Here is a 72,089-nt window from a genome sequence, read left to right as displayed (position 1 = left end):
TTTTAGCAAGCTCTATGTAGTTCTTCATTAATGGGTGAAAAGTATATGATGCAAGAGCTTAAACATGAGCACAACAATTGCCAAGTATCAAATTATTCAAGACATTTTAGAATTACTACATGTAGCATTTCCCGATTCCAACCATATAACAATGAACGAAGCAGTTTCAACCTTCACCATGAACATTAAAAATAGAGCTAAGAACACATGTGTTCATATGCAACAGCGGAGCGTGTCTCTCTCCCACACAAGCATGAATTTATTCAGAGAATGAAAATAACAAAACAAAATAAAAGCACACAGACGCTCCAAGTAAAGTACATAAGATGTGACCGAATAAAAATATAGTTTCAAGAGAAGAAACCTGATAATTTGTCGATGAAGAAGGGGATGCCTTGGGCATCCCCAAGCTTAGATGCTTGAGTCTTCTTGAAATATGCAGGGGTGAACCACGGGGGCATCCCCAAGCTTATACTTTTCACTCTTCTTGATCATATTGTATCATCCTCCTCTCTTGACCCTTGAAAACTTCCTCCACACCAAACTCAAAACAAACTCATTAGAGGGTTAGTGCATAATCAAAAATTCACATGTTCAGAGGTGACACAATCATTCTTAACAATTCTGGACATTGCTCAAAGCTACTGGAAGGTAATGGAATAAAGAAATCCATCCAACATAGCAAAAGAAGCAATGCGAAATAAAAGGCAGAATCTGTCAAAACAGTACAGTCCGTAAAGACGAATTTTAAAGAGGCACCGGACTTGCTCAGATGAAAATGCCCAAATTGAATGAAAGTGGCGTACATATCCGAGGATCACTCACGTAAATTGTCATAATTTTCTCGAGTTACCTACAGAGAATTAGGCCCGCATTCGTGACTGACAAGAAATCTGTTTCTGCGCAGTAATCCAAATCTAGTATGAACCTTACTATCAAAGACTTTACTTGGCACAATAATGCACAAAATAAGATAAGTAGAGGTTGCTACAGTAGTAACAACTTCCAAGACTCAAATATAAAACAAATTGCTGTAGCAAAATAAATACATGGGTTATCTCCCAAGAAGTGCTTTCTTTATAGCTATTAAGATGGGCTCAACAGTTTTAATGATGCTCACATGAAAATAGCAAATGAAGCAAAAGGAGCATCAAGAAGAAATTATAAAACACATTTAAGTCTAACCCACTTCCTATGCATAGGTATCTTGTAAATAAACAAGTTAATGAAGCATAATGCAACAAGCATAGAAAAACTAGACAAGCGCAATTTCAAGATTTTCAGCATATAGAGAGGTGTTTTAGTAACATGAAAATTTCTACAACCATATTTTCCTCTCTCATAATAATGTCCAGTAGCATCATGAGAAAACTCAACAATATAACTTTCAAATGAAGCATTCTTATCATGAGTCTCATGCATAAAATTATTACTACTCCCAACATAAGCATAGTCATTCTTATTAATTGTAGTGGGAGCAAATTCAACAAAGTAGCTATCATCAAATATAGGAGGCATATTGTGATCATAATTAAACTTATCCTCCATAGTATGTGGCACCAAAAGACCACTATCATAATAATCATCATATATGGGAGGCATATCATAATCAACATAAACTTTCTCCTCAATACCCGGAGGGCTAAAGAGATCATTCTCATCAAAACCGACCTCCCCAAGCTTAGAATTTTCTGTATCATTATCAACAATGGTGTTCAAAGCGTTCATACTAATATGTTCCATGGGTTTTTTAATTTTCGCATCAAACCATCCATGTCTTAAATCAGGAAATAGAATAAGAAGCTCATTGTTGTCCATTATGCCAAACTAGTGTAAACAATTAACAAAAAGATGCAATTGCAGGATCTAAAGGAAATAGCTTCGAGTACTTACAACGGTGCCGGAAAAGTGCTTAGTAGCCGAGATCCGGAGTGTGAGTACCTTTTACCTTTCCTCCCCGGCAACGGCGCCAGAAAAGTGCTTGATGTCTACGAGTGCTTCTATTCTTGTAGACAATGTTGGGCCTCCAAGAGCAGAGGTTTGTAGAACAACATCAAGTTTCCCTTAAGTGGATCACCCAAGGTTTATCGAACTCAGGGAGGAAGAGGTCAAAGATATCCCTCTCATGCAACCCTGCAATCACGATACAAGAAGTCTCTTGTGTCCCCAACACACCTAATAGGTGCACTAGTTCGGCGAAGAGATAGTGAAATACAGGTGGTATGAATAAGTATGAGCAGTAGTAACGGCACCAGAAAAGTGCTTTGCCCGGGATCGGCGTGTGGTTGATGGTGGTAATATTGCGGACAGTAGAGATGCGAGTAAAACAAGTAAACAAGCGAGCGATAGCGATATTTAGGAACAAGGCCTAGGGATCATACTTTCACTAGTGGACACTCTCAACTTTGATCACATAACGGAATAAATAAATAGATGCTAGACTCTACACTCTCTTGTTGGATGATGAACACCACTAACTGTGTAGGATTACACGAACCCTCAATGCCGGAGTTAACAAGCTCCACAATATTCGATGTTCATGTTTAAATAACCTTAGAGTGCATGACAGATCAACATAACCAAACCAAGTACTAACATAGCATGCACACTTGTCACCTTCACGCTACGAAAGGAGGCATAGATCACATCAATACCATCATAGCAATAGTTAACTTCATAATCTACAAGAGATCACAATCATAGCCTACGCCAAGTACTACACGATGCACACACTGTCACCATTACACCGTGTAGGAGGAATAAACTACTTTAATAACATCACTAGAGTAGCACACAGATAAATTGTGATACAAAACACATTGCAATCATAAAGGGATATAAATAAGCACTTCACTATGTCATTCATAACAGTGAATAAGTATTCTGTGAAATATAGCCTAAGAGACCCACACGGTGCACACACTGTCACCTTTACACACGTGGGACAAGGAGTCTCCGGAGATCACATAAGTAAAACCCACTTGACTAGCATAATGACATCTAGATTACAAGCATCATCATATGAATCTCAATCATGTAAGGCAGCTCATGAGATTATTGTATTGAAGTACATAGGGAGAGAGATTAACCACATAGCTACCGGTACAGCCCTTAGCCTCGATGGAGAACTACTCCCTCCTCATGGGAGACAACAGCGTTGATGAAGATGGTGGTGGTGTCGATGGAGGAGCCTTCCGGGGGCACTTCCCCGTCCCGGCGGCGTGCCGGAACAGAGACTCCTGTCCCCCAGATCTTGGTTTCGCGATGGCGGTGGCTCTGGAAGGTTTCTCGTACCGTGGCTTTTCCGTCTCGAGGTTTTAGGTCAGGGACCTTTAAATAGGCGAAGATGCGGAGTCGGAGGGCTGACGAGGCGATGACACAATAGGGGGCGCGGGTCCCCCCTTGGCCGCGCCAGGGTAGTGTCTGGTGGGCCTGTTGCCCCCCTCTGGCCTCTCTCGGGTGTTCTGGAAGCTTCGCGTGATCCTAAGATGCTGGGCGTTGATTTCGTCCGATTCCGAGAATATTTCCTTACTAGGATTTCGAAACCAAAAACAGCAGAAAACAACGAATCGGCCCTTCGGCATCTCGTCAATAGGTTAGTTCCAGAAAACGCATAAATATGACATAAAGTATGTATAAAACATGTAGATATCATCAATAATGTGGCATGGAACATAAGAAATTATCGATACGTCGGAGACGTATCAATGGTGAAAGCTGAATGGGAGGTTGAGACCTGTGGGAATTCTCCTATTGCCAAATGGCAGGATAAAATCAGGCATATTAGGCGTTTTCTTAAAGGTTGGGAAAAATGTTTTAAGTGGTCAATACAAGAAAGAAAAAGAAAATTGCTCTCCTTAATAGATGAATTGGACTTGAAAACTGAGTCAATTCCTCTAGATGATGATGAGAGAGCAAAGCTAAGAAAGGCAAATGATGATTTAACAAAACTTCGTAGAGATGAGGAGTCAAAATGGGCACAAAAAGCCAAGGTAAAACATATTCAAGAAGGGGGGAACAATACTAAATATTTTCACTTAATTGCAAATGGAAAACATTGAAGAAAAAGAATTTTTCAACTAGAACAAGAGGAAGGAACCCTAGTGGGTGATGAAAATTTACAAGTTTATATATCTGGATATTATAAGAAGTTGTTTGGAGAGCCAGCTACTTCTACCTCACACTGAATGAGGAGTTTCGACAGGATATTCCGCAATTAACCCAAGAGGATAATAATATCCTTGTTGCCGAATTCACAGAGAAGGAAGTCAAGGATGCTACTTTTCAAATGGAGTTAAATAAACCCCCAGGACTTGATGGTTTTCCAGCTGAGTTTTACCAAACCTTTTGGGAAGTTATGAAGGGCGATTTAATGTCAATGTTCTATCAACTGCATTCAGGGGAATTACAGTTGTTCAAATTGAACTTTGGTGTTATTACCCTGTTGCCTAAGAAGGTGAATGAGGTTCAAATCCAACAATATAGACCAATCTGTCTTCTCAATTTTAGTTTCATATTCACAAAAGTCGATACTATTCGAGCTAATATATTTCCGAAACAGTTACTAGTCCTAAATAGTCGGCATTCATGCCAGGATGACATATTCTTGAAGGAGTAGTTGTCTTACATGAAAGCATTCATGAACTTCATCGGAAGAAAATGGATGGAGTGATATTTAAAATTGATTTTGAGAAAGCTTATGATAAGGTAAAATGGACTTTTCTTCAACAGGTCAACTCATCGAACAATTTGTTAGAGGAGGAAGTGTAGGGATCAAGGTCAATGATGACATTGGTCACTATTTTGAAACCAGGAAGGGTCTTCGACAGGGTGACCCGCTGTCACCTATGTTGTTCAACACTGTTGCAGATATGTTGGTCATCCTAATAGCAAGAGCAAAAGAGGATGGACAGGTAGGAAGTCTTATCCCTCATCTAGTTGACGGTGGAATTTCTATACTGCAATATGCCGATGACACGATATTTTTCATGGAACACGACTTTGAAAAGGCTGCGTTTCTTTGAAGAATTGTCAGGACTAAAAAATCAATTTTCACAAAAGCGAGATTTTCTGTTTTGGTAAGGCTAAAGAGAAAGATGATCAGTATAAACAACTATTTGGTTGTGAATCCGGTTCTTTGCCTTTCATGTATTTGGGTATTCTAATCCATTATAGAAAGTTAAAAAACTCCGAATGGAATCCAGTGGAAAGTCGTTTTGAGAGAAAATTTGGGTGTTGGGCTGGAAAGTTGTTATCATATGGGGATCGCCTTGTATTGATTAACTCTGTTTTTACTAGTTTACCGATGTTTATGCTATCCTTCTTTGATATACCTAAAGGGGTAAGGAAGAGATTTGATTTTTTCCGATACGTTTCTTTTGGGAATGTGAGGAAAATAAAAAGAAATGTAGGTTAACTAAGTGGAACCTGATTTGTAGACCTAAGGACAAACGTGGTCTTGGAATTGAAGTACTGGAGATTAAAAATTCTTGCCTGCTTAGTAAATGGCTATTTAAACTCCTTTCTGAAGAAGGGTTATGGCAACAACTCTTAAATAATAAGTACCTGTCACAGAAAACTTTGGCTGAAGTTGAAAGTAAGCCTACTGATTCACCTTTCTAGAAATGACTAATGAAAGTTAAAGAGGAATTTTTTAGCAGGGGAAAATTTGAGGTAGGCTCCGGAGAAGGGGTGCGATTTTGGGAAGATATATGGTTAGGTGAGTAGACCCTTGCATCTCAGTATCCCCAACTATACAACATAGTCCATCGTAAGCATGATATTGTGGCAAATGTTATGAGTTCAACCCCGTTAAATATTGGTTTCGGAGAAGGCTGACTGTTGATAAATGGGATCAATGGGTACACCTATGCCAAAGATTAATGGAGATAACTCTAAATGATGATCAAGATAAGTTCGTTTGGGGCCTAACATTTTCAGGGAAATTCACTATCAAATCTATGTATAGTGATATGTTAAATGGACATGCAAGATATCTTCGTAAATAGCTTTGGAAAATAAAAATTTCACAAAAAATTAAAATCTTTATGTGGTTCCTTAGTAAGAAAGTCATTTTGACTCGTGATAATCTAGCAAAAAAAATTGGAATGGAAATACGAAATGCTCTTTCTGCGAGAGGAATCAGTTGAACATTTGTTTATTTCCTGTCCTTTTGCTAGGATTATTTGGCGGGTGGTTTTTGCTGCATATAATATTTCACCTCCATCCAATGTCACAAATATATATGGGAATTGGCTTAATGAAACTGACAAAACTGATAAAGCTAGGATTCACATCGGTGTTTCGGCTTTATGTTGGTTAATATGGAATTGCAGAAACGATATTGTTTTTAAGAAAAAGGAATCTACTAATTTCTTGCAGGTTATTCACGCTATGGTTCACGGGATCCAGCGTTGGCGCTTGTTGCTCCCGGAGGATCAGCGGGAGTGCATGGTTTGTGGATGTAACCGCCTTATTTGCACAGGATATTTTCTACCAGCCTACTTGGCTGCCTATTAAGAGATTAGAAGATGCCTAGATTGCTTAGCAAACTTCTTATTTTTTGGTGGTTGATTTTTGTATCGACCCTCATTGACTCATGATTTGTAAACTTTGAATATTCAGTTTTTAATAAAAGACTGTATGCATCAACCGATGCAGAGGCTGGGGTGAACCCCATTTCAAAACAAAAAAATACTTATCTTTGAAGTACTAGGTTACAACTTATTATAAGGGCACATGCTAGCTAATAGAGCAAGCTTAATTCAGAGGGAGGACGCATCGCTGTGTATTGTACAGGACTGCGCCACTGCGGTACACTGCTGGTTTACACCTAGGCAGCTCATCTTTCTACAATGTATACACTGCATATCAAGGCCGGCCAGCGCCAGCCGGCGAGGGTCTGGTGTGTGCTCAAACTGGAACTTCACGGCCTTCCTCGGGGGCACCGCGGAATGAGCTCCGTCAAATAAGAAAATGCAGCTCCAAACAAAACCAACTTATGTACAGTAGTAATTGATGCTTACTACTCCCTTCATCTATAAATAGATGTCTTATATTTGTCTAAATTTAAATAAATCTATACACTAAATAGTGTCTACATACATTCAAAATTTGATAAATCTAAGACATCTATTTATGGACTTCCTTATTTTTCTTTCGTGTATTCAGCATCAAAACAGTTTTTTATAAAATAGATTTGCTAATTCTCTTATCTCGATTTTATTTTTGTTATATGAGACTTCAAAATTGCAAAATTAGTGTAACTATACTGCAATTTTTAGTAACAATGCCACTATGGATATGATGCTTCGGAAGAATTGGTGCCCTCTGAAAGAAAATTACTTTGGGTGGCTTCCAATCGAAGATATGAATATACACAGCATCTTTTTAGGGAATGAATATAGACAGCTGACCGGGGATGGCCAAACTGTGGTTTAAGACCTGTTAGGAAGAGGATTTGACTTCGCTAACACATCTTTTTGTACTTGTCGTTTCAGAATTAGGTTTTGAGATTTCATCAAATATTGGACCAGGCCTTCACACTCTTGCACTTCAACAATGGTACTACCAAAAGTTCGGTCAGACGGGAACGGTTGGATGTTGATCACAAGATATTCAAATGTTGCAAGTAACTGACAAATAGACCCTCCCATTCTAAACACATGAAGTATTAGTTTATCTCGGTTTCAATGGAGGATAACCTTGTAGACATTTTATTAATACACCAGACAAATATCTTATGATAGAAAAATTATCCTTTAAATTTGGAGCAGACCAAACATGAGTTCTAACCTCAATACTTCACATATATTTCTATCTTGAATGTTGGAATGCATCTTAGTTCTCTATTTTTTTTTGTCCCTGCTCACTATACTAAAGTAACTTGTAACCTCAAATTTCATGCATTTTCATGTGCTCTTGTCCGTTTGTGGCTTGCTACTTTGGTTGTATGCTAGCCCTGATAATGAAAGGCTGGAGGAAGAGATAAGAAAAAGTGGATTATACTTGTCTCTGCTTTATCCTAATGCCGTGTCCGGCAGAGCGCGAGAGAGCATCGTGGGCCACCTTTTCCTTCACCCTGCCCTAGATTGAATAGCCTGCTGCTAGCCTCCAATGTACTGCAAGTGTGACTGATACTTCCATGGGAGCTGTGACAGATGACAAGAAAACATTCCATGGTATCCACCCGGTGTAGCACCTGCAGTTTTATAAGCTTATAGTGGCACCACTGTTAATCCAAACACGAAAGACATCTAATGACTCAGGAATCCAATGCATATAAACAAGCGTGGGCAATACATACACCATAAACAAAAATAGGTGATAATTGGAAATTGCCATAAAAAGGAGAATAGTACGCCTCATGTACAGAATTCACGCTTGGCATTTACACTAGTCAGTCCACATACATGGATAAATTATTTAAAACGGACGGATTATGCTCGCTCACACCCACGATCCTATGGCTCACGAAAGCGTGCGGGAGTAGCCGGCAAAGGCCTCACAAGCCAGCGATTGCAACATGATTAATTGATGTAATATGTAAGTGGAAATGTCAGCACTGCAAGCCGAAACCACATATTTACTTAATCAACAAGGAATTCCGCTATTTTTACATGTATAGTCAAACCAAGTAGCAGTATGTATCGTTAGGAACACCTTATTGATAGATAAATCGTAACCGTAACACATAAATCGTAACTGTAACACAGTAACAGCACCATAACTCAAACTAATACGAGCCTGAAAACCATCAAATATTGAGCGAAACCACATGACACTGACCATGCACTCGTAACATTTTTTTTACCAAGGGCGCGGTGTTACGTAACCTCTTATCCCAGTGGCTGTGCTAAAGAACTTATAGTGCACAAACTCCGGCTTTATGTCATATAGAAAGCTTGAGATGATATCCCAACAACCTTTAGGAACTAGTGCAACATTCTTAAAACAGAAGAAAAAAGATGAGCTACTAACACCTATTGGAACACTTTTGTGTGCCGAAGTCATCTGCTGCCATTAGTTACAGTTATACTAAACTTTTGTACATTTAAAAAGTTTTTAGAGTATTAACGCATACAAATTTTATTTATTTATTTAGCATAAATAATCCCATAGTTATGCTTTAAAATATACAAAAGTAATTCACATATTCAAATAAACTTGCATTGTTCTAAATTAAATTTTATTTTATGACAAAGATTTATTCTCTAATAATTGTATAATTATTCAATGTATACATATTTATGGTGAAGTTCTATAAAGCGTACGCCATAACAAATATCTAAATAGAGGTATGTCATATATGACGAAGGCAACCATATTTACCGAAACTTCTAGACTACAAATCGAAAATATTGTCATGATTATGTATTCTATTTTTTTTCACGTTGTTTAATTTTAGACCTTTTTTCACTGGTTGATTTTCTATCCACTTTATGTAATCAATGGGTTGTATTATTCTGAATGACTGCAATAAAGATAGCGGTCCGCAAAAAGGGAAAATAATATTGTTATCTTTCCTTTTTCTTTGCCTTGATTTTGAACATAACAAAATGGATCAACTCGTACTTTACTAATTTATGGTTGCCTCAAGTTTGTAAGTATGAGTCACCAAAATTTGCATGTTAGTTACTTGAATGTGCATTTAGGGCATGTGCAATGGTAGTGAAGGTATGCCTTCCCTTACCCGTCACATCAGCTAGAGAAGGCATTTGATATAATTTATACAATGCATTATCCCTTACAGCCATCTCTAACAATTAATATTATTAATTAAATTTTGGTATGATTTTTGTTGTTAAGGGAAGACATATGTAATACAATGGAGAAAATAGTCTTCCCTTATTTCCTAAGAGATGATCCCTTAGCTAAGAGAAGACAACCTTCTCTCTTTTCATTCTTTCTCCTCCATCTAAGCAAAAATCTGATGTGGCATCTCTAAGAGAAGTCTGACATTACGTGCCCTTATAACTCATGCCGCCTTAGACAATTTTTGGTATATACAACTCAATAGACTGATTTGCCAGATTTTGGATTCTCAAAAAATCAAGTTCCCTTCCATAGCTTCCAATCCAAATTAGATTATGGATGGTCCATCGCTTGGAAAAGAGATGGCGGCCAAAGTATGGTTAATGATCACTTTGCAAAGGAGATTTGGAATAGGCCACACATCTCTTCGTCAAATTTATTTCAAAATTAGGTTGTGGGGCTTCATCAATGATTGATTTGGCTTCAACAATGGTCAACACCTACTATCAAGAGTTGGCGGTACAAAACGCCAGATAGCTTCCCTCACCTTACTCATGTCATGGGAAATTCGGAATGTGCAAAATGTGTGTGTTTTCCACAATAATTATGGCATGCCTTTGGCACTCTTAGCCAAGATAAAAAAAAAGAAAATAAAATCCTTCATAAGCGTGTATTGGAGCGCCTCTTAATTCTATGTTTTCTTCGGAAGTGATGTTTTAGTTCTTAGGTGCATATGCTCTCTTTAGTTTGAAAAGAATATTTGATACATTTTCAAAATTCAAAAACTTTCAAATGAAAATATCACGTGTACGTCTTCACATGCTACGTGCACATGATGTCTTTCCATGAAAATTTGACTTATAGGTGCTAAAAAAGCTTTTATGAGACATGTTTTGTGTTTTTACGTCGATCATAAAAATATTATTTTCTCACGTAACTGTTGGAACATACATAGATTGTTGATATGTGCATGCGAATTTTTTTGTTAATTTTTAGTAGTTAGAAATATGTTTTTTTTTTGGTGTGGAGTGAACATATGCACCCAAGAGCCGAATTGTCTGTTTTCTTTCTCCTTTCTCCCTCTTGCTTACTAAGGGCTAGTCTCAAAACTCATGCATTTTTATGTGCTCTTGTCTAGTTGTGGCTTGCTACTTGGTTGCTTGCCCGTGATAATGATAAGCTGGAACAAGAGATACAAAAAGGTGGATTATACTTGTCTCTGCTTTACCCTAATGTCGTATCTGGCAACGATTGGGAGAGCATCATGGATCACCCTTTTCCTTGGCCCTGCCCTAGATTGCATAGCCTGCAGCTAGGCTCCAATGAACTCCAAGTGTCACTGATACTTCCATGGGAGCTGTGACAAATGACAAGAAAACATTCCACGGTATCCACCACGCGCGCTGTAGCACGTGCAATTTTATAAGCTTATGGCGGCACTATTGTTAATCCAAACACGAAAGACATCCAACGAGCCAGGAATCCAATGCAGAGAAGTAGAACACAAATGTGAGTACAATGTGCGGGCACTGCATACCCAAACTGCATATTTACTACAGTACTTGAAAATGGGATTTCGCTATTTTCACATGCATAACCTCTCCCATATCGCTAGATACACTACACCTTATTGATAGATATAAACCGTAACTGTAACAGTACCGTGAGCGAAACCAATCGATATTTCGTATAACCCTCGATCGATCTCTGCACTTCTGCAGGTTGTGTACTTTTTGCGGTGTTTGGCGATGCAGCCGGGGAGCACACGCGCGTAAATACTTGTCCTCGAGGTTGGTTACAAAAGGGACATCATCTTAATGGCGGAATAGCTCCCGGAGGACATGCGATACGTAGCCGCCACTGTTCCTATCCCATGTAGGAGTACGTGCTGATGATACGAAACATTGCTTGTTTTCACCTAGGCAGCTCGGTTTGCGACTCTGTGTTTCTTGGCCGGCCAGGTCTGGTCCGTGCCGAAACGGCCTCTGAGCTCCTTCTCCTCTGGTTTGTAGGTGTGGGAGTTAATTGAAGATCGAGCGAACATGAACCCTGAGGAGCCCAGGTTTCGTGGCGAGTCAGGCGTGGTTTGTACTGAAACTGCAATGCATGCCCCTCCCTGATCCTCTGAACGACGCCATTGAATGGAGCTGTAGCAGTCAGGCCTGAACGTACGTAGGAGCTCCGTGATCAGGGCAGGGCGACGAACCAAACGGCACCAGAGCCAGAGCGACGCATTCATGGCGTGCGGCATGCATGGAAGAGGCAGCACAGATTGTGTCTTAATAGGAGAGGACAGAGGTCGATCATCCTTGCATCCTTGTGTCTTATGGGCAACACGAGTTTTCATGATCCCATCCCAAGCAACGTGTTTATATGGGTAAATATATGTGTATTTAAACAAAGTTGAGCCACATAATTTGGAACAGATGGAGTACTAAGTCCAATCTTGATCACCACGTTTCACATATTTATTGGTCACCGTTGACTTTAATCCAACTAGCATAGGGACTGATTTTCTATAACTTTCTAAGCTTGTTGGTCTCTTAATTGTTTTGCCATTGATCATGTAAAACCCAGTACGTATAAAGTCCTGAGATTGGATGACATGTTAGCAACAAACAATTACAACAACCATGATAATGTACGATTATCCAGTACCGATTTATGTGTTTTTAGGCATCACAATGTTATGGAGAAGGAAGTGAGTATTCCAGTGTTAACAACAGGTATGACATCTAACAACAGGTATTCCAGTGTTTTTTTTTTTGACATCTAGCATAGGTGAGTTATCGCGTATGTCTTATATTGGTTGAGTGTGACACTCGACCAGTAACCTAGACACCTAGTAACCATGTTACTATAGTCTGCAACCAATTGGTTGTAACATCTAAATAACCAGGTAGCAAGTGACTATAATTGGCAATTATCATCCAAATATATCAACATAAGATCTTATTGAAAAATCTCATCGCAATGTAGCCGACAGTGAAAATGAAATACTCAATCCCGGTGATAGCATGTTGTCACTCATATGCATGTGTGAGCGTGTGTAGTATGAGAGAGAGAGGGAGAGTGGAGATGGCGCGTCATGGTGAAACTAGGATATGGCGCCGCATGACTTTGTGTCAGTAGTAATGTTGGTAATTCTGACTACGTATACACCGCGTGACTCATAGAATTCATATTTATGTATAAGTAATTAATGTACAATCTAGACGAGTTTAAGTATATCCGCGTCCCTAGAAGTCAAAGGCTAGAGCCTTGTGGCGACTCAGGTCGTCCTGATACCTTCTTGGCGTGGGTACATCATAACCATCTATTTCATGGGGATTGGCGGATCGGTTATTGCTGGCTTTCTGGTGCACCACGAGTCTTTGGTGTGTCTCCTCCTCTCCTCGGAGTATTCTTACGACCTGAATAGTTGGAAACTTGAAGACTTGGCTTTACAATATTCTTTTAAAATTAAATCTGTAGATGCAACTAAGAGTTCATATTATTACTCCAAACATAAAGTAAAATGTGAAAGTGGATACATTTAGACAAGGGGATCGAGGAGTATGCATACATATGGTAGTTAGAAGAGTACCTGGCTCATTTGGGGCCTCTGGGTGGGGGAGTTGTGGATGCATAGTTCAGCCGCATGGGTAACATGGCCGAGCTGCTCCACATCATATCGACCGCCCAAGGCAGGGTCAACCATCTTAAGAGAATCATCCTTGTTGCCGAGGAATTGACGTACCTGTCGGAGATATATCAATAGTTCAAAGTCAAGACAATAGCTAACTAAGGTCATGTGCCAACATTAAGGAAATTAGGTACGTAGGTGAAGAGCTAAGACAAACCCAAGTGACGAGGCTTAGGGTTCTACCCTCGATGGCGCGACGGCCGGTGAGGAGCTCAAGCAGCACGACACCGTAGGCATACACATCCGTCTTCTCGTTGAAGATGCCGTCCGTCGTGTACTCGGGCGGCACATAACTGTACATTGTTCCACCGTCATGAGTCGATAGGCTTCATTCTGTTTTACTTGGTACTCCCTCCGGGGATTAATTCGACGCGGAGGGGAGCCAAAGCTAGCATATCACGTGGGTAGACCCACATCGATTAAATAAGACTACGGGTAGTACTTCCTTCTCTGTTCCGTAATATAATATGTTACTATGATAACTAATTGCAACTAGTACTGCTCCCTCCGTCCCAGTTCACAGGACTTGCGTGTATCCCTAGGTTGCCTATTCGGTCAACATAATAATACAAAAATTATATCATTAGAAAGTAGAACATCTAAGTTTTCTAATGATATATATTTTATATTATGTTGATAAAATTTACGACCTAAAAATACGCGCAAGCCCTATGAACCGGGACTGAGGTAGTATATTGATTGTAATAACATTAACGTAGCTCACAAAAGGCAAATGAACTGACTATGATTAGATTAAACATGACGTGTTTGTGAGAAAGAGACGAACTGACCAACCGACCCAAATGTTCCTTCGAAGGTGGTTACTTGGTAGTGCGTCATCTTCGCCGGCAGCCACTTCGCAAGCCCAAAATCACATATCTGAAGAATGGAATCACAACCAAATTAAACACAGAAATATGTTGGGTAATTGCAGCTCACAAAATTTTGCAAGCTTCACCTTCTCAGATCAAGACAGCCGATAGCCAATTCAGCTAGGACGGGTGCTAACTAACCAGAGGCTCGTAGTCGTCTTTGAGCAGGATGTTGTCGGGTTTGACATCCCGGTGCACGATCCTCCTGGCGCACCGCTCGTGGAGGTACTCCAGCCCGCAGGCCGCACCCAGGGCCACCCTGTACCTGGCCTCCCACGGCATGGCCCCCTCCTCCTCGCCAGCGCCGCCGTGCCGGTGGAGCCTGCGCGAGAGGCACCCCAGGCGGGAGAACGGGAACACCAGGTGCTCGCCGCCCTCCAGCCCCACGCCGACGAGCCTGGCAACGTTCGGGTGGCGCACGTTCACCGCGTGACCCAGCTCCGACAGGAAGCTCTCCACGCGGTCCTTCTTCTCCGGCGCCGGCAGTAGCTTCTTCACGGCCACGAGCTGCCCGTCGGCGAGGACGCCGCGGTACACCTTGGCGTGCCCGCCCCTGCCCACCACGTTCTCCTTGCTGAAGTTGCGGGTGGCTTTCTTGAGCTCCGAGAGGGAGAAGGTCCGGAAGGACAGCCTCAGCGTGCACAGATCGTGCTGCTCGACGTTCACATGTCCCGCCGTCGGCCACCGCCACTTGCCGCTGCCGCCGCCGCGGATGCCGAAGCTCATGCCGGAGACCAGGCGGCGCTTCGTCCTTGCCCGCCACGCCTCCATCGCTCCCTTCCACTGGCTCGGTGGCTCATCGCCTTGCGGTGACTCTGGCGTGGACGGTTCCGCGACAACACCCGTCGTCGTCGACGTCCCCGCCGTGCAGCTATTGTCGCTCGTCGTCGTGCATCTGTCGAGGACGCTTCTCGGGGACACCAGATCATCGCTGCTCCGCCGTGACAACTTGCCGCCACCGCTCTTATTTGACATGGCGCCGACCGCTGCTGCTGTCGATCGACCGATCGAGAGATCAATTCTATGGCGTGTAGGAACAGAAAAGGAGAGTGGAAATCAATGAACCCCATTCCTACATTTGTCTGAAGATTCATTTCGCGGCTCCATTGCCATCGATCTTGGATCTTTTCTGTTACTCGTTCTGTCTAATCCATCGCCAAGCTGTGGTCATTCCCCGCTCTGTTTTCTCTTTTTTTTTCTTGCTCCAAATTTTCGGGCTTTCTTGCAAAAATGGCGATCTTATTTTGGAGTGTTCAATGGTTCGCGCGAGAGAGGGCAGAGCAAGGGAGCTGCAGCCTGCGGAGGTGTTTTGGCGCGAAGTCTGCGCTGGGCCTCTTCTTCAAATTCTAAACGTGGCCGAGGCACACGCGAACACTGAAAAAGAAAAGGTTTGGCTTAGAATAAACATGAAGTTCTTTTTCGGTACTTATTTATAAGTCCTGCCCGTGTCGGTACCAATATGTCTTCGGAAAAGGATAGCTTTTAGGATAACTCCATGCATAATTCTTCAAGAGTGAATTTTTACCTTTGCAGGGACCGCTAGTTTTCAAAGAATTCTCCATGTTAGATTATTGAGGGAGGTACCCGAAATAAGAGATCGACATGTAACACCATTAAATTGGTGTCTCCATTCAACATGATAAGCAGAACGAACAGAGAACACCCCAGATTTAGTACCGTGCCATGGAATAAAATCCTCAAACGCTCCAACATTCAGAGGGATTTGTAAAATCCGTGATACATCAATAGGGCTAAAATTATCCTGAAGAAGGACTTGATCCCAAGTACCAGATACTGGATCAATCAACTCATCGACTTTCTGAAGAATACAGTCTCCCCTCGGGGACATAATTTTGCGGTTTGGACTACTGGGTATCCAAGGATTCCGCCAAATATCAACTTTGTCACCATTGCCCACTCTCCAGATGCAACCTCTTTTAAAATTCTGAATACCTGCGACAATGCTCTGCCAAGTAAAAGAAGAGCCTGCTTTTGGGCCAGCCTTAAGAATATCCCCCTATGGGTAGTATGTGGCACGCAAAATCTGAGCACACAATGAGTTTGGGTCATCAATGAGCCTCCAAACTTGCTTAGATAACATAGCCAAATTAATAGAGTGTAGATCCCGAAATCCCATACCCCCTTCCTTCTTAGGAAAACACAATTTCCACCAAGAATACCAATGCATCTTCTTACCATGGTCATCATCACCCCACCAAAACTGAGCTATCACATCCGTTATCTTTTTACAAACATTATTTGGGATCAGGAAAACCAACATAGCATATACTGATATACATTGAGCAACTGCTTTTATCAAGATCTCTTTTCCATCAATAGAAAGTTGTTTTACCTTCCACCCTTTGATAAGTTGGATAATTCTTTCCACTAAATGCATAAAGCAATCACTTTTGTCAATTCCAACCAGGGCGGGAAGGCCTAAGTACTTATCAGAAAGAGCTTCAGTACTAATATTCAAGGTATTGCAAATCTGAACTCTATCATCAATATGTGTATTAGGACTAAAGAAGATACTTGATTTGTCCACACTTACTAGCTGCCCCGAGTTTGCACATGTTATTAGGACTAAAGAAGGTACCTCTGATCTCTGTCCGATTTGTAACCTGAAAGCGGAGGATATCATGCACATGTTATTTAAATGTCAGAGAGCTACTCAGATTTGGGAAGGACTTGACCTCACGGATTTTATAGATAGAGCAACAAGTGATGGGCGTTCAGGATCACATGCACTAGAGTTTATTCTTAAATCACCTCAGGTTGCTGTCTCCGGCTATAATGTGCTTAAAATCCAAGAACTGGTGGCTGTGGGATGCTGGTATATTTGGTGGCTTCGTCGCCGCCAATCACATGGAGATCAGGTACCACCAATTCGTAACTGTATTAATTCTATCTGGGCTATTACATCAAATTCAGGAAAGGCTACGACCCCGGAGTCATCTGTTAAGAAACACGTTTGATTAACCACGTGCTAGCAACCTGAAACTGAATGTGGATGCGGCCTTCTCGATCGAGACTCAATCTGGGGCAATTGGTGCTGTTATACGTAATTGTCAAGGAGATTTTGTGGCGGCCACAACTGAATTTATACCACATGTGCACTCTGCTGCTATGGTGGAGGCAATGGCGATGTTGCGTGGCCTATCTCTGGTAAATTAAATTGGATGTAGCTCGATCGAAGCGGAGTCAGATTCAATTGAGGTTATCCAAATTTGTAAAGGTGAAAGTCGCATGTGGAATGAGGCTACTGCCATATACTCGGATATCTTTGTTCAAGCTGCAAGTATAGGGACACTGGAGTTTTCACATTGTATGAGAGATACAAACATAGTAGCTCATGATTTAGCTAGGGATAGCTTTATTAGTAGATCTTGCTGTAATTGGGTCGACGACCCCCCCTACCTTCATCCTTCCTGCTCTCCTCTACGATGTAACTGTACTTTGATGTGGGGCAGCAAATTTTTGATGCACTATTTTCCTTACTAGGGTACCGAAGGGGACTGGAAGGTTTTTAATGAGGCGGCTTGCTTGCTCGGTTTAATATAAGTTTTTACCTCAAAAAAAGTCCTGCCCGTGTCCCTACGTCGTCGATTTGAGATGTTATATTTTCCAATAGTATTTTTGTGTTATACAATTTATAATATATAGATCCAATCAATGAGTAGGGATACGCGCATGAGTTATAAACCCAACTGGAGGGAGTAGTTCATTACTCTTATCTCAATTTGTGAATGAGCTAAGCGGTGGAAGCATGTTGCCGCTGCAGTTATTTGGGTGAATTGTTTCTTAACTTACCTTCTCTTAGAGTTGAGATATATGATTTTTGCTTAGTTGGAGACGAGAAAAATAAGAGAAGACTATTTCATGTACCATATGTCTTCTCTTAACAATTTAGTTTTTAACTAAAAAGTAATCGATTCTCATTAATTGCTTGAGATGATCCTAAGAGATAATGCATTATAATGTATTGTACAAATTATATCTTTGGTTTTCTTTTGCTGATGTGGAGGCCTAAGGGAAGGCATGCCATATGTACAATTGTGCATGCCCTTAAGCGGCGGTGAAGGCAGTTGTGGGCGATGATGATGTCGACAAATTAAGGAGGTATTAGAGGCTATATGAGGACTAAACGAGGGGATGTATAGAATGGTTCGATCACGATGGCACGATAAGTGGGACGAATGAGAGAGGTAGCTGAGAAGAGGTGGGTAGAAAGGGGAGCAAGACGATTGCTCACATCCAAATTGTGCCAAACAAAAAATGTTGGTACGCGAGTCATTTCTATGTAGAAGAGATTAGAAATAACATAATACACAGCGATGTTAGAGATACAAGTGGGTCATCAATACAGTATCTCTTGCCGCGAATATTTGTGACATAATAATACTTCAAATATTCGTGGTAAGAGAAGGCCGATATTTGCGAAAAAAATAAAATAAGGGCATGCAAAGATCAGCTTATTCAGCCCATTTAGGGAGACTTCTTTTGGGCTTCGAGGCCAGCTTCGAGTTGGTGAACCGATGAAGCCCAAAAGAACTCTCCGGCTCCTGTGTGACTTATTTCCACTAAGAAGCCCAATGGAGAAACTTCTCGCGACCTGCTTATGAGCGTTTCCCGAGCTTCTCACCGCTGAGACGAAACGACACGCATGGTTGCTCTTTTCATTGCTCCAATTTTACACCAGATTGCCACTAGGGAGGCAGCGCTTGGGGAACGACTGAAAAAAGGCAAAAAGGAAAAAAAAACCCAATTGCTAAAAAGTGCTCGGAGGCTGGTTTGCATGCTTGAGCACTCGATTCCTGGCCGTCTGATCGGGTTGGATCACGCCCACGCTCCGCATCGGTTCCGACAGGTTTTCACCTCAGCGACCCACTTTTCTCTCCTCCCGTTCCCCTTTCCCCACCGCCGACCCACCCCGCGCTGCAGCCGGCGCCATGCCGTTGCGCCGCCCGCGTTCGCAACCTCCTCTAGCCGACTCACCTGCTAGCCTCCTTCGCATCCCCATCGTCCCACCACCCCCACCCGCGAGGCACCCTCCGCCCGTCGCCCTTGCCCTCCGAGGACGAGGACTCAGGCGATTTGGGGGCGTCGCATCCTTCGGGAGGAGCCGCCACGAGATGAAGCGGGAGCCCCGCCGCGCCGGTTCCGGGGGCGCAGCTTCCATGAGTTTCCGCAGCCGCTCTCCTGGGCTTCCATCGCCGCGCCCCCGCGCTTCCACCGGCGCCTGAGTTTTGGCCGCCGTTCCCTGGGCCTTGCGCTTCCACCGGCGATGCCCCGTTGTGCTCTGACCAGCGTTGTTCGTGTAGTGGCTGTTCTGCCGGAGGCAACGAGGCCTAGCACAGGAGCCGGTTGAACTAGAACATCATTGGACAACTACCAGATCTTTAGGCAGCAGGCTGCAATACCAAGGAACTGTTCTTCGTTCCTGTTCCTGGTGCCTAAATCACGGGGTGACTTGGATCTTAGAGACATGTTCTTAATGCTGACTGGAAACCATCAAATTGAAGTCAATTTAGCAGTATCTAGTGTCAAGAAAAATCACAGATTCGTTTTCTTCATCTTTCGATTTGTATGATTCAATCTTAGTACTAGTAAATTTCAGAGTAATGCATAGGTTCTACAGCACGCTTGTTGTTGTTGTAGCTGGTTGGATTCAGCAATTTGATTTTTTTTTTCATGTCCAGGCTGGGCTGAACGCAATCAAGGATGGTTTTTACAAGGCCGGGACTATAGCGCTGAGGAAGGCAATATACGACAAGCTTCAGGGTGTGTGTGCCCATGCGGATGAATTTCTCGTTTGCAGAATATTCACATTGGATAAGTAGTCAAATTGACTTACTCAATGTTCAGTTATTCATATGCAGCGGAGAATGACCAGATCGGGTGCTAGTGCGTGACAGAGCTATGCAATACATTAAAGAACTTGTTTGTTTGCTTACCTGGTGGTGAGGTAAAGTTGTAATCTTTATACCCTAATTTTTTGGAGAATTATGTTTTGTACTTGCTTACTATGACATACCCATGAAAGTAGCCGCACCAAATGCTTGATTTTTGTGTTGAACTGCAGATATTTATATCTTAATCTGCAGCAAACAAGCCTTATAGTTATAGTATCTTATTCACTGCAATGGCCTCTAGAATCCGGCGCTGCTAGGTTCATTGATTGCGGATAATTAATCGGCTGAGGTGTAGATACATTCTTTCCATAATGTGTGCGCAACATCCATGCTGGTTCCAGATTTTACCAATATAATTTATGTCTCAAGTTAATTAATCATGTATGCAAGGTTTGTTCCCACTTGCATGGAGCAAGAACAGGATCAGCCACCAGGTATCCATACAACGCGTATATACACTCGACCATGTCTCCAATTTATCATGATAGTTAAGTTGGTTTCTGCATAGACTAGTTTGTTCTTGTCAAAGTAAACAAGTTGCTTTGTAGATTTTATTTAAGTTTAATATTACATATAACTAAATTTTATTGCCACCTAAATTGCTTCAACCATTTTTAGCTAAGCTGATTACATAGTTGTTAGGATATATTTTTGCACACTCATTTTGTGTGTGTGCAGGGGGTGGGGGGGGGGGGGTAATTAAGATGTTGTACGTCATCATAGTTAAATTGGCTTGAACATAGACAATTTGTTTTTGCAGCATAGACAAGTTTTTTTGTTTGCATAACAAAGTGGCTTTTTCGAGTGTGTTTTTTAAGTTTATTTTGGTATAGAACTGAATTGTTTTGTCTCCACGGCTAAATTACTAGTAACTAAGTTTATTTACATAGTTTGGGGTTTTTACTGTTACAAAGTTAGTTTTTATGGTCCGAGACATAATTAAAGTTTTTTTTGTTATCATAGTTAAGTTGTTTTTCAGCATACAATTAAGTAGTTTTTGCAACTAATACGAGTTGTTTTTACATAATTGTGTATTTTGCATTCATTTTTACATACAACTAAGTTGTTTTATTTCCATAGGAAACTTATTACACTATCGCAAGTAAGTTGGTTTCATAGCTTGTCATTAGGGGTAAAGTTTCACATGCTGATTTTTTTGGGGTGTGGGGTTTAATTTAAGGTGATGTTGATTGTCACGTTTAATTAAGTTATTTTTCAGGTTACAGTTAAGTTTGTTTTGCACATAATTAAATTGCTTTTATGAACATGCCTAAGTTGTTCCATCATCTAACTAAGTTGTATATTATTACCTAACCAAGTTGTACAAGCAATGTTCGAAGTTGCATAGTGATTTAATTAAGTTTCTTTTATTAACATGTTTTAGTTGTTTCCATCATCTAACTAAGTTGTAGTTTATCACCTAACCAGTTGTACAAGAAATGTCCTTAGTTGCATAGTGATTTAGTAAAGTTGCTTCATCAACATGCTTTAGTTGTTTACCTTCATCTAACTAAGATGTGTTTTATTACCTAACCAAGTTGGTGTATATGCAATGTCGTAAGTTGCATAGTAGATTTAATTAAATTGATTTATCGACATGCTTAAGTTGTTGTTGTCGTCTAACAAAGTCGTATTTTATCACCTAATCAATCTGTTGTACAAGCAATGTCCTAGGTTTCATAGTGATTTAATAAAGTTGCTTTATCAACATGTTTAGTTGTTTGTCATCTAACTAAGTTGTATTTTATCACCTAACCAATTGTATAAGCAATGTTCTAAGTTGCATAGTGATTTATCAAAGTTGCTTCATCAACATATTGTAGTTGTGTTTTCGTCATCTAACTAAGATGTGTTTTAGTAACAACTTTTAGCAAAACCAAGTTGGTGTATATGCAATGTCTTAAATTGCATAGTAGATTTAATTAAGTTGCTTTTATCAACATTCTTAACTTGTATCCGTCGTCTAACTAAGTTGTATTTCATCACCTAATCAATTTGTTGTACAAGCAATGTGCTAAGTTGTATGGTGATTTAATAAAGTTGCTTTACGAACATGCTTAGTTGTTTCCATCTAACTAAGTTATGTTTTATTACTTAACCTTGGTGTACAAGCAATGCCTTAAGTTGCATAGTGATTTAATTAAGCACATGTAGATTTACTAGGCAGAATCATGCATGCCTTCATGCCGATGGATATTGCTGAAGCGAACCAACTCACGACCACCAACTCATCTTCTTAACTTTTTGTTACATGTTGAATGAAATGTTGATATTTCTTGATTGCAAATAGGATGTTTTTGTCCGAAAGTAGGTGCGCTTGAACATCTAAAATTCATGTGAAGTATTAGTAGTACTACCTAGAAATTTTCCTTCACAGCCAGAGAGTTGTCTAATTTTGCTGCTAACTTGCATACTGGGTGTTGTTTCAGTTGCTGCAAACTGAACCTCTCAAAGATCTGAATGTTCTTTTGCTAAGTTTCTTTTCTATACAATGTTTTATTTCTTCACACATTAGCTAAGTTGATTACACATTCATATTTTCCCAACAACAACAACCGGCATGTTTCGACCCTCAACCTCTGTTCCACCTCATGCCTTGATCTACACCTACATGATTGCACACCCGAATATAATCATCTTTAAATATTCGTGTTGATAGAGTAATGAGCAACTTATGCAAATTTTGTAGCGAAGTTAGCAAACCTGACTTGGTTTTGGGTCGTGGTAGGCAATGACTTCATACAAGCAAGAAAACAACTTTTAGCGCAAAATAGAAGTAGATCTTTACTAAATATTGCTATCTGCTAACCCAGGTTCTAAACACAACAAATGTACGAGGCAATTGACAAGCAATATTAGTTCTACACATAAAGAAACTTCTAATTTCCTAGTAGTACTAAAGATTCTTAGTTTGCTTTCTTGCAGTTTGCTGGCAACTGGAGCGAAGAAAAAAAAAATCAGAATGTGGAAGTACGGCTAATATGGAGCAAATTCCAGTTTGAGGATGTCCTTTGTTAAGGTGGCATTTAAATTGCCTATTGTTGTTTTCACCTAATAATTGCTTCTATGTTCTCTTTAAAGAAAATCAGGAAATTTGAAAGTCTTATCCTGATCCAGGCAGCACTCATCAAGAGATATCAGTTTGTTATCTTTGGGGTTCATACTATTTTTATGTTTTCTTAAGGAGGTTGCAAGTGCGATGATGGCACAGATTTGTTTTAGCTTTGGGGCCAGTACTTTGTACGGTATTGGCATAGTGACATGTAAGCATGTGATGGGATCAGGCCTGGGGCACAGAGACTTTGACGCGCATGCACACTGTGCTTGGTCGTGGAGTGGACTCGGGTCATGTTAGTATCAGGCGAGATTGGACTCCGGGATTGAGCTTTCCTTAAATAGAATCAGGCGGGATTGAACTTTCCGTTTTTAGGCGAGGGCTGGGTTGGACTAACCAGCACCCGAGTGCTCCCTAGTCACGTCCAAAAAAAAAGAGTGAACGAACGAACGGACTCGTCTAGCTCCAATCGCTGGACCTGCGAGACAGACGAAACAAGAGACCGCTAGGGTTCCACGAGCACCGCTTTCACCCCTTCGCTGCCGGCTCCGCCACTCCGGCGGGGCACACCCCGGCTCCTTCCCCGCCTCCTCCCTTTTCTCGTCTTTCGCGGCTATATATCCAGCAGCAAGAGCGGCCGGCGCCCGCGACTCCACCCGCAGGTCCGCGTCGAGGACGAGCTGGCCGCTCCGCCCCCGACCATCGTCGTTGTTAAAGTATACGTACGGTTTAGGTAGTCTAGGATAGAGATAGATCTTGTGTCTTGTCTTGCACTCCAAGATGATCCCTGTACGCCTATATATACTCGTCCATGAGGCTCAATAACATCCAACATATTCCGTATATCTCTCCCTCTATCATTCAACATGGTATCAGAGCGGCGCTGATCTTGACCTAGCCGCCACCCGCGCTTCCGCCCGTCGCCGGTCGCTCGACCGACGTTTTTCCTTTTTGGTTTACCGATCATAGATCGGATTGAGTCGCCCATCGCCGTCGTCCTCTTGCGCCTCTACTCCGACAACGGCATCGACCTGCACCGTCCATCAACCGCACGACACAGCCGCACGCGCCGCACACGGGCGCCCCTACGTGCATCGCAGCAGGTTGTTCTTGCTCTCGCGGTCTCCATCGCCTGCCCGTCTTCGTCGCCATCGACCGGGACTACATCGACAACGCCGCCATCGACTCCGATCTGCGTGTCGTCCACGCCATGGCGCGTATCGTGCCGCTGTCGGTCAGATCCGTCAGGCGGCCGGCGCCACGACCTGGCCGACCGGCCTCAGCACCGGACGGGCCGGCGCCACGGCCGGCAAACCGGCCACCTGACCGGATTACCCGGTGCTACAACCGGCCGGACCAGCTTCCAGACCGGGTCGGACCGGACCAAACCGGGCCCAGAACTGGTGCCTATCGGGCCGCTATCCAGGGGCTTCCGCCCAGTCACCCGGCGCCCAGGCCGGCAGACCGGGCTCCAGGCCGGTTGGACCGGCGCCCCGGCTGGTTAGACCGGCCCCCAGGCCGGTCGTACCGGACCCCTGGCCGACCGTTCCAGCCGTGCATCTGGTAGTATAGGCGTCCAGTTCTGCAGCGCCCTTCGATTTGCGCGTCGTCCACGCCATGGCGCGTATCGTGCTGCCGTCGGTCTGATCAACCGACCCCGCGCACGTCTACGCCAAGCACGTCCCCGAGCACGCGCCTACCACCGATCGAGCATCAGGGTGCCCTGCGTTGCCCCTTCGGGCCGCAGCGTTGCCGCCTTTGGTCCATGCTACCGGCCTCCGACGCGCCTTCCGAGGCGTGTACGTCGCTGGTGGTCTCCCGCCGCTGCCCCGACTCGTGCCCTGCAGCTACGCCGGCCCCTCGGGCCGTGCCATCGCTGCACGCGGTCACCTTGGCTGTCCCCCGCGCATCGATGTTCGAGGCCACCAGAGTGCCGCCCCTTCGGCGCGGGTCGTCTCCATCCGCGCATGGTCTTCGTCACGCCGCCGGGTCTTCCTCGCCTACTTCGTGTACCGCCGCCGCGCCTCCACCCCAGGTCGCCGCTGGGCTCGCCAACCACTTCAGGTCGCGCTGGGCTCGCCGACCACCGCAACGCCCATCTAGGCGTCTGGTGTCTACGGGAGCTTCTATTCTTGTAGACAGTGTTGGGCCTCCAAGAGCAGAGGTTTGTAGAACAGCAGCAAGTTTCCCTTAAGTGGATCACCCAAGGTTTATCGATCTCAGGGAGGAAGAGGTCAAAGATATCCCTCTCAAGCAACCCTGCAATCACAAAGCAAGAAGTCTCTTGTGTCCCCAACACACCTAATACACTTGTCAGATGTAAAGGTGCACCAGTTCGTCGAAGAGATAGTGAGATGCAAGTAATATGGATGAGTATGAGTGGTAATAGTAATCTGAATAAAATATGGCAGCGAGTAAACATGCAACAAAACAGTAAACAAACGGAGATTCGATGCTTGGAAGCAAGGCCCAGGGATCCTGCTTTCACTAGTTGACACTCTCAACAATGATCACATAATAGAACCACTCTACACCCTCTTGTTGGATGATGAACACCACTAACTGTGTAGGATTACACAAACCCTCAATGCCGGAGTTAACAAGCTCCACAATATTCAATGTTCATATTTAAATAACCTTAGAGTGTAAGATAGATCAACACAATCACACCAAGAACTAACATAGCATGCACACTCGTCACCATCACACTATGAAGGAGGCATAAATCACATCAATTCTTATCATAGCAATAGTTAACTTCATAATCTACAAGAGATTACAATCATAACCCACGCCAAGTACTACACGATGCACACACTATCACCATTACACCGTGCGGGAGGAATAAACTACTTTAATAACATCACTAGAGTAGCACATAGATGATATTCAACTAGATCACATAAAGAGAGAGATGAACCACATAGCTACGGCGGAGCCCTCAGCCCGGGGGTGGATTACTCCCTCCTCATCATGGAGACAGCGATGGCGGTGAAGATGGCGGTGGAGACGGCGGTGGAGATGACTCCGGGGGCAATTCCCCGTCCCGGCAGGGTGCCGGAACAGAGATTTCTGTCCCCCGAATTGGAGTTTCGCGGTGTGGCGGCGCCCCTAGAGTCTTTCTGGAGTTTCGTCAAGAGGTATCGAAGTTTTAGGTCACGACGGCTTAAATAGGCGAAGAGGCGGAGTCGGAGGGGCCACGGGGTGCCCACACACTAGGGGGGCGCGCCCCGCCTTGGGCCGCGTCGCCCTGTGGGGTGGGGCCCCCCTGGCTCCCCTCTCGTCCTTCTCCGGTGCTCTGGAAGCTTCCGGGAATTATAAGGTCTTCGATCTTGATTTCGTCCGATTCCGAAAATATTTCTTTACTAGGATTTCTCAAACCAAAAACAGCAGAAAACAGCAACTGGCCTTTCGGCATCTCGTCAATAGGTTAGTTCCAGAAAACGCATAAAAACGATATAAAGTGTGAACAAAACATGTAGATATTGTCATAAAACAAGCATGGAACATCAGAAATTATAGATACGTTGGAGACGTATCAGCATCCCCAAGCTTAGTTCCTACTCGTCCTCGAGTAGGTAAACGATAAAAGATAATTTCTGAAGTGACATGCTACCAACATAATCTTAATCATACTATTGTAAAGCATATGAGATGAATGCAGCGATTCAAAACAATGTTAATGCAATGAGTAAACAATTGAATCATATAGCAAAGACTTTTCATGAATAATACTTTCAAGACAAGCATCAATAAGACTTGCATAAGAGTTACTCATAAAGCAATAAATTCTTAGTAAAAGCATTGAAGCAACACAAAGGAAGATATAAGTTTCAGCGGTTGCTTTCAACTTCAACATATATATCTCATGGATAATTGTCAACATAAAGCAATATAACAAGTGCAATAAGTAAACATGTAAGAATCAATGCACATAGTTGATACAAGTGTTTGCTTCTAAGATAGAAAGAATAGGCAAACTGACTCAACAATAAAGTAAAAGATAGGCCCTTCGCAGAGAGAAGCATTGATTGCTATATTTGTGCTAGAGCTTTGGTTTTGAAAACAAGAAACAATTTTGTCAACGGTAGTAATAAAGCATATGTATCATGTAAATTATATCTTACAAGTTGCAAGCCTCATGCATAGTATACTAATAGTGCCCGCACCTTGTCCTAATTAGCTTGGACTACCGGGATCATCGCAGTACACATGTTTTAACCAAGTGTCACAAAGGGGTAAGGAGAAAGCTCGCATTTTGGATTTCTCGCTTTTGATTATTCTCAACTTAGACATCCATACCGGGACAACATAGACAACAGATAATGGACTCCTCTTTAATGCATAAGCATGTAGCAACAATTAGTATTCTCATATGAGATTGAGGATATATGTCCAAAATCGAAACTTCCACCATGATTCATGGCTTTAGTTAGCGGCCCAATGTTCTTTTCTAACAATATGCATGCTCTAACCATTAAAGTGGTAGATCTCCCTTACTTCAGACAAGATGGACATGCATAGCAACTCACATGATATTCAACAAAGGGTAGTTGATGGCGTCCCCAGGAACATGGTTATCGCACAACGAGCAACTTAATAAGAGATAAAGTGCATAAGTACATATTCAATACCACAATAGTTTTTAAGCTATTTGTCTCATGAGCTATATATTGCAAAGGTAAAGGATAGAAATTTTGAAGGTAGCACTCAAGCAATTTACTTTGGAATGGCGGAGAAATACCATGTAGTAGGTAGGTATGGTGGACACAAATGGCATGATTATTGGCTCAAGGATTTGGATGCACGAGAAGAATTCCTCTCAATACAGGGCTAGGCTAGCAAGGTTGTTTGAAGCAAACTCAAGTATAAAAGGTGCAGCAAAGCTCAAATATGAACATATTGTAACTATTATAAGACTTTACATTGTCTCCTTGTTGTTCAAACACCTCAATCAGAAAATATCTAGACTCTAGAGAACAATCATGCAACCCAAATTTTAACAAGCTTTATGTAGTTATCCATTAATGGGTACAAGGTACATGATGCAAGATGCAAGAGCTTAATCATGAGCACAACAATTGCCAAGTATCAAATTATTCAAGACACTCTACCAATTACTACATGTAGCATTTTCCGTTTCCAACCATATAACAATTAACGAAGCAGTTTCAACCTTCGCCATGAAAAATAAAAGCTAAGAACACATGTGTTCATGTGAACCAGCGGAGCGTGTCTCTCTCCCACACAAACATTTATTCAAACAAAAAACAAAAACAAAATCACACAGACGCTCCAAGTAAAGTACATAAGATGTGGCCGAATAAAAATATAGTTTCAAGAGAAGGAACCTGATAATTTGTCGATGAAGAAGGGGATGCCTTGGGTATCCCCAAGCTTAGACGCTTGAGTCTTCTTGAAATATGCAGGGGTGAACCACCGGGGCATCCCCAAGCTTAGAGCTTTCACTCTTCTTGATCATAGTATATCATCCTCCTCTCTTGACCCTTGAAAACTTCCTCCACACCAAACTCAAAGCAAACTCATTAGAGGGTTAATGCATAATCAAAAACTCACATGTTCAGAGGTGACACAATCATTCTTAACACTTCTGGACATTTCTCAAAGCTACTGGAAGTTAATGGAACAAAGAAATCCATCCAACATAGCAAAAGAAGCAATGCGAAATAAAAGGCAGAATCTGTCAAAATAGAACAGTCCGTAAAGACGAATTTTATTGAGGCACTAGACTTGCTCAAATGAAAATGCTCAAATTTAATGAAAGTTGCGTACGTATCTGTGGATCACTCACGTAAATTGGCATAATTTTCTGAGTTACCTACAGAGAATTAGGCCCAGATTCGTGACAGCAAGAAATCTGTTTCATGCGATAATCCAAATCTAGTATGAACCTTACTATCAAAGACTTTACTTGGCACAACAATGCAACAAAACTAAGATAAGGAGAGGTTTCTACAGTAGTAACAACTTCCAAGACTCAAATTTAAAACAAAGTTACTGTAGCAAAATAAACACATGGGTTATCTCCCAAGAAGTTCTTTCTTTATAGCCATTAAGATGGGCTCAGCAGTTTTAATGATGTACTCGCAAGAAATAGTATTTGAAGCAAAAGGAGAGCATCAAGAAGCAAATTCAAAACACATTTAAGTCTACCCCACTTCCTATGCAAAGGAATCTTGTACGCAAATGAATTCATGAAGAACAAAGTGACAAGCATAAGAGGATAAAACACGAGTAACTTCAAGATTCTCAACATAAAGAGGGGAAACTTAATATTATTAAGATGCATATAACCATGTTTCCCTCTCTCATAATAACTTTCAGTAGCATCATTAATGAAATCCACAATATACCCATCACTTAAAATATTCTTATCATGGCTCATATGTATAGGAGTATCATTAATTTTGGCATAAGAAGAGTTCTTCTCATTAATAGTAATTGGAGCAAGATTATTATCAAGAATTTGAACATGGTAAACAAGTTGCATATTAAGGGAATTGTTTTTGGCAATCCAATCATAACTATGACAAGTTTCATAAGGATAGTTATAACCTATATCATAGCATTCTTTATAATAATCATTAAAGGTCGGAGGCACAGTGCCATCATAAGAAATAGAATAGTTATCTTTCACAGTTGGTTTATCTGTAACCATACCATCATTGTTATTAGAAGGAGATGTATCAAACGCATAATAATCAGTAGCAAAAGGATTTTCAAACACCTCTTCCCCAAGCTTAGAGCTTTCTATATCATTATGCGAGGAAGCATGGATAGCACTGACACTATGGCAATTATTATCATCATCATTTTCAGAATTAGTTTCCCGGAGATTTGCAATATCAAAAGTAGTGTGCTCATTCAAATCATGATCACTAATGTATGTAAAGGGCATAGGAAGATCATTGTATTCAGATTCATTATCATAATAATCATCGGGAGCAACATACTTACGGTTACCTAGCATTATCTCATTCACGCGGGGATATGCCGTTACCTCTTTCTCTTTATTCTCCTTCTTCTTCTTGTTATTCTTCTTCTTCTTCTTCTTCTTCTTCTTCTTCTTCTTCTTCTTCTTCTTCTTCTTCTTCTTCGTTCCCTTCTTCTTCTTCTTCTCCTCCTTCTCCTCGTTCCCTTCTTTAGGAGGAAGAGGCTTGAAGGGTGGCTTGTCCGCATAACCTAATTTACTTCCAGAAACAATAGAAGAAACTTGGGAGGATTCCCCCTTTTCATTAATTAGTTCAAAACACACAGCGGTCCTATCATATTTTGGCAAGGTGTCATCTTCTAAAATATTTTGTATGTAAGTATTTGTATGGATATTATCAATGCAATAAGAAAAACACCCATGCAGGACATCATCAATATCAAGATCATTAATATCTAACAAAGAAATTTTCCTTGATAACTCTCCACACCACAAAAATAAAGTGAGTCCATCATGCTGATTAGGAGTAATTTCATCATCACAATACAAATTTGCAGCACTCATTGGGTTCAAATTATCATTGGTGGAGCATTGAAAATTAAAATGACCCACTTCATGGCAAACTTCACAAATAAAAGGATAGAGGGCACAAACTTTTTTACCAAGATCATCTAGAGCCCTAACCCACTTTCTAGTTTTTTCATTAATATGATGGATACAATATTCATCTTTGATTTGATTAATTCCACAAGGTCTATGCATTCCACAAAAATTAACATGCTTATAGGAAATAGCATTCTTAGGAGTTTGAGCATGCTTATTGCAATCATCAACAACAATTTCATCCTTCATGCAAGCCTCTTTAAAAGGTTCATGATACTTATCAAAATTCTTTTTAGGCAATTCAAAATGAGAAGCGAAGGCTTTATAAAGATTTGCAGCAACTTGAGAGTCAAGACCATAAGTAGCACTCATATTTCGAAATTTATCGGTATCCATAAAAGCTTCAATGCATTCATAATCATAATTTATACCTGACTCTTCACCTTTGTTGTTCTCCCATCCTTCAACATTCTCCTCAATCCGATCAAGAAGATCCCACCTAGCTTCAATCTCCTTGCTTGTGAAAGATCCTTCTGAACAGGCATCCAGATAGTCCTTGTGTTGTCCTGAAAGCCTCGCATAAAAATTGTTAACAATAACATTACGGGGGAGCTCATGAATGGGACATTTGAGCATTAGTGACTTCAATCTCCCCCACGCTTGAGAAATGCTCTCTCCATCACGAGGATAGAAGTTATAAATGTAATTCCTATCAATATGCACTTCACGAGGAGGATAAAATTTAGAATAAAAGAGAGGTACAATTTCCTCCCAACCAAGAGAATGACTATTCTTCAACAATTTATACCAATGCGCCGCTTTACCAGACAGCGAAAAAGAGAATAGCTTCTTCCTCACTTCATCCATAGAGATACCTGCACACTTGAATAACCCGCATAATTCATGCAAAAACGAAGAATGATCTCCGGGATGAACAGTTCCATCCCCTTCATAGCGGTTATCAATAACACGTTCAATAATTTTCATGGGTATCTTGAAAGCAAGTACTTGCAGTAGGTGGATTTAAAATATCACAAGCATCATTAGAGTTATCGCATATGGGAGATAAAGCATTATCAGAACAAATTTTCTCCCCTAAGGATGGGAAGCTAAAAAGATCACAGAAACTAGCTTCCCCAAGCTTAGACTTATCCATAGCATTAGCAGTGATTGCGTTCATACTAATAACATTGCTACTACTATGCAATTGAGGCTCCATAGGTTCTTTAATTTTCGCATCACACAATTCATGTCTTAACTTAGGAAATAAATTAAAAAGCTCATAGTTGTATTCGATTATGCCTTACTAGTGTAAAACAAGAAACAAAAAGATGCAATTGCAGGATCTAAAGGAAATAGCTTCGAGTACTTACAACGGCGAAAATAGCTTAGTAGCCGAGATCCGGAGTGTGAGTACCTTTTACCTTTCCTCCCCGGCAACGGCGCCGTAAAAATAGCTTGATGTCTACGGGAGCTTCTATTCTTGTAGACAAGTGTTGGGCCTCCAAGAGCAGAGGTTTGTAGAACAAGCAGCAAGTTTCCCTTAAGTGGATCACCCAAGGTTTATCGATCTCGTGGAGGAAGAGGTCAAAGATATCCCTCTCAAGCAACCCCGCAATCACAAAGCAAGAAGTCTCTTGTGTCCCCAACACACCTAATACACTTGTCAGATGTAAAGGTGCACTAGTTCGGCGAAGAGATAGTGAGATGCAAGTAATATGGATGAGTATGAGTGGTAATAGTAATCTGAATAAAATATGGCAGCGAGTAAACATGCAACAAAACAAGAAACAAACGGAGATTCGATGCTTGGAAGCAAGGCCCAGGGATCCTGCTTTCACTAGTGGACACTCTCAACAATGATCACATAATAGAACCACTCTACACCCTCTTGTTGGATGATGAACAACACTAACTGTGTAGGATTACACGAACCCTCAATGCCGGAGTTAACAAGCTCCACAATATTCAATGTTCATATTTAAATAACCTTAGAGTGTAAGATAGATCAACACAATCACACCAAGAACTAACATAGCATGCACACTTGTCACCATCACACTATGAAGGAGGCATAAATCACATCAATTCTTATCATAGCAATAGTTAACTTCATAATCTACAAGAGATTACAATCATAACCCACGCCAAGTACTACACGATGCACACACTATCACCATTACACCGTGCAGGGAGGAATAGACTACTTTAATAACATCACTAGAGTAGCACATAGATGATATTCAACTAGATCACATAAAGAGAGAGATGAACCACATAGCTACGAGCGGAGCCCTCGGCCCCGGGGTGAATTACTCCCTCCTCATCATGGAGACAGCGATGGCGGTGAAGATGGCGGTGGAGACGGCGGTGGAGATGACTCCGGGAGCAATTCCCCGTCCCGGCAGGGTGCCGGAACAGAGACTTCTGTCCCCCGAATTGGAGTTTCGCGATGTGGCGGCGCCCCTGGAGTTTTTCTGGAGTTTCGTCAAGAGGTATCGAAGTTTTAGGTCACGGCGGCTTAAATAGGCGAAGAGGCGGAGTCGGAGGGGCCACGGGGTGCCCACACACTAGGGGGGCGCCCCCCCTGGGCCGCGCCGCCCTGTGGGGTGGGGCCCCTGGCTCCCCTCTCGTCCTTCTCCGGTGCTCTGGAAGCTTCCGGGAATTATAAGGTCTTCGGTCTTGATTTCGTCCGATTCCGAAAATATTTCTTTACTAGGATTTCTGAAACCAAAAACAACAGAAAACAGCAACTCGCCTTTCGGCATCTCATCAATAGGTTAGTTCCAGAAAACGCATAAAAACGATATAAAGTGTGAACAAAACATGTAGGTATTGTCATAAAACAAGCATGGAACATCAGAAATTATAGATACGTTAGAGACGTATCAGCGTCCAGCATGACCATCCCAGGTCACCGCTGGGTTAGCCGTCTTCTACGTCTTCGTACACTACAGCTTTACCGCCAGCGTCCTCGCCTCTTCCCCGACTACGCCACCTACTTCTCCACTCCGACACCCGTCGTCGAGACTCGCCTCTACCCCGACTACACCACCTGCTCCTCTACTCCGACACCGTCGTCGAGACCTCCTATACTAGTCTACTCCGACGTGGCGCGCACTTTGTAATGTTCCCTACCCCGCACGCCCGGTACTGGCAACACCGGTACGTGCCTTCGTTCCCGACGCGTCCCCGGGCCTGGCAAGCTCGGACTGGCGCCTCTTCTTCATCGGCTTCGACGACGACCGCATCACCGCCGAGTTCTTATATGCGTACTCGGTTCTGGCAAAACCAGAGTATGCCTTCGTCCCCGACGTGCGCCTGGTTCTGGCAAAACTATGGTTCCACTTCGTCCTCGACGGCTCCGACTGCATCGACTTCGGCATCGACACCCTCTCCACGACTGCCTCGACGCGTCTCCGTCACTCTCCTCGCCCACTACGCGCTTGCGGCTTCATGTGTGGCTACCTCGACACCGGCACCCGACCACGACATCCACCACGGCACCCCCTTCGTGCGGCTACCCCGACACCGGCACCCGACCACGACATCGACCACGGCACCCCCTTCGTGCGGCTCCCTCGACCAAGGTTGCAGTACCCACGCTCTCGGCTACCTCGACATCGGCATAAAGGGCTACCACTTCGCTTGCGCCTCACCAGCCTCCTCTCCAGTCCAAGCATCCGCGACGCAACTCCGTCCACGACGCTCCCGCTACGACTGCGGGGGAGTGCCAGCCTTCTGGGGTCCACTTCGGTTTATCTCCAGTCTGACCGTCCATGACGTTCATGTTGTTCACGACGCTCCCGCTACGACTGCGGGGGAGTGTTAGAGTATACGTACGGTTTAGGTAGTCTAGGATAGAGATAGATCTTGTGTCTTGTCTTGCACTCTAAGATGATCCCTGTACGCCTATATATACTCGCTCATGAGGCTCAATAATACATCCAACATATTCCGCATATCTCTCCTCTATCCTTCAACAGTCGTCGTCCTCCCGAAGCAGTTAGCTCCCCATTAGGCGGTGCCCGCAACCTCGTCTTGAACGTCCAAGCAGCTTCGTCGAGCTCTTCCTCCCCATCGATGTCTTCCTCGCATCAACCCACGTCAATATGCTCCTTCCAATTTTGAAGTTGTAGTGCTATGATGTTTTACTGGGAAAATTAATTAATTGATCTCTTGATGTGCTCTGATGTTCTGGTAGTAATTTCAGTACCATCTGAGTAAATTTCTGAATAGAATGGTATTGAGCTCAAAACATCTCAACACATTAAAAACCCAAATTTCTAGAAGCCCAAAAGAATAGGAGAAACCAGTTTTTAGGAGCTTCTTCCCATCACAGTTTTTCCCACCGTTTTTTATAAGCTGGCTTAGAGCATCTTCAGTAGCGTCCCCCAAAGCGTCCCCAAACGGCGTCGGATTTATCGTTGGGGGACGTGTTTCCTTCGTGCCGCGCTTGGGGGACGTCGCTCCCCAACCGCGTCCCCCAAACGCGCTCCAAAACTTTAAAACACTGTATTTTTATTTTAATAGATAGAAGAAATATATAGGTAACTCTGTACTAATATTACTGTACTAATATTCAAAGCGGTGCAACATAAACAAATTACATAGAAAATTTCGAAAAAACATAAACAAATTTTATATAAAAATTTAAACTACTTCTTCTTTGATGGCCCCGCCTCGTCGTTCTCACGGTGGCGCTTCCTGCTCGTCACCTCTTCCGAAGAGGCGGTGTCGTTCGACGCGTCGGAGGAACTTGTGTCCTCCCGTTCGTCGATGGTGCTCGTCGGCTGCGCCTTCGCCTTCGCTTTCGCCTCCGCCTCCGCCTTCGCCCGGCCCTTCGTCGCCGTCACCTCCTCAGCCTCTTCCACATCCTCATCTTCATCCTCCATGGCCTCCCATTCCTCCGCGCTGTCTAGCGGCGGCGGGAAATCATCGCCGCTGCTATAGGCGCCGCAACTCTGTCCCACCAATGGCGCCATCCCGGAGACTTACCCTCGCTGTCGGTGTCTGATGGAAGCTGAGAGAGGTCGCTCATTGTGAGAGAGGAGAGGTTTCGATAAATGGCGGCCGGTTGTAGATCGGAAAGCGCATACGTATGGGTCTTATTGAGCGCGGATGAACGGCGGCGTAGATGTCGAAGAGAGCGGTGGTTGCTCTTCCGCGGAGTTCGTGCTCCATTCCGGCGGTTCGCGCGTCGATCGACACGGTTGCCAATGTGATGGTTCCCCTTCCCAGCAACTGCACCGTTGTTACGTAGGCGACGGTTGAGCGTCCGACCCGCTGACGCGTCGGGCCCGTGTCTCCATGCCTCGCTTCTCGTTCTATCCGGTGTGCCCGGAGCGTCCCCTGTGTAGCGGGGACATACAAGTTTTTATCCGGTGCGCCCAAATCCCTTTGGAAACGCTCTCTGGGGGAGGCGGTTGGCGATGCTCTTATGCATAAGCACAAGCCCAAAAAAAAATCACCCTTAGTTTTCTGGTTATGTGGGCTGATGGTTTCGAATTGGGCCGCACTAAAAGGGCCAATCCGGGCCTGTCATCATATTGTAAAATATAAAAGGGCAAGACTAATGCGGATTTGATTGGACTTTCCGGACAACGCAAAAACAGTGGAGACTGAAGAGTCAGCCAGTCAACAGATGCTGCCAACAGCTCGAAGCCTAGAACGTGGCCAGAGCATGAACGACACTGCCTCTCCAAGTAAGCCGGGAGTCAGCTGCGAGTATACATTACCAACATGCTTGTTCTGCCAACTTCATGTTGATTTTCATCTCGCGCGCATGAGCTGGCCATTGGTAAATAACTCGTTTAGCCATGTGGCTAATGACCTAACCATCTACCAAGCGTCCTTTTCACTTGTTAAGTGTCCCAGTTGATGCACAGTATATTCGAGCATCCCATGCGTGCATATACCAACAAGAATTCGGAGGAAATTAAAACTCTAGCGCATGTTTGTACGAGCATGATGCTGCATGCAGAGATCTATATGTATGTAGTAGGCACATCGGTCCAGCCAGTGTGTGCTCGCCTCACATCTTGTAGCTTAGCTAATTAAGCACTACATTTAGTAACTAGCTAGAGAGTGAGGCAGCTCTCAAGCGGTGGTAGTTTTTGCTTTGCAACTCGGGCGAGAACCAACAAGGTAGGCAATGGCGGCGAGTGAGCACCTCCTTGGCCGGCCGACGGGGTCGTCGCTGGGCATGGTCATGGCCAGCACCAGCGTCGCCGTGATGGGCTCCTTCGCCTTCGGCGTCGCGGTGAGCCTGTCTCCAAGCTGTCTGTCTCTTTTCTCCCCGTTCTTCTTGGGAACCAGAGTGGTAACAATCTGTGCGTGTGTGTGATCGGTGCTGCAGATTGGGTACTCGGCACCGACTGAGGCCGGGATCAGACAGGACCTGCAGCTCACCCTCTCCCAGGTTCGTGCACAGCTGCACACGCAAACGGGTTCTTCAGCAAAAATATTCCACGGTGATTCCTTACATGCCACTTCTGTTTTCGAAGTTGTTCTTGGTTTCTCATCACCGTTTAATGATCCGCAGTACTCGGTTTTCGGGTCGATACTAACAATCGGGGCGATGATCGGAGCGGTTGCGAGCGGGTACATTGCCGACGTTGCTGGACGAAAAGGGGTATATATATCTGTGCACCTTACGTAGAATAATCATCATTATTTATCCTCCAACTATACTTTTTTTTCAATAAAGCCTCCAAGTATACTTTGCAACTGCAAAACACAAATAACTCCTTTTTCTTCTGTATCTGCGCGTGTTGAGAGCAGGCGATGAGGGCTTCTGCTCTTTTTTGCGTTGTCGGATGGCTGGCCATCTTTCTTGCACAAGTACATCTCCATTCTTTTTCTTCTTCTACAATCACACCACTTGTCTGAATATATAGCTGATGATTGTGTCTAACTTCCAGAGTGCTGCTTCGCTTGATTTTGGGAGATTCTGCACCGGATTTGGCGTCGGAGTGTTTTCGTATGTGGTATGATACCATATGCTCGTCAGTATGCTGACATTGTTCAGCACACCGTGGGAAATACTAATCTTCCGCATAACTCTTGAACTTTACTGACAGGACTTCTTGTAACTGAATAGGTACCGGTTTTCATCGCAGAAATAGCTCCCAAGGCTCTTCGCGGGGTGCTTACAGCTCTAAACCAAGTAATTATTTTCCCTTTTATCAACACATCGAGGCCTTGCTGAACTTTTAGGAACAACTCTGAAACTGCTGCTTCAACTGCAGCTGCTGGTATGCACTGGATTATCCGTGACGTATATCGTCGGCACGATGGTGTCCTGGCGCACGCTGGCCACAGCTGGTACATACACATGGAAGATCTTATGTTAAAATCTGATTAATTTTTCTATCTAAACAAAAGTACTGACGATTTCCTCCTTTGGCATGTATACAGGACTTGTTCCATGCATAATTCTCATAGTTGGTCTCTTCTTCATTCCTGAATCCCCACGGTGGCTGGTAATTTGCTGAATGGCGTCTTTAAATTTTACTACTAGCATAATCTGTCACTCATAACAACTTAACGCCAAACGTTCACCGCAGGCAAAGGTTGGCCGGCAGAAGGAGTTTGAAATAGCACTCCAACGCCTCCGTGGAAAAAACGCAGACGTGTTCGTTGAAGCTGAAGAGATCAAGGTTTGGCACCGCAACCACAATATAGTTGTCCGGTACGCTTTTCGGTGCCGAAAATTAAGTTGCTGTCGTGGAACTGATCTACATGCAGGAATTCATCGAATCTATTGAAAGTCTTCCAAAGGCTGGAATTCAGGATCTTTTCAGAAGGTCCTACATCCGTCCTGTCATTATCGGCGTCGGTCTAATGGTTTTCCAGCAGTTTGTAGGGATAAACGGGATCCTGTTCTTTGCCAGTGAAACTTTTGTATCAGCTGGTAAATTGACAAACTCCTGGCTATGACGCATTTCATTATTTTATCAGTTCCAGAACTATGAAACTTAAGTTGTGTTGAATTAACTGCAGGATTCCCTTCAGGAAACCTAGGAACAATCTTAATGGGTTGTATCCAGGTAAAAATAATAGCAGATCATATGTCCCAATTATAATCAAATTAACCAAATTTCCTGGTAACTTTTGTTTTTTTTACTTTGTGTGGTGTCCACAATAGGCACCAATCACAGCACTTGGAGCTCTACTGATGGACAGGAGTGGGAGAAGGCCACTATTGTTGGTAAGCCGTGTACTGCAGTTTAACAGTGCACATCGAAACCAAAAATTAACATTTCGGAATTGTCTTTGTTTCCAGATTTCAACATCTGGACTCCTAGTGGGATCTCTTATGTCAGGAATATCATTCTATCTTAAGGTAACTTTCATTACATTGCAAGCTGCAGCACCCTTTATGTTTTCATTTTTAAGTACAAAAATCTAATCGAGGCAAACTATCCATTGATCGAAGATTCATGGGATATTCTCCAAGCAGGTCCCGATCATCGCACTCACCGGCATATTGGTACGCCTTAAAAAGCTTCACTTTGTTCAACCATATTGATGATGCTTATCTAAGTTTTATGTTCGTGATAAATCCTTTTCTAAATGCAAAAGGTCTACATCGCAAGCTTTTCACTAGGGATGGGTTCAGTTCCTTGGGTCATAATGTCAGAGGTAGAGTTAGCTTTCATCGTTGACAATTTCATCAAAGCGCCAAATAACTGGGAAATTGGTATGTCGACATGGACAATCGGATTTGATGCAGATATTCCCCATAAATATGAAAGGGATTGGCGGAAGCTTCGTGACTCTGGTGAACTGGTCCAGTTCAATGGCAGTTTCTTTCGCCTTCAACTTTCTCATGAGCTGGAGTTCTTCAGGTGAGTCGAAATTTCGTGTCACGAAATTATATACTTCCATTCTTGTCTAACTTTCTAATCTTGCAGGAACATTCTTCTTCTTCGCCTTTGTTTGTGCCATGGCCATTCTGTTCATTGTGAAGATCGTGCCGGAAACAAAAGGCAAGACCTTGGAAGAGATTCAGGCTTCGATAAACTGCCGCACATGAGTTGTTCAGAGGGAAAAAATAATTAGATGTATTGTTGTTTGACACGCATTTGTAGTCAATGTGTGCATCAAATCTGTAACGAAGATGCATAAGCAGCAGCCCCCCATGAAGCTTCAAAAAGATTTGCAAATGCCTCTTCTTTGTACTTAGGGCGTCTTTGATAGCTCGAATGTCTTTGGAAGCAGAAATCGATTTGATTGGTTCCCTGGTAGGCCTCCGCATTGTGGTCACTTTGATTCTTAAAGCACCACCGGACCTGACTCGGGAGCCATTCCCCTGGTGCTTGACCCGGTCGAGCGCCTCATTTGCACGTGCGGGGAAGGAGCACTTCTGCTCCGGTGCTCCTCCCGTGAAAAAAATATGGACACTAAAATACAATAATGGTGGAGATCTTTTCATAGATGTTCGTAAGAGGGCTCACGATCGTAATTTTGAGTGTAGATCCACCGTCCATACAGCCATATACAGCCCCGTATGGTCCGCCGTTGTGTTGTACCTCGTTTTATACGGTCACGTGCGTGTGCCGAAATAAAAAAATGCTATAAAGATCTTGCTTTTGTGATCTCTTCTTTTTTCATATCGTATCAATATAGACAAGTATACATGGGCTAGACATGAATTTCGGCGGATCCAACATAGGAAAAAATATCAACTATGACCCTTCAACTTAGTTTAGGGGGAGCACAGGAGTAGCCCTCGGGAAGGAGAAGGTGACGCAACGTCTCTTGGAAAAATGCGCCATAAATGCCCTCACCTCCCACTCCCTCCCTCCCCCTTCTCACTTTCACCGCCCTCGGTCACATCACATCGGCGGTTAGCGGTACCGTCGCTGAATCCACTCTGAGCGAAATGCGACATGCACAGTGACCTAGCAAGAGCAAAGGCTTCATCGACCTACACCGCGACCACGACTAATCATCTCCAATGGCGTTAAGCACAAGCACTATTCCTATCTTCTCCGATGTTCCTTTTTCGTGGATATGAATGAACAAACATGGTGGTAGAGATTCCGATGACATGCAGTGCAGATCTGTTAGGGTAACCACTAGGGTAGGGTTTCATTTGTAGATTTCTTGTGCAGCATCGATAATTTAGACATTGCAGTTATGGTTTTGGGGAATCTGGTAACGTAGCACATCAATCTTGTAGTTGGTACTTGCAGACACAGATTAAGTGCAGATCGATTTCAGATGGACGTACTATAGACGGCAATTACATAAGAGGCGGGGGGTTTTTGCATAACCATTTTTCATGACTAGTCGATACACTAGGTTAGGTCAATGCTTGCTCATTCATTGCTTGCTCATATGCTAGCTGTGCGTTTATTGTATGACTCTTTGTTAGTAGCACTAGGATGATCAACATATTTAGAAAATGTTGTGTACTACCAGAGTGGTAGTGCTTTGTAACTGCTAAATGTGTGATTATCTCAGTGACTCCTCTACGCTAAGTTCTTATGAGCCCTACATTGCTTTGCACATATGTTTTGTGTTCTTTGGTCGATGATTACAATTAGATAGCATGCAAGTACGGCAGTTGGTAATCCACATTTAGCATGTGTTGTGCATAACCAGTGGCGAAGGACGGAAAAAAATTAAGGTAGGGCAAACTTTGAATGATGCAAATACCAAATAGTCCTAAAAAGTAGTAATATCTCAATACAATTTTTTTTATTATAAGTATAATCTAAGAAACCATACCAATAATGCTAACTCAACGGCAAAGCTTTACATCTTAAAAAAATATGATGTAATTCAAATCATCAAGACGTTTGTTTATCCCTCGTTCGATGCGCAACTCGATTTTGATTATTTTTGTTGCTATAAAATTCCTTTCAGTTGTTGATGTCGTCACGGGTAAATCCTATGTCATCTTAATGGAGTAATAACGCGGTCGGAGAAAGTATTACTTGTCTTTAAAATATCTAAAAGTCTTCAATTCTACAAGTATGTATAATGAATAACTCGAGCTTATCTTCTATATACTAGGGTACATTCAATGATAAATCTCTGTAATACAAGTAATATTATTCACATTGAATCTAGAATACGAGTTTATATTTGGAGGTAAAAATAGTCTATGTTTTTGGCCTGTAATCGATTTTGCGTAGTGTTTTTACTGAAACATGCATAACTTTCTCATACGGAGTCCGTTTTCGATGTATGACCACTCAAAATTTTCAGAAAAAACACACGCATCTAAGTGTATTCATCAAAAATCAAGGTAGGGCGGCTGCCCTACCTTGCCCTACTGGGAGCTCCGCCCCTGTGCATAACCTCATTGGTAAAGCTTTGTACCTGCAAAATGGTGGATTATCTCAGTGACATGAGTTGTGACATGCACTAATACAGAAAAGCCTACTAGCCGCGTGCGAAATTGGCCTACCAATCGTGGACCCTGGCCCACGACTGCTAATTCGCCAGTGATATATGTTACCAGTCGCGTGTCCCAGCCACACGCGATAGATAGCATACTAGACGTGTGCCCGTTCTCATATTTCTATTAACCCTAATAGTAGTGTGTCATACCACACGCTACTAGTAAGTGGTGCTACTAGCGTGTCCACCTACACGTTGTTATTATATTATAGGGGTATAATCGTTATTCGCACATTGTCATTATAGTTGTCCTTTTTTTTAAAAAAAATGTGCACACCAGCTTATTCCAGATGACGTGGCAGTGCATGAGCATAGGACTAACATATATAACTCTACGAAGTATTGCATATAGGATCATCGATCACTCTTTACTCGATCTGAAGGGGAGCCACATAAGACATTCATATATACACACGATATGCATGACAATATACAACTTTGGAAACCACGATCAAAGTTTTGAAAGAACAAAGATAAAGTTTCTAACTATATAGCATAGAATGTTTCATATATACTTACAACATCTCAAGGAGGAGTGTGGAACTCTCCTTTGGCATTAATCACTTGGTGTATCAAAATGAGAACATCTGGTCGTGGAGCTTTGCTAGTGTCAGATCTGTCACGTTGCCTCCGGTCCTCGAATTTTGCCCAGGGCTTGATTTTGCCACCCATTAAAGGATCGGTGTCCTCCTTTCCCCACCTCGGCATCTTGTGGTCGTAACCATGGCTTCCGAGAGTGAGGGGACCTATGTTCATGCGACGCATGTCCAAACCCCACTGTCGCAAATCCTTGTCCTCCATTCTAGCCCAATTCTTCTTGAATGTTTCCCACTCCTCCTCCGATCGCGGAATATACCTTGTGGACCTTCGAGTAATCATCACCCTTATCCATCATTTTTTCACCCTCGTTTTCTAGCTGCTTAAGTCCCTACTAAAATTGCCGAGGGCGTGGGTGTTTACCAGATTTTTCGTGAGATGTTGATTATTGTGTGGGTACGGGAATGTGTACCGTTTGTGCAACTTTGAGATGAGGATGGCACATAAGTCTGCAATATCCCTTATGTTCTTCTGGTTGATCGAAATGGTTTCTCAAAAAATACATCCGCATTGGCCGCCATAGCTCATTGCAACTGAGGGCGGTCGAATAGGCTCACAATTAGCAAGGCTTACTTCCAAGACAGTATCTCTTGTATTGATGAGCTTGTTACGGCGCCTTTCCGTGCATTTTTTATTGAGTTTTCTACCAGTAGTGTTTCCATTGCTATCAGTGGCACAAGTGGTCATGTTGCCATTAGTGCCACTAGTTTCTTGAATAAACCGCGGCCCTGCTTCTTCCCATACTGCATTTTCTTCTTCTTGTAGCGAAGAGTTGGAACACGTCCCCTTGTCATTGTGGTCTCCCAACATCTTCAAACTAAAATTAAAATTCATATAGTAGTTAGTAACAGTAAAATTAATGGAAAAAATCGGTATGACCTTTGCTAAAAAGATGGACATACGGAGTGCCAGAAATTTGTCAAAATGGAAGTTAATCAACATTTTAGCAAAACATCAGCAACTCATATCCATACACACCAACAATCATGCATCAATCATCAAATTTTCAATAATCATCACACACCATACACTCCAAGAAATTACAATCATCATCATCATGGTGGGCCATGCAGCAGAAAACAAAACTTTTCCCTACACGGTACTCCCAAGATCTAGCCGAGGAAGAAGGCCACATGGATTACCACTAGATGCGCAGGTGCGGAACTTGATGAAGCGCGTCGGGGCAGTGCAGTCCTTGATCCTTTCCAAGCCGATCCCACCGACAGCTCGTAGATCTACGAACTCCTTCGCCTTGAAGCATCACATGTGCAACGCCTCTGCCGATATCCACACGTACGAGGAGGAGCAACGACGGTGGACTGCTAGATCTAGTACGGTGGTTGGACTGAGTGAGGCTAGGGTTTCTAACTCATGGAATGCTCTAACCGTGTCGTTAGGGCAGCATCCTCCCCACTTTATATAGGGAGTGAGTGTGGGCTTCACAACATTGCAGCCCACTCACTTGGGCCCTTTTTCGGTCACTGTGAGTCCAACTCACTGAATCGGTCCTATTCCGGTTCGAGTCCAACTCGAACTGGATCCATTTCAGTCGATCACATCCAACTGGCTCCTTACTCTAAACTGTGTGACCCTGCAGGTTCACGACCACTTAGACACGACTAAATTTACCCTTCCAAGTATCTCGTCATGGCTCTGAGTCTCACTCCTCGCTTCCATGAACACTTGGTCTCAAGTCGATAACTGGTAGCGGCTCCTAAAAGAATGTGCCAGCTCCCAAGTGATGTAAACTCATGGACACTAACATTTCAATGTGGCTTATGTCTAAGTCTTTTTTTCCTCACGATATAGCTTGTCAAGCTATAGGAGAGTTATCGCCATCCCTTTAATAGCTCAACTCTCTTCTCGATCCGTGATATGTGATTCACCCGGCTAACCCTTAGCCGATCGCCTCGGTTAACACTTAACCGAGTTGCGCATGGCCATGCTTTCTGAATCATATCATCCGATAGGGCCAGAGAATATCTCTCCAAGTGCAGGGGGGAAATCCCATCTTGGTTATCCATGTCACGCAGCTTGTTTTTTCATTCGACCCGAACTCTGCCTTTATAACGGCCTTATTATAGAACATCGTTTGACATAACCTAAGTCGGTTGATACGTCTCAAACGTATCTATAATTTTTGATGCTCCATGCTTGTTTTACACCAATTCATATATGTTTTGCTTACACTTCGATGCACTTTTAGATGATTTCCGGCACTAACCTATTAACAAGATGCCACAGTGTCTGATACGTTGCAAACCTATCTATAATTTTTGATGATCCATCCTTGTTTTACACCAATTGCTATATGTTTTGCTTATACTTCATGGAACTTTTATGAATTTTCCGGAACTAACCTATTGACAAGATGCCACAGTGCCAGTTCCCTGTTTTCTGCTGTTTTTTGTATTTCAGAAAAGTTGTACAGGAAATATTCTCGGAATTGGATAAAACAAAAACCAAAGTTCCTATTTTTCCCGAAGCAAAGACGAAGTCCAGAGGAGAGACGAAGGGGGGACACAGGGTGGCCACCCTAGCCCGCGCCTATGCATGTTGTGGTGCCACCAGGCGCCCCACCGACCTAAATCCTCCGCCTATATAAAGCTCCCGATGCAAAAACCCTAAATATACAAGCCTCCGCCCACGAAAAGTTCCGTAGCTCCGCCTTCGTCGCAGACAAGATTTGGGGGATATAAGTCTCTATTCCGGCACCCTGTCGGGACAAGGAATTGCCCCCGGAGCCATCTCCATCGACTCCACCGCCATCTCCATCGCCGTTGCTGACTCCCGTGATGAGGAGGGAGTAGTTCTCCCTCGGGGCTGAGGGCTCTACCGGTAGCTATGTGGTTTCTATCTCTCTCTCCCATGGTGTGATCTTTATGTGACCATGAGCTTTGTAATCTAGATGTCGTTACGCTATTCAAGTGGATTTTACTTATGTGATCTCCGGAGACTCCTTGTCCTACGTGTGTAAAGGTGGAGTGTGTGCACCGTGTGGGTCTCTTAGGCTATATTTCACAGAATACTTGTTCACTGAATTATGATTTGAGTTGGATATCTCTATGAAATTGTGGTGTGGTAGTGCCGCCTATGAATGCTCAAAGTGCAGCGTGGGGTGTTCATTAGTACTTGGGAATACATTTTTAAGGTTTGCTTTTGCAGACCTACGCAGTGGATTAGTGTTTGTTATCCAGCCGGATAGTCTTTCAGAGTAGCATAATAAAGTGCTTATATTTATATTCCTTTATGATATCATTGTTGAGAGTGATCACTAGTGAAAGTATGATCCATAGGCCTTGTTTCCAAACATTGAATCACCGTTATTTACTATTTTACTGCATGTTTACTTGCTACCATATTTACATCAGATTGCTATTACCACTCATATTCATCCATATCACTTTGCATTTTACTATCTCTTTGCCGAGACTTCTTGAATCTTAATTGCAGTGTTGCTTGAGAGGGATATCTTTGACCTCTACCTCTCTGGGTTCGATAAACCTTGGGTGATCCACTTAAGGGAAACTTGATATTGTTCTACAAACCTCTGCACTTGGAGGCCCAATACCGTCTACAAGCATAGAAGCGTGTGTAGACATCAAACTCTTTTATGGCACCGTTGCCGGGGAGGTAAGGTAAAAGGTACTCACATCCTCTGGCTACTAAGGGTGTGTTTGGTAGACTGGGGGAGCTCAGATATTCTCTCCTCATCCCACTTTTACCTAGGAGATCTTGTTTGTTAAACCGGCTCGGCCCAACAGAGAAACTCCCAACCAATACGGAAAAGGGGTCGCAGCCCTGCCCAGGAGCGAAGCTCAAATCGAGCTTCGCTCCTCATCCCGGCTCTGCTCGCCCGAAAACGTGCCCCCGCGAGGCGCAACTCAGCCCGAGCGCGCAGGGGTCACACGCCCCCACCTTTCTTCCTCTCCATTCTCCCCCATCTCTCTCCTTCAACAGCACAGGCGAGCCACCATGGCCTACAACCCAATCCCGTCGCCTCCGGCCGCCCGACCAAGCAGTCGCGCCCTTACCACCGTCGCTTCTTGCAGCTCCTCCGCGTCCTCGTCCACGTCGGCGTCTTCCGATGCGGCGGCGGCGGCAACCGGCGCCGGCAGGAGGGGCGTGCTCGCGCTGGGCGCGGGGTTCATGGCCTCCGCGGCGCTGCTGGGCCCGGCCGGGGACGCCGGCGCGAGGCGCGCGTTCCATGGCCTCCACGGGCGAGCCGCCATGGCCAGCACGCATGGCCAGCACGCGGGGTTCCATGGCCTCCACAGGCGAGCCGCCATGGCCCTCACCAGGCGCGGAGCAGGAGGGACTCCCCTTCCGGCGGCGGCTCCTCTCGCCGGCGACGGCTTCGCTCAACAGCGGCGACGACTTCCCTCGCCGGCGGCGACGACTTCCCTCGCCGGCGGCGACGACCAAGACCCGATTGCTTTTTAGTTTTTTGTTCAGGGACCCGATTGCTTTGATCGTTTGTATTCAGGGACCAGATTGCTTTTTATTTTTGTATAGCACAACTCAACTCATACGTGACATCCAAACAGCTTCTCAGCTGAGAAACTCTCAACACACCCGGTCTACCAAACAAGGGCAAAAATCTGAACTCACCATAGTTGAGATCAGAATAGTTGAGGGGAGAAAGACATTCTGAGCAGCCCCGGGCTACCAAACACGCCCTAAGTCTTTTAGTTGCTGGTGAGTGCTTGAAGTTATTTCCTTTAGATTTTGCAATTACATCTTTACGTTTCTTGTTTCTGTTTTCACTAGTTAGGCTTAATGGAAAACAACAACAAAAATTAGAGAGCTTTATAGTATTTATCTTGAGTTAGGACATGAGGTGTTTGAAGAGAAAATTTAAAAACCTATGGAACTTTACTCGCATGCTAATAGTAATGTTATTGGTATGAATGCTTTGAACATTATTATTGCTAATACTATGGAAAAATCTAAGCTTGGGGAAGCTAGTTTTTATGATCTTTTTAGTCCCCCAGCTTTAGAAGACAAAATTTGCTCTGATGATATTTTATCTCCCATATGTGGTAATTTTAATGATGCTTGTGATATTTTAAATCAACCTACTGAAAGTATTCCTTTCAAAATGCCTATGAAAGTTGTTGAAAAGATCATGGATGAATGTTATGCAGGGGGTGGAACAGTCCATCCAAGTGATCACTTGTTGAAATTTAAAGAACTTTGTGAGTTGTTTAAGGTTGCAGGTTTATCAAGAGAAAATGTGTTGGGGGGATGACCCTCGGTATGCCAAAGGCATGCCAAACCGGATGGTTTGAACTATCAAGATACCGGTTTAAAGGTTATTCCGGACTGTTTAGCTAGGATTTTGGCTAAGTGAATCTATACCGGTATCCCAGGAGGGGTATACCGGAATGAGCTAAGAAGGTACCGGATTACCGGGTAAAGGCTACACTGTAGCACATCGGCAAGACTGGTCAAAGATTCTCTAAGGAGCTAGAGGACAAAGATGAGCGAAGCACTTCAGCTTTAATCGAAGCTCTGAGGCAAAAGCAGATGATGACGTAAAAGGTACCGGAGGATGTCACCGCCACGATTAAAGACATACCGGCGTCACCGGTAGCCAAAGAGGCTTTGTAAAGTAGTTTGTCTAGTCAAAGATGCCATTAGGGTTTCCTAGGGTTTCTTCCCCTGTAAGCCACCCTCTCCCCTATATAAGGAGAGGGGGCACACCCTAACACGGGTACGTCCTACCTGGTTGCTGATCATCTGATCTTGTATCCAGAAACCTGTAACCTTGTATGATCATTGAATAGAAAGATCTAGAGGTGAGTTAGTTCGTGTGTTCTTCTTCTTCTACCTCTGTCCAAGGCCATGTTCATCCAGAAAGCATCCGGGAATCCTTCCGGAATCCATCCCATCCTTACCAAAACCCTCCCCCGAATCCTCTACCGCACATTCGGCCCCAACTTAAGGCATCCCATGGCATCTATCTGTTCACCACGATGACAGTTGGCGCCCACCGTGGGGCCAGCAGCTGCGCTTGCTGGAGTTCATATTCGGGCGGGCCTCCTCACCATCGCCGGCGAGCGTGTTGTCACCGCGCTCGTAGACCGCGTCCTCGCCATGGACTTCATCAACGACAACACGGGCTGCTTCGCCAACGGAGGTAAGTTCCCCAAGAACGGTCGCATCATCGAGTTCGGGAGCTTCCGCGTCTACTATGGCACCGTCCCCGAGCGCCAGTGCCTCTCGCCGGTGCTGGTGGCTCCAGACCCGCCAAGGTCTGCGCTTCGCAGCGGCCGCGCCGCCGGCAGCGTCGAGGTGCTGGTGGTTGGCGCGGCTGACGCCGGCAAAGGAGCTGCGGCGGAAGGCGCAGGACAAACGAAGTCCACGCGCACGGCCAAGCCGCCGACCGAGCGCGACCAAGCGGTTGCGGGTGCATCTGCAGGGCCACCGGAGACTCCTCTCCAAGCAGCCATGAATGTGCTGGCGACGCCCATCGCGCAGAACCTCGATCCAGCAGCGGCTCGGGCGGAGCTGGAGGCACAACAACAGAAGCTGCTCTTAGCAGGTGCAGACATCATCCGGACGCAGCACGAGATGAACCTAACCCTACGTGAGTATAACGCTGCCCATGGCTTTGCTTCTGTTAGCGCTCAGGCAGCCAGGATACCGGAAAACCGGCTTAGAGCTCGCAATCTAGATCAGGATTTGCGTAAGGAGATCCTTGCCGGAAAAAGTACCTCCGCATCTTTGAGCATTGTAGAGAAACCTAAGTACAGTAGCCCGGTTAAAACCATAAAAGCTGCTAGGGCTGCAGTAGAGCTGTGTGAATCACTTACCGGAGATGCTTTAGCAAAACAGCAAGATCGTGTTAGGGAGTTACTTGACATGATTCAGGAACAAAATGCTGAGCTCGCTAGAGAAAACAAAGCTGCGGCTTCAAAATCTGTGCGTTCTACAAAGAATGCCGGAAGCAAGTCCCATGGGCAGGAATCGTCCCCCCATCCGGACAAGAGAAAAGAAAAAGAAGTAAATGCGCAGCAAATGACTGTGTATGATCCAGTGCTTGCCGGAAAACAACAAGCCGGGCGACACGAGGCCGGTAGAAAGAACCAAGGAGCAGCACGCGATTATGCCGGAAAGGGCTATGCCGGTAGAGAAGAAAGCAGGCAAAACTATCGCGCGGCAAGAGCGGCGTATGTGGAAGAGGAAATGCCTCCGGCAAGGTACCGGTAGGCAAGGGCCGCGGTACCGGAACGTTACGATGAAGCTGATTCAGGAACTGAAAAAATTGCAACCTACCGGAACCCTTTGGGGGCACGGTTAGGAGAAAGATGCCTACCAGACCGGGATGCGAGTCACAGGCTGGATAGGGTATACTTGTCTGAAATGATCGAGGCAGAAGGTCCTCCGGGTCCAAAATGCTTTGGCCCACAAATCATGAGGGAGGAACCACCGGTTCGCAATTTCCAGTTACCCCGTGACACAAAAACATATGATGGCACCACCAAGCCGGAGGACTGGCTGGCGGACTATGTGACCGCAGTTTATGTTGCTGGTGGCAGAGGAACCGTAACAGGCGGGGGAAACCGGCGCTGGGCCGTAAGAATCGTGCCATCTTTCCTGGTAGGACCGACACGTATTTGGCTTAACAACTTGCCGGCAGGAAGCATAAATGGCTAGCTGGACTTCGAGGAAGCTTTCGTGAGCAACTTCAGCAGCACGTACCGAAGGCCAAACAGGCCGCAGCAGCTCGCCCTGTGCGTGCAGCGCTAGAATAAGACAGATCGGGATTATCTGACCCGGTGGAACTCCATAAGAAACTCTTGTGAAGGAGTAATCGAGGCACAGGCCATTGCTTGGTTTTGCAATGGATGCAGAAGAGGTTCACCGTTGTGGCAAAAGCTGCAGCGAAACATGCCGTTAACATTGGCGGAAATGATACGTGTGGAAGATAACTACGCATTGGGAGACCCAATGCAACCGGCAGTACAAGCTGATCCGGCGCAAACAAACCAACCACGCCAAGATCAATACCGGGATAACCGGTAAAACAAAAGAAGGGAAGATTTTCCGGATCGGAGGTATGGTCCGCAGCAAGTAGCCGCGGTACAAGATAACTCCGGCGCCAGCGGAAGCCAGAGGCAAAAAACCGGATCACAGCCATGGGCGGGTCCTAAAAAACAATGGGTTGAAAAGAAGCCGTGGGGCGAGAAAAACAATTGGCAAGAACATGCAAGATACACCATGTAATCAGCAATGGAACAACCATGCCGGTTTCATACTCCGAATCCGGTGAAGCCGGCAAACCATTTGACAAAAGATTGTTCCTGGATCAAATACTTGATGTTGAAAGGTGCGGTAAAAGATGTGCAAGCACAAGGCTGTACTACGATACTACCACCATCGCAGGACATCTTGCGGCAACAACTACCACCGCCACCACCGCTTACCGGAGCAAATGCTCTACCGGTACAGCCTCAGCCAAACCGGCAGCAGCACCAGCAAGTTCATCAGGTGGGAGACGGCAATGGCCAACCGCCACCGCCGGCGCCTTTGGGCCGGAATGTTTACCATGATCCGGACTTGTGTTGTGTTGTGTTCGTTATTGAGCCAACAGACAAGCAAAGCGTGCATCATCGTTCCATGGAAGTGAACGCGGTGATGCCGGCATTTCCGAAATACATACTGTGGTCAGATCAGGAGATTGCCTGGTCGTTCAAGGATCACCCAAAGATAATGCCAAATCCGGGTGGCAATGCTCTTGTTGTGGACCCAACCATGCATGGGCCAACGACTCGAGTCAAGTTCAGCAAAGTGCCGATAGACAATGGCAGCAGCATAAATATCATCTACCGGCACACCATGCGTACACTGGGGATAACAGAAAACATGCTACAACCAACTCACACTACTTTTCACGGAATCGTTCCGGGGCTGTCCTGTTCGCCCATGGGAAAAGTCCGGGTGGATGTATCATTCGGAGGGCGTGATAATTGCCGGGTGGAAAACCTTTTGCTCGAGGTGGTAGACTTGGATAGCCCCTATCATGCACTGCTGGGGAGACCGGCATTGGCGGCGTTCATGGCCTCAACGCATACGGCGTATCTCAAGATGAAGATGCCGGCACCCCGTGGACCCTTAACCGTGGTGGGAAACTATAAAATCTCACTGGAAACCGCTTCTGCAGGATCAAATCTAGCAGAATCGCTGGTAATCGTAGAGGAAAAAAGAAGGATGCAAACTGCAGTTGCGCTAGCTCAGTCCTCACAGCTGAGCTTAGCGGCAATGAGTGGTAACTTGGGCACACCGGCATTCAAGCCGACCAAGGAGACAAAAGACATTGTGCTGGACCCGGCATACCCTGAGCATACCGTTCGTATCGGTGCTGGCCTAAATGAGGCATAGGAAAGCGCGCTCGTCAACTTCCTCCGTGAGAATTGGAATATCTTTGTCTGGTCTACGGATGACTTGGTAGGTGTTCCGAGGGAGTTGGCTGAGCACTCTATGAATGTCCGGAAGGATGCAAAGCCGGTGCGACAACCCTTACGCCAGTTCGCTGAAGACAGGAGGAAGATCATTGGAGAAGAAGTGACAAAACTATTGGTTGCCGGTTTCATCGTGGAAGTACTGCATATCGAGTGGCTAGCCAATCCGGTGCTGGCCGAGAAGAAAAAAGAGGAGGAACCCAAAGCTCCAAAGGTGTGGCGCATGTGCATCGATGATACGTCTCAAACGTATCTATAATTTATTATGTTGCATGCTAGTTTTATGACAATACTCACATGTTTTATATACACTTTATATCATTTTGATGAATTTTCCAGCACTAACCTATTAACAAGATGCCGAAGCGCTAGTTCCTGTTTTCTGCTGTTTTTGGTTTCGTAAATCCTACACGGAAATATTCTCGGAATTGGATGAAACAAAAGCACACGGTCGTATTTTCCACGAAGCCTTCCGGAAGTCCGAAGAGGAGACGAAGAGGGGCGGCGAGGCGGCCACACCCTAGGGGGCGCGGCCCCACCCCTGGCCGCGCCGCCCTATGGGGTGGGCCCATCGAGCGTCCCCCGACTCTGCCCCTTCGCCTATTTATTCTCTCTGTCGCGAAAACCATAGTACCGAGAGCCACGATACGAGAAAAGTTACTGTGACGCCGCCGCCGCTAATCCCATCTCGGGGGATTCAGGAGATCGCCTCCGGCACCCTGCTGAAGAGGGGAATGATACGTCTCAAACGTATCTATAATTTCTTATGTTCCATGCTACTTTTATGATGATACTCACATGTTTTATACACATTATATGTCATTATTATGCGTTTTCCGGAACTAACCTATTAACGAGATGCCGAAGGGCCGAGTCTGTCGTTTTACTGCTGTTTTTGGTTTCAGAAATCCTAGTAAGGAAATATTCTCGGAATCGGACGAAATCAACGCCCAGCATCTTAGAAATCCACAAAGCTTCCAGAACACCCGAGAGCTACTAGAGGGGAGCCTTGGTGGGCCCACACATGGGGCCGGCGCGGCCAAGGAGCCAGGCGTGCCGCCCTACTGTGTGGTGACCCCGTCAGCCTTCCGACTCCGCCTCTTCGCCTATTTAAAGGTCCCTGACCTAAAACCTCGAGACGGAAAAGCCACGGTACGAGAAACCTTCCAGAGCCGCCGCCATCGCGAAGCCAAGATCTGGGGGATATGGAGTCTCTGTTCCGGCACGCCGCCGGGACGAGGAAGTGCCCCGGAAGGCATCTCCATCGACACCACCGCCATCTCCATCAACAGCTGCTTGTCTCCCATGAGGAGGGAGTAGTTTTCCATCAAGGCTAAGGGCTGTACTGGTAGCTATGTGGTTAATCTCTCTCCTATGTACTTCAATACAATGATCTCATGAGCTGCCTTACATGATTGAGATTCATATGAGTTTTGTATCACTATTCATCTATGTGTTACTCTAGTGATGTTATTAAAGTACTCTATTCCTCCTCCATGGTGTAACGGTGACGAGTGTGTGCATCATGTAGTACTTGGCGTAGGTTATGATTGTAATCTCTTGTAGATTATGAAGTTAATTATTGCTATGATAGTATTGATGTGATCTATTCCTCCTTCATAGTGTGATGGTGACGAGTGTGCATGCTATGTTAGTACTTGGTGTAATTGCAATGCTCTATCATGCACTCTAAGGTTATTTAAATATGAACATCGAATGTTGTGGAGCTTGTTAACTCCGGCATTGAGGTGCTCTTGTAGCCCTACGCAATTAGTGGTGTTCATCATCCAACAAGAGAGTGTAGAGTGGTTTTATTATGCGATCAATGTTGAGAGTGTCCACTAGTGAAAGTATGATCCCTAGGCCTTGTTTCCAAACATCGAATCTCCGTTTATTTACTGTACATGTTGCATGTTTACTCGCTGCCATATTTTATCCAGATTGTTATTACCACTCATACACATCCATACTACTTGTATTTCACCATCTCTTCGCCGAACTAGTGCACCTATACATCTGACAAGTGTATTAGGTGTGTTGGGGACACAAGAGACTTCTTGTATCGTGATTGCAGGGGTTGCTTGAGAGGGATATCTTTGACCTCTTCCTCCCTGAGTTCGATAAACCTTGGGTGATCCACTTAAGGGAAACTTGCTGCTGTTCTACAAACCTCTGCTCTTGGAGGCCCAACACTGTCTACAAGAATAGAAGCACTCGTAGACATCAAGCACTTTTACAGCGCCGTTGCTTGGGGAGGAAAGGTAAAAGGCACTCATACTCCGGTCCCAGGTAACTAAGTACTTTTCTGTTGCCGTTGTGTGTGTGCTTGAAGCTATTTCCTTTAGATCCTGCAATTGCATCTTTTTGTTTCTTGTTAAACACTAGTAAGGCATAATGGAAAACATCTGTGAGCTTTTTGTACTATTTCCTGAGTCAAGACATGAATGGTTTAATGCGAAAATTTAAAAACCTATGGAACCTTATTTGCATGCTAGTAGCAATGATATTAGTATGAATGCTTTGAACACCATTGTTGCTAATGATATGGAAAATGCTAAGCTTGGGGAAGCTGGTTTTCATGATCTTTTTAGTCCCCCAAGCATTGAGGAGAAAATTTTCTTTGATGATACTTTGCCTCCTATTTATGATGATTATAATGATAGTGGTCTTTTGGTGCCACCTACTATGGAGAGTAAATTTTATTATGATTATACTATGCCTCCTACACTTGATGAGAATAATAATGATAGCTACTTTGTAGAATTTGCTCCCACTACAATTAATAAGAATGACTATGCTTATGTTGGGAGTAGTAATAATTTTATGCATGAGACTCATGATAAGAATGTTTCATTTGATAGTTATATTGTTGAGTTTGCTCATGATGCTACTGGATATTATTATGAGAGAGGAAAATATGGTTGTAGAAATTTTCATGTTACTAAAACGCCTCTCTATATGCTGAAATTTTTGAAGTTACACTTGTTTTATCTTTCTATGCTTGTTGCATTATGCCTACATGACTTGTTTATTTACAATATTCCTTTTCATAGGAAGTGGGTTAGACTTAAATGTGTTTTGAATTTGCTTCTTGAAGCTCTCTTTTGCTTCAACTTTTATTTCTTGGGAGTGCATCATTAAAACTGCTGAGCCCATCTTAATGGCTATAAAGAAAGCACTTCTTGGGAGATAACCCATGTCTTTATTTTACTACAGTACTTTTTTTTATATTTGAGTCTTGGAAGTTGTTACTACTGTAGCAACCTCTCCTTATCTTACTTTATTGCATTGTTGTGCCAAGTAAAGTCTTTGATAGTAAAGTCAATACTAGATTTGGATTCTAGCGTGAAACATATTTCTTGTCTGTCACGAATTTGGATATGATTCTCTGTAGGTAACTCAGAAAAATCTGCCAATTTACGTGAGTGATCCTCAGATATGTACGCAACTTTCATTCAATTTGGGCATTTTCATCCGAGCAAGTCTGGTGCCTCTTTAAAATTCGTCTTTACGGACTATTCTGTTTTGACAGATTCTGCCTTTTATTTCGCATTGCCTCTTTCGCTGTGTTGGATGGATTTCTTTGTTCCAGTAACTTCCAGTAGCTTTGAGCAATGTCCAGAAGTGTTAAGAATGATTATGTCATCTCTGAACATGTGAATTTTTGATCATGCACTAACCCTCTAATGAGTTTGTTTTGAGTTTGGTGTGGAGGAAGTTTTCAAGGGTCAAGAGAGGAGGATGATACAATATGATCAAGAAGAGTGAAAAGCTCTAAGCTTGGGGATTCCCCGTGGTTCATCCCTGCATATTTCAAGAAGACTCAAGCATCTAAGCTTGGGGATGCCCAAGGCATCCCCTTCTTCATCGACAACTTATCAGGTTTCTTCTCTTGAAACTATATTTTTATTCGGTCACATCTTATGTGCTTTACTTGGAGCGTCTGTGTGCTTTTATTTCCGTTTTGTTATTTTCATTCTCTGAATAAATGTTTGTGTGGGAGAGAGACATGCTCCGCTGGTTCATATGAACACACGTGTTCTTAGCTTTTAATGTTCATGGCGAAGGTTGAAACTGCTTCGTTAATTGTTATATGGTTGGAAACGGAAAATGCCGCATGTGGTAAATGGTATAATATCTTGAATAATTTGATACTTGGCAATTGTTGTGCTCATATAGATCATGTTTAAGCTCTTGCATCATGTACTTTGCACCCATTAATGAAGAATTACATAGAGCTTGTTAAAATCTGGTTTGCATGATTAGTTTCTCTAGAGTCTAGATATTTTACGGTTAAGGTGTTTGAACAACAAGGAGACGATGTAAAGTCTTATAATGCTTGCAATATGTTCATATGTGAGTCTTGCTGCACCGTTTTATACTTGAGTTTGCTTCAAACAACCTTGCTAGCCTAGCCTTGTATTGAGAGGAATTCTTCTCGTGCATCCAAATCCTTGAGCCAAAAACTATGCCATTTGTGTCCACCATACCTACCTACCACATGGTATTTCTCCGCCATTCCAAAGTAAATTACTTGAGTGCTACCTTTAAAATTCTATTCTTTGTCTTTGCAATATATAGCTCATGGGACAAATAGCTTAAAAACTATTGTGGTGAAGAATATGTACTTATGTGTCTTATTTCTTAATAAGTTGCTTGTTGAGCGGTAACCATGTTTACGGGGACGCCATCAACTCTTTTACCTTTGTTGAATATCATGTGAGTTGCTATGCATGTTCGTCTTGTACGAAGTAAGGGCGATTTTCATGATCAAATGGTTTGAGTATGCATATCGTTAGAGAAGAACATTGGGCCGCTAACTAAAGCCATGATTCATGGTGGAAGTTTCAGTGTGGACAACTAATCCTCAATCTCTTATGATAATATTAATTGTTGTTGAATGCTTATGCATTGAAGAGGAGTCCATTATCTGTTGTCTATGTTGTCCCGGTATGGATGTCTAAGTTGAGAATAATCAAAAGCGAGAAATCCAATGCGAGCTTTCTCCTTGAGACCTTTGTACGAGGCGGCATAGAGGTACCCCTTTGTGACACTTGGTTGAAACATATGCTATGCAATGATAATCCATGTTAATCCAAGCTAATTAGGACAAGGTGCGAGCACTATTGGTATACTATGCATGAGGCTTGCAACTTATAAGATGTCTTATACATAACACATATGCTTTATTACTACCGTTGACAAAATTGTTTCTTGTTTTCAAAATGAAAAGCTCTAGCACAAATATAGTAATCAATGCTTCCTCTGCGAAGGGCCTATTTTCTACTTTATTGTTGAGTCGGTTGCCTATTCTTTCTATCCCAGAAGCAAACACTTGTGTCAACCGTGCATTGATTCTTACATGTTTACTTATTGCACTTGTTATATTGCTTTGTGTTGACAATTATCCATGAGATATACATGTTGAAGTTGAAAGCAACCGCTGAAACTTATATCTTCCTTTGTGTTGCTTCAATGCCTTTACTTCGAATCTATTGCTTTATGAGTAACTCTTATGCAAGTCTTATTGATGCTTGTCTTGAAAGTATTATTCATGAAAAGTCTTTGCTATATGGTTCATTTGTTTACTCATTATCTTCATCATTGCTTCGAATCGCTGCATTCATCTCATATGCTTTACAATAGTATTGATCAAGATTATGATAGCATGTCACTTCAGAAATTATCTTTGTTATCGTTTACCTACTCGAGGGCGAGTAGGAACTAAGCTTGGGGATGCTTGATACGTCTCAAACGTATCTATAATTTCTTATGTTCCATGCTACTTTTATGATGATACTCACATGTTTTATACACATTATATGTCATTATTATGCGTTTTCCAAAACTAACCTATTAACGAGATGCCGAAGGGCCAATTGCTGTTTTCTGCTGTTTTTGGTTTCAGAAATCCTAGTAAGGAAATATTCTCGGAATCGGACGAAATCAACGCCCAACATCTTAGAAATCCACGAAGCTTCCAGAACACCCGAGAGCTACCAGAGGGGAGCCCTGGTGGGCCCACACATGGGGCCGGCGTGGCCAAGGAGCCAGGCGCGCCGCCCTACTGTGTGGTGGCCCCGTCAGCCTTCCGACTCCGCCTCTTCGCCTATTTAAAGGTCCCTGACCTAAAACCTCGAGACGGAAAAGCCACGGTACGAGAAACCTTCCAGAGCCGCCGCCATCGCGAAGCCAAGATCTGGGGGACAGGAGTCTCTGTTCCGGCACGCCGCCGGGACGGGGAAGTGCCCCGGAAGGCATCTCCATCGACACCACCGCCATCTCCATCAACGCTGCTTGTCTCCCATGAGGAGGGAGTAGTTCTCCATCAAGGCTAAGGGCTGTACCGGTAGCTATGTGGTTAATCTCTCTCCTATGTACTTCAATACAATGATCTCATGAGCTGCCTTACATGATTGAGATTCATATGAGTTTTGTATCACTATTCATCTATGTGTTACTCTAGTGATGTTATTAAAGTACTCTATTCCTCCTCCATGGTGTAACGGTGACAGTGTGTGCATCATGTAGTACTTGGCGTAGGTTATGATTTTAATCTCTTGTAGATTATGAAGTTAATTATTGCTATGATAGTATTGATGTGATCTATTCCTCCTTCATAGTGTGATGGTGACAGTGTGCATGATATGTTGGTACTTGGTGTAATTGCAATAATCTATCATGCACTCTAAGGTTATTTAAATATGAACATCGAATGTTGTGGAGCTTGTTAACTCCGGCATTGAGGTGCTCTTGTAGCCCTACGCAATTAGTGGTGTTCTTCATCCAACAAGAGAGTGTAGAGTGGTTTTATTATGTGATCAATGTTGAGAGTGTCCACTAGTGAAAGTATGATCCCTAGGCCTTGTTTCCAAACATCGAATCTCCGTTTATTTACTGTTCTGTTGCATGTTTACTCGCTGCCATATTTTATCCAGATTGTTATTACCACTCATACACATCCATACTACTTGTATTTCACCATCTCTTCGCCGAACTAGTGCACCTATACATCTGACAAGTGTATTAGGTGTGTTGGGACACAAGAGACTTCTTGTATCGTGATTGCAGGGTTGCTTGAGAGGGATATCTTTGACCTCTTCCTCCCTGAGTTCGATAAACCTTGGGTGATCCACTTAATGGAAACTTGCTGCTGTTCTACAAACCTCTGCTCTTGGAGGCCCAACACTGTCTACAAGAATAGAAGCACCCGTAGACATCAGGGAATCATCACCGGAGGACTCTACATCATCATGTCCGCCTCCGGATTGATGCGTGAGTATTTCATCTTTGGACTATGGGTCCATAGCAGTAGCTAGATGGTTGTCTTCTCCTCTTATGCTATCACGTTTAGATCTTGTGAGCTGCCTATCATGATCAAGATCGTCTATTTGTAATGCTACATGTTGTGTTTGTTGGGATCCGATGAATATAGAATACTATGTCAAGTTGATTATTGATCTATCATATATGTGTTGTTTATGATCTTGCATGCTCTCCGTTGCTAGTAGAGGCTCTGGCCAAGTTGATACTTGTAATTCCAAGAGGGAGTATTTATGCTCGATAGTGGGTTCATGCCTCCATTGAATCTGGGACAGTGACATAAAGTTCTAAGGTTATGGATGTGTTGTTGCCACTAGGGATAAAACAAAAATGCTTTGTCTAAGGATATTTGTATTGTTTACATTACGCACAGTACTTAATGCAATTGTCTGTTGTTTGCAACTTAATACTGGAAGGGGTGCGGATGCTAACCCGAAGGTGGACTTTTTAGGCATAGATGCATGCTGGATAGCGGTCTATGTTATTTGTCGTAATGTCCTAAGTAAATCTCATATTAGTCATCACTATATGTATGTGCATTGTTATGTCCTCTCTATTTGTCAATTGCCCAACTGTAATTTATTCACTCAACATGCTATCTATCTATTATATTATTAAAACAACAAACAACCCACGGTGGAGATTTATCAACGTAAAGTGAAAAAATACCAATGGCTGAGATTAATGAACTTGACACGTAAGCAGTTGCACGTCTATGGGAATCCACCGCGAGGTATCGCTGAAAACGTCCCAGATGGAACTAACCTCAATTCCTATAGCAAATCAATCAGAACCCGATTGTTTTCCGTTTAAATTCTTGACCCCCTCCCTACGTAAATCCACCCATATATATCTCCTACTTCTATGCACGATTCCCACAGAAATCTTAACGTCCCAGAAAACGAGGAGAAGGAAGCATGGACAAAGCAAGGATCAGCAATGCCATCTCGCGACGATAAAGTCGACCTTGCACCTGATTCCGAGGATATGAAATTGATCCCCCTGCCGGACATGACGCGCGCTCAACTCCCGCCGTCAAAGATCGGGCGATGCCATCTCACGCCGATAAAGCTGATCTTCCCCCGATTCTTCCCGTCATATGAGATTGAACCCGGTGCGGATTGCGACGCTCGACTCCCGCCGTCAAAGATCGAGCGGGCCGCCTCTGGAGTTGCTGTGACCTCCGCCGCCGGCTCCACTTTCAGGCAGCCGACGATTCTGGCTGCGGCTGCCGCCACCGGCCTGCTGGCCGCCGCCCGCCTCTGGATGCCGGACCTCAGTCCCTGTCGTTGGTTTCCCTCCCGACGGTGAAGGTGCAGCTGTATCGCTCGGGATGAGAAGCCCATGTAGATCATTGGCTTTACTCTTATCGGCGGTAAGTAAGTACTACTCTTCAACTTGACAAATCGGAAAATCTGGTGATCTTTCTGGTCTGATCTTTGTGACAGTACTGCTATGAAACAGAAGAAGTTACATGGCGAGCGTCAGGGAGACACATAGGTTGCTAGACTTTACCACCAATCATGGCATGACTGGTAGAGTGGGGGTGTCGAGGTGATCGCCGTGCTGCTCTTCAAGCGAGCAGGTCGCACCTTGCACTTGCACCGAGCCTCGCGTGTGGCTTTATAAACATGGCAACAGTGGCCGCATGCATGTCTTGCTAATTTGGTTCAGGATGTTTTAGGCTCACTAAGGATGACTCTGAAAGCATCAGCTTCTCTTCTACAACTGAGAAAGGTTCTGGAATATGTTCGTTGTGTTATCAAGCATTAAATTTGGCAATTTGGCAATTTGGCAATTTGGCAATTAAAACAAGATGAACCATCGGATTGCCAATTTGGCAATTCTATTTATTTGTACAGACTCCATAGAAAATTCATAAACCAGCAGTTGTAATAACATATAAATAAACAAAATAAAAATTATAGAGAAACATTGCAATTAGAAGTTTTACACGAAGTCTAGAAGTCCATATGTAACTAATTAAAAAATGAACATTACCAGTTGCAGTAGTATGTAATATAAAACTAAATAGTTTAGCATTTTTATTACTCATCTATATGCATAATGTAGTGGAATACCAGATCATCAAAAGACAGAAAATAAAGCTCACCCAACTCGAGTAGTTTACCTATTCCTTATATATGAATTTAACTCTTTCCTTCTTGCTTCTCACGCCATTTATTACTATATTCTGCACTCGAATGTTGAATCAAAACATACACTAATATTACAAGCAGCTTCTCAATGAAGCCAACAAAAGAGAAAATAAAGTATAGATCACAAGATTTTTCAGTCCGCTAATGAGATTTCAAATTAGACAATTCAAAACTGCTGGCTTTTAGAAAAATTGCAGCAAGCATTTTTAGATTAAAATCCAATGCTACCGTAGTATTTTTTCAAAGATTATATATTTATCAAAAAGATTGATAGCAACCAGCGGACATATCTGTGAAATACCAAGAGCCATTGCTGATTAGAGCTGTAACTAAACACACGATGGATGTCAAGGATGCTTGCATCTTTAAGTATGTATAACGAAGGGCCTTGCATTCCCTAGAAAAAAAAAACAAAGGGCCTTACATTGTACTTTGCAGCTGTGAAAAGGTGGGTCAAAGTAGGTATCAACAATAACTTTAATACTAATTTTCATACATCCCCGTCAAAAAAAGCTTCAAAAGTTTTGTTAGATAATTCAATTGAACATTATTTTTCAAGACACAAATAACCATCCGACAAAACAATACTAAATCTAGGCGTGTAAATACGCGGGTCAGTGCGCTAGTTTATCTTATTGGAGAGACACCACTAGTGAACTGTGGACCCCGGTCCATTCTTTTACATCTGAAATACAATCTACTGCAATCACTGTTCTCTGCTGTTCTTTGCAAACAAACATCAATCTCCACACCATACGTTTAATCCTTTGTTTACAGCAAGCCGGTGAGATTGACAACCTCACTGTTAAGTTGGGGCAAAGTATTTTGATTGTGTTGTGCATGTTCCACATTGGCGCCGGAATCCCTGGTGTTGCGCCGCACTACACTCCTCTACCAACAACCTTCACATGGCCTTCATCTCATACTGGTTCGATAACCTTGGTTTCTTTCTGAGGAAAAACTTGCTGCTGTGCGCATCACACCTTCCTCTTGGGGTTCCCAACGGACGTGTGCATCACGCGCCATCAATCGACTACACCAACCTGAACAAAGCTTACCCGAAAGATCCTTTCCCTTTACCCCGAATTGATCAGGTGATCGATTCTACTGCCGGCTGTGAGCTGTTGTCTTTCCTGGATGCTTATTCCGGTTTCCACCAGATTCCCCTGAAAAAGGGAAGATCAAATAAAAACTGCATTCATTACCCCGCACGGGGCTTATTGCTATGTCACTATACCTTTCGGTTTGCGCAACGCTGGTGCCACGTACCAGCGCTGTATACAAAAGTGTTTGTTTGATCAAATTGGAAAAAATGTGCAAGTCTATGTAGACGATGTCGTTATAAAAACTAAGGAAAAAGAAACCTTGATCGATGATCTGAGGCAAACATTTGATAACTTAAGGAGGTTCCGGATGAAACTCAATCCGGCAAAGTGCACCTTCGGTGTCCCTGCCGGCAAATTGCTTGGCTTTCTTGTATCAAGCCGGGGAATTGAGGTTAATCCGGTAAAAATTCGGGCCATCGAGAGAATGACTATATCTCAGGATCTCAAAGATGTGCAAAAGTTTACCGGAAGCTTGGCATCGCTAAGCCGGTTCATAAGCAGGTTGGGAGAAAAGGCTCTGCCACTCTATGCATTGATGAAAAAATCCGATACCTTCGTCTGGACCCCTCAGGCAGACGCAGCGTTCAAAGAGCTAAAAACGATGCTGGCAACTGCGCCGGTGTTGGCTTCACCTCTAGAAAGAGAGCCCATGCTGTTGTACATAGCAGCAACATACCGGGTCGTGAGTGTTGTGGTTGTGGTGGAAAGAGAAGAGGAAGGAAAAACCGTGCAAAGGCCGGTATACTACCTGAGGGAGGTGCGCTCCCTCTCAAAACAAACTACCCTCACTTCTAGAAAATGACCTATGGCGTGTTCATGGCCGCCACAAAGCTCAAGCACTACTTTGAAGAGCACCCCATGAAGGTGGTGAGTGAGGCACCCATTTCAGATATCATGTGCAACAAGGATGCTAGCGGCAGGATTGCCAAATGGGCAATTCAGTTATCACCGTATGTACCGGTATACGAAAGAAGAGATGCCATAAAGTCACAAGCTTTAGCTGACTTCTTGGTTGATTGGGCGGAGATGCAATACAAACCGCCGGAACAAAAAATAGAGTACTGGAAGATGCACTTTGACGGATCCAAACTCAAAGAGGGTCTGGGTGCCGGTGTAGTTCTTACTACACCTAAGGGAGATCATCTCGATATGTTCTGCAAGTGCATTTCAGGGCACCAAACAATGTCGCTGAATACGAGGCTTTAATCCATGGGCTCAAGGTCGCAAAAGAAATCAGTGCACATCGGATCATTTTCTATGGTGATTCAGATCTTGTGGTGCAACAATGTTCCAGAGATTGGGACGCAAAAGATGCCAACATGGCCTCCTACCGGTTTCACGTGCAAAAGATTGCCGGCTTCTTTGAAGGATGTGAGTTTCACCATGTGCCGCGGGTGGAAAATGAAGCCGCGGATACGCTCTCTAAGTTGGGCTCCTCCCGGCAGGAAATCCCTCCCGGAGTGGCTTTGGCTCACCTAAGGGTGCCATCGATCAAACCAAGTCCGGAATCGGAGTCAATCTTTGTACCGGAGTCACACGTTGTGCCAATGGACATTGACGAAGGAAACCCGGGGACTGTTCCGGTAAACCCGGGGACTGCAAGATCTAAGCCGGAAGAAGCAATGCTGGTGGACAGTATGGAGATAGACGTACCGGTGTTTCTGGTTCGAGAAGCACCATCTTGGGTTAAACCTATCAAGGAATTCCTGGTCAACGGCACCCTGCCGGTTGACGAAAATGAGTCAAAAAGAATCCAAAGGAGATCCAAAGCTTACACCATCATCAATGGAGAGGTGTACAAGAGAAGTGTTACCGGTGTCCTTCAGAGATGTGTGGAACCGGAAGAGGGAAAAGAAATGCTGGTGGAAATTCACCAAGGAGAGTGTGGGCACCATGCCTCATCTAGGGCACTGGTGGCAAAACTGTTCCGGCATGGGTTCTACTGGCCCACGGCGCTCGAAAACGCTGAAGACTTGGTACGGAGATGCAATGGGTGCCAGCGGTACGCCAAGCAAAACCATACCCCAGCATCCGGCCTGAAAACTATACCATTAACTTGGCCGTTTGCAGTTTGGTGCCTTGACATGGTTGGCCCATTCAAAACTGCAAGGAGCAGCATGACTCACATACTGGTAATGGTGGATAAATTCACCAAATGGCTTGAAGTGAAACCTATCGCAAAATGTGATGGGCATACGGCGGTGAAATTCTTGAAAGATGTCATTCTGCGGTATGGATACCCGCATAGCATCATCACTGACAATGGAACAAACTTTGCTCAAGGAGAGTTCAAGAGATTCTGTGAGGATAACAACATCCAACTGGATTTGTGTTCAGTCGCACACCCGCAAGGCAATGGCCAAGTGGAAAGAACCAATGCTTTGGTGCTTTTCGGTATCAAACCAAGGCTCATTGAACCGCTTGAAAAGACACCAGGATGTTGGCTCGATGAGCTACCATCAGTATTGTGGAGCATAAGAACGACTCCGAACCGGTCTACCGGATACACTCCATTCTTCATGGTTTATGGGGCGGAAGCCGTGATACCAACCGATATCATACATGATTCACCAAGGGTTCAACTCTATACCGAAGAAGAGGTAAAAGAGGCCCGAGAAAATGATGTGGACTTGCTAGAAGAAGCAAGGGAGCTGGCTTTGGCAAGAACAACCATATACCAGCAGAACCTCAGACGCTATCATAGCCGGAAGGTTAAACCGAGAGTGTTCCGGGAAGGGGACTTGGTGCTACGCCTAGTACAGCGCACTGAGGGGCGTCACAAACTCTCACCTCCGTGGGAAGGACCTTTCATTGTGAGCAAGGCTCTACACAATGATGCCTACTACTTGATCGACGCACAGGAATCAAAGAAGGGAAAGGCGGACAGGTCAGGAGAGGAAACTAAGCGTCCATGGAACATAGCTTTGTTGCGTCCTTTCTATTCCTGAAGTTGTGCTGTAAGGAGTCCCTTTTTGTACCTTATTTGCTATGAATAAAAGATGTCGGCACCTCGAATGAACCTCGCGGACTGCCTATACCAAAATTGCATGCAATGTGTTTATTTTTTCAGTTTACCGGTTGCTTGTTGGACGTTTTTTCTTTCTGGTTTAGTAACGTGCTAAACCTACCGGAGTCTTCGACTTTGCTGCTGTCCGCAACCCGGCTTCATGGCAAGCAAGATAAACCGGTAGGAACTAAGCGCGTGAAACACGAAAAGAGGAAGTGGGAGCAAACAATCCGGAAAAGGTTTAACTAACCCCGGTTATACCGGAAATTTCGATTTATTTCTAAGTTCAAGAAAGTGCTTGCTTGGCAAAAGAACTTTGTGACTCATACGCCAAAACACCCAGAGACGTAGGAAGAGCCAAAGCAAAAGAACCAAGTGTGCATCAGATTGGATGCGGAAACAATTCCGGAATCTTCACAGTGCAAGATAAAAGCAAACAACAAAGGCAAAGTGTTAAGGTAGCATACAAACTTAATTTGATAAGCTACCGGTATAAAGGACACCGGCATAAAAGTTGTAGCACAACCAAAAGAGATGCTAAGTTTTATATTACATCAAACACCCCGGCATTCCGGGGTAGAATTTAATAGATTGTTTTGAGGCAGAAGGTGTAGCAAACACGTAACGAGGCACATTCAAGCAATGGGGGGCTGAGCACCAGCTTCAGGGGCTTCCGGGGCTTGCTCTGGAGGCACTGCACCTTCTCCGGCTTCCTCATCCTCCTCATCATCGACGTCTTCTTCCTCGTCGTCAGTGAGTGCATCCCTGACGTCGGGAGGAGGAGGGATGAAAGTGCGGAGGTGGGCGCATTCCGCAATCCGGTATGCGCGGTCCTCCCGCTTTGCGGTTAGGACTGGGTCCTTGTCGGTAGGCGCGTCGCCGCGAAGGCTGTGGAAGGCGTCCAGGTCCAGGTCTTCGTACCAAGAACAGGCAACGCGTAGCGATGCATCTGCTCCGGCACGGGCCGCTGAGCACTTCCACTCGCGGATCCTCCGGCAAGCGTCCTTGAGGCGATCGGAGATGAGCGTTACGTTGGTCGGCACCGCTTCCTCAGGCCACAACACCTTGAAAATCTCCATGGCATGATCCGGCAGATCGACCAGGTGCCGGTCCACAGCTCGCATGTGCTGGATCCGGGCGGCAAGTGCGACCAAGTGGTCAGAAGCGTCCCAGGGTGCATCCGGGTTGCTCATGGCTTGCTCAGCCCTGCATTCCGCTACTTTCTTATGCGCATGCGGCAGTGAATCCGGAAAGAGTCCTAGAAGGAAAGAAAAAGAAGGAAAAAGTAACCGGTATAAGGGCATACCACCAGAAAACATAAGCTTATAAGCAAAAGAGGGAAAGAAAAAGGCTCACTGAGGGCCAACGCATCGGCCTACATGACCAACCGGTCATACTCAGCCTGCTCCGTGGTTAGGGTGGCGATCCGGTCTTGTGCCGTTTTCCGCGCCACGGTCTCTTCCTCCAGCTCCGCCCGCAGCACCGCGCTGCTGTCGGTGTACTCCTTCAAGGACTCATCGAGCTTGGCCTCAGCGGCAGCCCGGGCCTCCTTGAGCTCCCGCGAGTGCCGGAGTTCAGCCTGCATGAGCTGCTCCTTCAGCCCGGCGATGACAACCTCCTGGGCATCCAGAGCTTTGCGGTGCTCCGAGGCAAGCTGCTCCTTTTCAGCTGGAATCCGGAAAAGAAATGTTAACAGAAATATAACCGGTAGACTAAAGAGAGGCAAGACAACCGGAAAAGAAATCCGTACCCTTGAGCGCGGAGAGCTGAGCGTTGAGGTCCTCAACGGAAGCTTCCGGAAGAGCTGATGTGCAAAGGATTTATAAGTACTGAAAGGAAAAAAAGCAACCGGTAAAAACAAGCCGGGGGCGCAGAAACTAACCTTGGCACCTGCTGTGGGCCTCAGAGAGGTACCGGTGATCCCACAGAAGCTCCTCGAAGAGCTGCTTCCGGGTGTCCATCGTGCTCTGTTCAAGTTAAAAATTCCGGTAAAAAGATGTCGGTATTGAAAGGAGTTTCGTGCTAAGAGCTATGTTCTCAACCCGAAACTCGGGGACTGGCTATGCCGGTTTTTTGTGTTTCTAAAAAAGTTTCGCGCTAAGAGCTGCGCTCTCAACCCGAAACTCGGGGACTGGGAAGATATATATAATCTTGAAAGATTGAAAACCGGCATAAATTTAAAGAACTTTGGAGTTTGTGCAACTTACCACCACGTTGTTGTTGGCGTCGTGCCACGCGGTGTCAAACTCTTTGACCGCGCGCCGAAGCCAGCCAAAGTGTTGCCCGGTGCTCCGAGGGCCCACAGGATCGACCACCGGCAGCTTGTCCTTCCCGAGGCCGAGCGTCCCTGGGGACAGATCTGCCTGATTCCACTTTTCAGCGTAATCAAGCAGATGGCCTAGGTTGGCTCCTCCGCGGCTTAGCTCGGTGATCCGGCCCACCTGAGCTGGGGCCGTCTCACCGGCCACAACAGCGGTGCGGCCGGCATGCAGTACAAGAGACCGCGAGCCGGAGGACGGGGCGGTTGCCGCCGTAACCACCGCGGCAAGTTCCTGCGCAGTGAGCTTGACGCCCTCTGGCGGAGTGGGCTTGGCGGCAGCTGGCTTGCCGGCTGAGGTTGCCGGAGGAGATGTTGGTGCGGACTTGGTTGGCGCAGGAGCTTCAGGTGCTTCCTTTGCCGGGGCAGAGCTTGCTGGTGCGGAAGAGTCCGGCACGGTTTTGGAGGGGGAGGAAGCAGGTGCTTTCTTCTTCTTCTTCTTCTTTCGGACGGGAGGAACCGGAGTTCTGCCCTCCCGGCATCTTCAGTGTCGGCGCCGATGTTGCTGGCGCCGATGTCTTGGGTTTCAGGAGGGGAAACAAGGTCCTCCTACGCGCGGTGGTCAGTAGGTTCAGGGGCCGCGCGCCCCGCACTTGTGTTGCCTCCCAGAGGGGAGGCAGGAGAGTTTTCGGCACCAGAAGGTACCGGACTTGGTTGAGGAGGAGGTGAGGCCCTGGCGGCGTCCTCCGAGGTCTCCGGCCTCATGCCAGAGGTGCTCTTGGTAATCTTGAGCGCAGGCCTGAAAAGAGAAAGAAAAAAAGAGACTCAGAAAAAGCAACCGGAAAAAGAGACTCACGAAACAAAAGAAAAGAAGAAACGGAAGCTTACCCGGAAGCAACCGACATCTGTCGCTTCCGGTAATGCTTCGCGGTGCCCTTCTTCTCGCCGCCTTCCTTCCGGGAGCGCTTGGCAGGAGGAGCGTCGCTCGGGCCGACTTCGGGCGCCGGAGCCTTGTTCTTCTGGCCCCTAGAGGCGAGTTTCTCCAAGAACTCCTGGCCAACCTAGGCTTGCAGCGGGGTGGCGCGCTCCACAACCTGTGGGTTGGCGCTGGCTGAGGGCAGATCTACAGAAAAACAATAGATGAGAAAGCGAACGAACAAAATACCTCGAGAATAGTGACCTCGTCATTAGAACCGGAGTCATTGGTTGAAAAGTTTCCGCGGCGCAGGGTATGGGTGTGGCCCATATTGTGCTTGTTCTCGATCACGTAAGGATCCGGGTCCACCTCGTCCACGGAGCTTCGGCGGCGAGAGGAGTGCAACGGGCAAAGGGCTCAGAGCGCGTGAGTAGTGATGTGTGCGGAGAAGAAGAGGAGAAGGAACCGCTTCGCCTTTAAATAGGGAGAAGAGGTCGTGGGCTGGCAATCGCAGGGCCGCGGCGGTTCGCTTCGTGGGCTGCCACGTGGCGCAACGATACATGCGCAGAAAACAGAAAGCCACAGGGAGGCCACACGGATCCGGAACGACGGCGAGGATCCGATGTGGCGCCATAAATGCTAGCGCGAAGTCGAAGGGAAGTGACCCCGACCTCTGCTGCGTCGAAAGCGATGCGCATGTCAGCGACGAGCACTGTGTCCGAGAAATTCTCGACTTCGCCGAGGAGAGTTTAATGACAAAGATACCGGAAAAGATCGGTATGAAAAGAGATAAGTTCGGCAAAGATGCCGGAGAGCTTGAAGCTGTGTATGCGGAAGGATTAAACCGGTACCTTGTGTGATGGGAACCTGGCATGGTCCGTTGGATAGGATCCACCGGACTATACCGGCTTCGGGGACTAATGTTGGGGGATGACCCCCGGTATGCCAAAGGCATGCCAAACCGGATGGTTTGAACTATCAAGATACCGGTTTAAAGGTTATTCCAGACTGTTTAGCTAGGATTTTGGCTAAGTGAATCTATACCGGTATTGATACGTCTCCGACGTATCGATAATTTCTTGTGTTCCATGCCACATTATTGATGATATCTACATGTTTTATACACACTTTATGTCATTATTATGCGTTTTCCGGAACTAACCTATTGACGAGATGCCGAAGGGCCAGTTCCTGTTTTCTGCTGTTTTTGGTTCCAGAAATCCTAGTAAGGAAATATTCTCGGAATCGGACGAAATCAAGACCCAGCATCCTATTTTTCCACGAAGCTTCCAGAACACCCGAGAGCCGCCAGAGAGGGGGCACAGGCCCACTAGACCATAGGCCGGCGCGGCCTGGGGGTGCCCCGCGCCACCCTATGGTGTTGCCGCCTCTTCGACCCTCTGACGCCGCCTCTTTGCCTATAAGAAGCCCCTGGACCTAAAACCTCGATACGGAAAAACCACGATACGGAAAACCTTCCAGAGCCGCCGCCATCGCGAAGCCAAGATGCGGGGACAAGAGTCTCTGTTCCGGCACCCTGCCGGAGCAGGGAAGTGCCCCGGAAGGCTTCTCCATCGACACCGCTGCCATCTCCACCGCCATCTTCATCACCGCTGCTGCTCCCATGAGGAGGGAGTAGTTCTCCATCGAGGCTCGGGGTTGTACCGGTAGCTATGTGGTTCATCTCTCTCCTATGTACTTCAATACAATAATCTCATGAGCTGCCTTACATGATTGAGATTCATATGATGATGCTTGTAATCTAGATGTCATTGTGCTAGTCAAGTGAGTTTTACTTATGTGATCTCCGGAGACTCCTTGTCCCACATGTGTAAAGGTGACAGTGTGTGCGCACCGTGTGGGTCTCTTAGGCTATATTTCACGGAATACTTACTCACTCGTTATGAATGGCGTAGTGAAGTGCTTATTTATATCTCTTTATGATTGCAATGTATTTTGTATCACAATTTATCTATGTGCTACTCTAGCAATGTTATTAAAGTAGTTTTATCCCTCTCGCACGGTGTAATGGTGACAGTGTGTGCATCCGTGTTAGTACTTGGTTTATGCTATGATTATGATATCTTGTAGATTATGAAGTTAACTATTGCTATGATAGTATTGATGTGTATTATTCCTCCTACATAGCATGAAGGTGACAGTGTGCATGCTATGTTAGTACTTGGTTTAGTCGAATTGATCTTTCTTGCACTCTAAGGTTATTTAAATATGAACATTGAATTGTGGAGCTTGTTAACTCCGGCATTGAGGGTTCGTGTAATCCTACGCAATGTGTTCATCATCCAACAAGAGTGTAGAGTATGCATTTATCTATTCTGTTATGTGATCAAAGTTGAGAGTGTCCACTAGTGAAAGTCTATTCCCTAGGCCTTGTTCCTAAATATCGCTATCGTTGCTTGTTTCTTGTTTTCTTGCGTTACTACTTGCTGCGTTACTACCTGCTTGTTTCTTGTCCTGGGCAAAGCACTTTTCCAGGTGCCGTTGCTACTACTTATTCATACCACCTGTATTTCACTATCTCTTCGCCGAACTAGTGCACCTATTAGGTGTGTTGGGGACACAAGAGACTTCTTGCTTTGTGGTTGCGGGGTTGCATGAGAGGGATATCTTTGACCTCTTCCTCCCCGAGATCGATAAACCTTGGGTGATCCACTTAAGGAAACTTGCTGCTGTTCTACAAACCTCTGCTCTTGGAGGCCCAACACTGTCTACAAGAATAGAAGCTCCCGTAGACATCAAGCTATTTTACGGCGCCGTTGCTGGGGAGGAAAGGTAAAAGGCACTCATATTCCGGTCCCGAGGTAAAGTACTTTTACGGCGCCGTTGTGTGTGTGCTCGAAGCTATTTCCTTTAGATCCTGCAATTGCATCTTTTTGTTTCTTGTTTACACTAGTTTGGCATAATGGACAACAATGAGCTTCTTATTCTATTTCCTGATTTAAAACATGGATTGTTTGATGCGAAAATTAAAAAACCTATGGAA

General features: G+C 44.5%; 2 protein-coding genes across 2 annotated transcripts; one reads left to right on the top strand and one right to left on the bottom strand.

Annotated features, from left to right (window-relative positions):
• Positions 1 to 12,992: 12,992 nt before the first annotated feature.
• On the bottom strand, positions 12,993 to 15,423 carry LOC124696108 (receptor-like cytosolic serine/threonine-protein kinase RBK2). The gene is made up of 6 exons (XM_047228884.1): positions 15,387 to 15,423; positions 14,452 to 15,302; positions 14,238 to 14,317; positions 13,596 to 13,731; positions 13,340 to 13,492; positions 12,993 to 13,166 (listed from the first exon to the last, which is right to left on the bottom strand). The coding sequence occupies exons 1-6, from the start codon at positions 15,421 to 15,423 to the stop codon at positions 12,993 to 12,995; spliced, it is 1,431 nt and encodes a 476-aa protein (XP_047084840.1).
• Positions 15,424 to 37,034: 21,611 nt separating this feature from the next.
• Positions 37,035 to 39,875, top strand: LOC124699033 (sugar transporter ERD6-like 16). Its single transcript, XM_047231404.1, has 17 exons — positions 37,035 to 37,097; positions 37,194 to 37,256; positions 37,380 to 37,469; positions 37,619 to 37,678; positions 37,759 to 37,824; positions 37,938 to 38,003; positions 38,086 to 38,161; positions 38,255 to 38,319; positions 38,404 to 38,496; positions 38,585 to 38,750; positions 38,840 to 38,886; positions 38,985 to 39,047; positions 39,123 to 39,182; positions 39,276 to 39,329; positions 39,422 to 39,481; positions 39,573 to 39,687; positions 39,754 to 39,875. Exons 1-17 carry the CDS (start codon positions 37,041 to 37,043, stop codon positions 39,873 to 39,875), a joined length of 1,323 nt encoding a protein of 440 aa, XP_047087360.1. The 5' UTR covers positions 37,035 to 37,040.
• Positions 39,876 to 72,089: the final 32,214 nt, after the last annotated feature.

This window comes from Lolium rigidum, chromosome 3, assembly GCF_022539505.1.
Source record: "Lolium rigidum isolate FL_2022 chromosome 3, APGP_CSIRO_Lrig_0.1, whole genome shotgun sequence".
In the NCBI taxonomy this organism is placed as follows: Eukaryota; Viridiplantae; Streptophyta; class Magnoliopsida; order Poales; family Poaceae; genus Lolium; species Lolium rigidum.
This window is presented reverse-complemented; position numbering and strand designations above follow the sequence as displayed.

Excerpts from the sequence above, each read along its gene's own strand:
- LOC124696108 (XM_047228884.1), bottom strand. The coding sequence starts at position 15,423 with ATGGCAATGGAGCCGCGAAATGAATCTTCAGACAAAT. Across the intron at positions 15,303-15,386 it reads AAATGAATCTTCAGACAAAT|CAGCAGCGGTCGGCGCCATG; the intron begins GTAGGAATGGGG and ends GTCGATCGACAG. Across the intron at positions 14,318-14,451 it reads AAGACGACTACGAGCCTCTG|ATATGTGATTTTGGGCTTGC; the intron begins GTTAGTTAGCAC and ends TCCATTCTTCAG.
- LOC124699033 (XM_047231404.1), top strand. The coding sequence starts at position 37,041 with ATGGTCATGGCCAGCACCAGCGTCGCCGTGATGGGCTCCTTCGCCTTC. Across the intron at positions 37,098-37,193 it reads CCTTCGCCTTCGGCGTCGCG|ATTGGGTACTCGGCACCGAC; the intron begins GTGAGCCTGTCT and ends TCGGTGCTGCAG. Across the intron at positions 37,825-37,937 it reads TCGGAGTGTTTTCGTATGTG|GTACCGGTTTTCATCGCAGA; the intron begins GTATGATACCAT and ends GTAACTGAATAG.